This window comes from Apium graveolens, chromosome 9 (genome assembly GCF_009905375.1).
Source record: "Apium graveolens cultivar Ventura chromosome 9, ASM990537v1, whole genome shotgun sequence".
Taxonomy (NCBI): Eukaryota; Viridiplantae; Streptophyta; class Magnoliopsida; order Apiales; family Apiaceae; genus Apium; species Apium graveolens.
The window spans coordinates 242,007,137-242,079,225 of NC_133655.1; the positions used below are offsets into that span (position 1 = coordinate 242,007,137).

Here is a 72,089-nt window from a genome sequence, read left to right on the forward strand (position 1 = left end):
CAAGTTGACTTCTAGTAGGGAAATTTTACGAGTAGTTTTTGTGATCTTAGGTACTCGTATCCCCATTTTCCTAAGTTAGCTGGTGGGAGGGGCTTGAGTCTTTTATGCCAGGTTCATATTTGCGTATATAACCAATGCTGTACTAGCCCCTCCTGGCTAGTACTTGCGATTTTATACAGTCTATGCAAACTTTACTGACTGTAACATCACTCTAACAGGTACTGCCCCTTTATAAGTACTTGTAGTTACATTTACATATCTTCTTTTAAAAGTTATACCCCGATTGCAATGCCACTCCCATCCCTAAAAGCTAGCTTTTAGGATGGGACATTTCAGAGCATATTAGTTTATCAAAAGTAGCATACTTGGTTGACCGCAATGCAGATGTTACAGCAGCACCTAAAGGCTTACCCTTGAGAAGTATCGAGCTTTTGAGATGTTCCAGTTGAGACTTATTTATTGAACACGAGAGAATATGCTGAAACCAACCTACTTCCTTACCTAGGCGGGAAACCACTATATTTTTCTAGCATGCATGTATATGTAAAAGCTTTCTTCCATCTTTTTTCCCTTCCAATGAGAATATAAAAATATTAAGATTATTTACCTTTTTAATTTAACTAAGTGTAAATTCTTTCTTCATCATTTCAGTTTTGCGCGGCATTGAACACTGTGTATTAACTTGCTAATTGGATAAATCATATTTGGCAGGTCATAAAAACTTACCTTTTTTAACTTTTGATGTGGGGAATGTTTGATAAAGTAGAGTTTGTTCCAGCATTGAAAGCCTGTATTCTTATTTTTAAGAGGAGCTGAATTTTCCATCTGAGGCCATGAAGGGTCTAAATAGTAGGTTACTCCAAAATGTTTAAAGTTTAGGAGGCAAAGAGGTGGAGTAGACGAAGAATAAGCATAGAGATTTGCTTCGGGTTGCATGCACAGATTGAAGCTGCACTTCATTTAGCTAATTAACAGTGGTGCAAGTTTTCTTTATCGATAATGTACTCGAAGGTCATGAACATTGTGTCTGAGTATTGCATAACCATGAAAAAATAAAAATCTCCAAGTCTAGAAAGGCTGTACCTTGCCCAGCAAACTTGACTTTCATTAAGATATTGTATTCGAGATTTGAAACCTTGCAGCAGGTGTAAATCACGGATCGCGAGTTTTTGGAAGTCTTCAAATTGTTAGGCAGCTGAAGCATGATGAGTATTCTCAGTAGACGAGTCAATGTACAGCCCTCACTCGGCCTCCCTCGAGCAAGAGATTTTCATGGTTCTACCTTACCCCTGCGCTTCTGGGTAGTCGATGCCTTGCTGGGCTCCCTGTTTTGGTACTGTGAAACCCATGCAGGGTGTAGTATCAATGATTTCTCTACTTCGCAAGCATAAGTTTGTCATATTTTACTCACAATTAAGGAAATCAATTTACTCATTTTAATTAAAATATTCTAAAATGCTTTCGAATATATCAATCTATCCGTCAAATAATTAACTACATTATTGGGTCTGCATATTACAAAATCAGACCGGACCACACTCTTACCAGGCCTTCTTTTGTTTGTATACTAATTTTTTTAATATTCAATAAAAATTTATAAATTTTTGAATTTTTATTACGGCTTTTATCCGGCCTTAATCCAATTTTTTCAATAGAAGTTTCGGATTTATCACTTGTCCGTCGTTCAGGCCGGCCATAAATTGATGGACAAATTAAAAAAAAATTTGTTTAAGATTTACCGATCCGAAAGTTGGGATTCAGACCCGAATTGGAACTTTAAAGTAATTAAAATATCCAATTGAAGGGTCCACTTGTTTTTTTCTTGATAAATACTCTCTCGATTCAAATAATAAGTTCCTTTCACTTTTTACGTGTATTTTGAGATGAATAAAAAGAATAACTACACAAATCATTTTTCAAATTTTATTTTCTTGAATAAAAGTATATATATTAAATTTTAATTTAAAAAAAGAAATTTTGTAAAAAAATATGCGGAGGGCTTTTATACACCTTATTACCTTAAAAGTACGCGTAAACATCGAAAATGTTAACATATTCTTTATATTTGTATTTTTTTTTTAAAAAGGAAAAAGAATTGCATGTGAAAACAAATACGTAAATGACTGATTTAGATTATGGCGATTGAGGGCATACATAAGGGTTAAAAATAAAGATTAATCAGCAAAATCGTCAAGACTGAAGATTTACAACTCTCACCTCCTGGTTAGTCTATGCTTGTCATCATCATATATATATATATTTTTATATATTTATGTATCTGCTTTTATATTTTCTAATGTTGCATTTGAAACGCTTAAATACTCTGTGTGTATAAAATGTAATTTATGTTTTAATTTGTTAAGCTTTGTATTTTTAACTGAATGTGATTGTAATTCTGGGCTTTTGTTAATTTGAGGCACTTACTGAGATATGTCGTTGTACCTAATTGCGTTTCTGATCGGTTAATTGTGCTTTAATTCAATGCTTTTTTTTTGTGCTTAGAAGTGATTTCGAAACTGCTCAATTTTACTCCACTACTTGTTGTAATGTTTTTCGGGAAATGATTTTTGTGTCAACAAGTGGATTCTATACTTTGAAATTACTAAATTGCTTAATTTTGATTCATGTTTCGGCTAAATATTAGGTTTAATTAGTTTATGGTATAGATTTATGAAATTGGAGCGATATGGCAAACTATTCTAAAGGAGCCCCTTCAAATGGGTGTGCATATGTTTGTAATTTGCCATCTGGGACAACTGAACAAATGCTAGATGTACATTTCAGCACAATTGGGGTGATTAAGGTATGCCATCAGGCTCATTCCTTAAGACAAGTTTGAAATCTTAATGCGCGTCGAGGAACAAATACACATAACTCTGCCTTATATGTATGATGTGTGTTTGATGCTTGATAGAAAGACAAAAGAACTGGTCGGTCAAAGATATGGTTGTACCGAGACAAGGTCACTAATGAGCCAAAAGGAGATGCTACAGTTACATATGAAGATCCGTATGCTGCATCAGCTGCTGTTGAATGGTTTAACAAAAAAGAATTTCATGGTGCTACTATTGGTGTTCTTATGGCCGAGTCAAAAAAAGATGACAACTCGTATAGTGCTGTTATCCCTGCTGAAGAGCCAATGTTAAGTGGTGATTTTGGTGGTCAAGGGGAGAGTGTCAATGCTGGGAATGGGGGTGCTGGAAGAGGTAGATGGCGAGGTGATGTTCAGCAAAGGCTTGGCAACAAGATGGAGACTGGATGTGCCCGAATACAAGGTCTGTGATGTGACATTGGTGAGCTAGATTTTTCTTGCCCTTTCTTTCAGCATTTTATCTACTTTCTTTAAATTCAATAACTTGCCTCTGAAATGACGTGCCATGACATTTTCTCGATACCAGTTGTACCAATGTAAATTTTGCATTTCGTGGTGTTTGCAATCGTTGTGGAAGTGCTCGTCCTGCTGGGACAGGAAGTGGTGGTGCAGGAGGTGGTGGGAGAGGGAGGGGGCGCAGCTCTGAGCCTGGAGGCCCTGGTCGTGGAGGAGTTGCTGCTCCCACGGGTATCTTTGGTCCTAATGATTGGTCTTGCCCCATGTAAGATTTTTCTAGTTCAGAAAATATTAGAAATATATTAAAATTATATTCTTCTTTAATTCTAATCCTAACGTACTTTGTGGTAGATTAACATCAGCTTACCATCCATAGTTGTATATTTGGAAATCAGCAATATGATTTCCCATTATTTTCACAGCAAGGCAATTGTATCATGTTTAAAATTACTTTTTTAGTTTCTTATGGTTTAGTTCTGTTTCAGGTGTGGCAACATTAACTGGGCAAAGCGTAACAAATGCAACATTTGTAACACTAATAAACCTGGCACTAATGAAGGCGGTGTTAGGTAATATACAACAGTAATACAGATCTATATTATTTTTTGCTTCGCGCAGGGTGACTTTGCAACTTTCATTCTTTTCGCCGGTGTAGTGAATATGTATTGGCAATTTGGCATTATATATTGTTTCTTGTCTTATGTATGTGTTTGGTTGAGGCTGTGAAATTTTAAAAGCATGTACGTGGGATAAGATCATACATTAGAAGCATTGTGACAGCACTATGACGTTCTTGCTAGCTTTGATTGACTCAACATCTCAGCTTATGGTCTTAAGTAGTGTATCATTGATTTCTATGCAATAATATTGTAGTTTTGATTGTTGGTACATATCTATAAAATCAGATGGTTTCTTATAACCAAAATTTTTTTGTTGAGTGCACTGGCTGACTATTTTCTGTTTACGTACACAGAGGAGGCCGTGCTGGAGGTTACAAAGAGCTTGATGAAGAAGAAATAGAGGAAACTAGGCGGCGTAGGCGGGAAGCTGAAGAAGTAAGATTTACTTAAAGTACCAGTAGGCCTGGTTTTCTCTTCTTTCCATTTAACACAATATGTTTTCCAATTTCAGGATGATGGCGAAATGTATGATGAGTTTGGCAATCTGAAGAAGAAGTATCGTGTCAAAATGCAGCAAGCTGAAATTGGTCAGGTGCTCCCTGGTACTGGGCGTGCAGGATGGGAGGTTGAGGAACTAGGTAACCTTTTAGCAGTCAGCGACCCTTGTCGAGAATAGAGATCCTTGACAGTTTGTGAATTTGCAACTTGCTTATTTTTGGAGATGTGAATCTCCGCATCTGTTACTGCGTAAAATATTACAGGTTACCCTTTTTTTATTAGAATTACAGCTTGCTTTCTTTTATTTGGGTGGTAATTTGCATGTTACTTATAAGCGCAAAATAGATGTTTTGAGTGCCGGTATATGTAAAAGGATAGTTGCCTAAGTTCTCCTGTTAAGTGTGCCTTATTTGGTTCTGGAGTTTGTAGCAACCAAGTATGGTTATGCATGACTGATCTTGTATTCATTGCTCTAATTAAATGTTTTTTGTTTGTTTGCAAATGTCATTTTTGGCAGGGATGAGTGACAGAGATAGAAGAGAGAAAAGCAGAGACAGAGGCAAGGAAAGGGAGGAGAACAAATATAGGGAACGTGAGGATAGAAATAAACGCAGTAGCAGAAGTTGTGAGAGGGACAGAGGAAGAGACATAAACCGGAGTTATGATAATGATAAAAACCGAGAATATGGGCGTGATCATGACCGAGAAAGGGACAGATACCGATACTGAAGTATCGGACAATGTCGTGCTGCAAAATATGACTTCCTGTATTCTTGGTCAGTGTAGGCAGAAAGGATGACATGTTAGCAAATAGGATGGCAATGTTTGAAATATTATTTACTTGATGTCATTCATATTTGCCTACAAAAGGTTTTCTTTCTAGTGTAGATTTATCTTATTCGCGAGAAACTTTGATATTTTCTATGATATTGATAATCTTGCGATATTATGAATTGAACTTTTGTTAACATTTTTTGGGTACAATATGGATTTTGATTGGATAGCTATTGTTTTTTTTATGATTTTCATGCTTTATAATGTTGGTTGATGTTCTTGAACACCAGTCATATCACACATAACACATTAGGCAATTAGTTGTTGATTAAATTGCAGCAACTATCTTGCGTACAAGTTACACATTCTGGTGTACGCTGTGGAAACTTGTTGGTTAGTGCTTGTGTTATGCCTTTCTGATCTAAAATTGCGGTGGTTTACTAGTACTTTCTGCTACTTATAGACGGAACAAGTTATAGCTTAAACTTATGCAAATGAGCTTCTATTGTTTAGGAGCTCTAGGTAAGTTTTTCTTATACTGAAGTCGTCGGTTTTTAGGGCCTACTAATAAGTAGCAAGGCTTGGGGCTCCAAACTAAAAGCTTAATCACCAAGATAATGGATTGAACAATTTACAGGTTACTGCAAATGTCCGGAGAGTGGGGACATGTCGTTTCTTAAAGAGCATTACCATTGGTTTAGTTAGAAATGCTTTCCATGAATAGAAGTTTAAGCAAATCTAAGCAGGCAATTGTTAGCGCAAGTTAAATTATAGAGATGCTGTAATAAACGTCATAAAGCCCAGGTGAAATATTTTGTGAGAAGTATCTCCTTAGAAGGTAAGATGTTTGGTGAAATTGTGGAAAGTGAAGATTGGAAGTAAGATACTGAAAGTGCGAGGTTCAGATTACTCTAGCTCTCATTCATAGTTTTGAATTTTGATCATTTTATTTGGTCGTAAACTCAAGTTACTTCGAGTGAGGATCTACATGTGGTTCCAAACCCAGATCGTTGTCTGGGTTCTCTCCGACCGCCACTATTAAAATGAGCAGGACCTATTTTGTATGTCATCGGGATTTCTCATGGAAGTCATTGTGAATTTTACCGTTGGATTTTCTCGTGAAATCCATTGCGTAATACTATGTGTGCTTAATTATGTTTGCACACAATTGTGCAAAAACTTTTTCTCCAAAATGTTATTATAGTTTTTATTGAAAACCATACACTTACAAGTTATAATAATTGGTGAAAAATGTTAGATATTCCAAATTTTCTATCCCAAAAATTTCGATAAGATTAAAAAAAATGATGAGTTCCCGAAAAAGTTTTCGAGCTGTTCCCAAATATTTAATTATTATTTTATTAATTATTTAGTAAAAATTATGACAGGCCCCTCATGCATAAAAAACATGAATTCACAATTAAAAACACGTCACGTGTGAAAAGATTTTGGAATTAGAAAGACGAAGAAATTGATGCAAGTTTTTAGGCTCCGGTCGCCGATATTTTTCCTGCCAAGCCAATTTTAATATAAACTTAATACAAATTCAACAACTTATGTCCAGTAACAACAATTACAACAACCGAAGTGTTTCTAGAGAATTTCGTCGAGTTCAACAAAAAAATTGGTGAGTTTAAAATCCGAAAATACCAAAATTGATTCAAAACTTAATATATATATATATATGTGAACCAATATACTTTTACAAGGATATTATACCAACTTATACTAACAAATAATCACTCAATCAGGTAGAAAAATTAAAATTAAAAGTGTCGTCCACTTTTTCGACGAACAAAGAATGATAACCTAAAAACTACAAGAAATAAATGTACGTTCAAAATTGAACGATCTATGCCTAAATAATTTCAAAATTTAGTGAACAATTAATCACAATAAAACCCTAAAATTAACGTTTTTTAGACAGAATTAAACGAATAATTTAATATAAAAAAGAAATGTAACAATAAAAATTTAAAATATAAGTTGAATAAAAGATTTTTAAATTAATAAATAAAAAATTTGATTTTCCCTGTTTTAGAAGACTTTGCAGAGTAACCGGACCAATTCAAGAGTCTCTGCCGCCATTCTGTGTTAGAACTTAGAAGTGTACTTACATTTTTTTACTAATTTGGCTGATATTATCTGTTCCGACAAATTTGGGAACAAGCTAAAATCAAACCTAAAATGGAAACGACAAAAGATAAATTAACCTAAAATGGAAACGACAAAAGATAAATTATTAAACTAACACCTGTGTTAACACACTTGTCCTGTCTCATGCCAAATGTATTAACTTAATTTTTAAGCGCCACTGAAATTTCAGTTAAACTTGACCAACAATGTCAAGTGCACCAGCAAGAACAAAACTCAGCAGCTCCACCTTGTACAACATCATAATCTCTCTAATATATAATCATCATCAAATGTTTAAAAATACTCCCTCAATCTCACTTCTTCAACTCCAAAAAATCCATTCTTTTCTCATTACATTTGGCTACCCACAAGACACATTCATTTTCAAAAAATTACTCCTTCATTCACTTCCTTCTGTATCTAACTCTACACACTCCTCTTTTTCCTACATTTCTTCACTCTTTAATCACATTCATAACCCCAATATCATTCTATACAATGCAGTGATCAAGGCCTTTTCTTTGAGTGTAAAGCCACATTTGTCAATTCTTTATTTTTCAAGAATGTGTAAAGATGGTGTCTTTCCTGATAAACACACCTTTCCAACGCTTCTTAAGGCGGTTTCTCGGGCCGGGGATCAAAACCCATTTCAGATTTATGGTCACATTGTGAAGGCTGGGTTTGATTGTGACGAGTTTGTTGAGAATTCTTTGGTTTCTGCTTTTGCTAATTGTGGGTTTCTTGATTCAGCACGGAAAGTGTTTGATGAAATGAGTGAAAGGAATGTTGTTGCGTTGACGGCGATGATTGATGGGTATCTTAGGAATGAGTGTGCGGAAGAAGGGTTGAGGTTGTTTGCGGAAATGAGATTGGTTGGTGTTATGGTGGATGAGCGGACTGTTGTTAGTGTACTTCGTGCGGTGGGAGTGGTGGGTGATGTTGGGTTTGGAAAGTGGGTTCATGGGTTTTATATAGAATCGGGGAGGGTTTATTGCGATGTCTATGTTGGCAGTGCTCTTGTTGATATGTATTCTAAATGCGGTTATTGTGATGATGCTCGAAAAGCTTTTGAAGAAATGCCGTATAGGAATGTTGTTAGTTGGACTACTTTGATATCTGGTTGTGTTCATTGCAATAGATTTAATGATGCACTGGGTGTGTTCAAAGACATGCTGGCGGAGAATGTTAAACCTAATCAATCCACCTTGACAAGTGTGCTTTCTGCTTGTGCTCAACTAGGAGCACTAGATCAAGGAAAGTGGATTCATGAATATATAGATGAGAATAAATTTAATGGGAATATTACAGTTTGCACGGCTTTAATAGATATGTACACAAAGTGTGGTTGCATCCATGAGGCGTATACAGTTTTTGATAATATGCCAGTGAAGGATGTTTACGTTTGGACCACGATGATTAATGGGTTGGCATTGCATGGAAATGCTGCAAGCTCATTATATTTGTTCTCTCAAATGTTGAGCAATGGGGTTCGACCCAATCAGGTTACTCTAGTTGGTATTCTTAATGCTTGTTCTCATGGAGGCTTCGTGGATGAGGGTCGTAAAATATTTAAATCAATGAAGAAATTATACGGTATAGAGCCTAACATGGATCACTATGGTTGCATGGTTGATCTCCTAGGCCGAGCAGGATGTCTAAAGGAAGCGCTTGTTTTGATTGAAAATATGCCCATGGATCCCTCTCCCGTTGTGTGGGGTGCACTATTTGGTGCTTGTATGATTCACAAATCCTACGAGCTTGGTGAAAAAATAGGAAATCATCTAATTAAGCTACAACCCCATCATAGTGGTAGATATGCCCTTTTAGCAAACTTATGTGCTGCAACTCAGAATTGGAAAGCAGTGGCTCATTTAAGAAAATGCATGAAACAGAAGGGTGTAATTAAGAGTGCAGGATCTAGTTGGATTGAAATAAACTGTGTGAATCAAGAATTCATTGCATTCGACAAAGCATGTAGTGAGAACAGAAGCATACATGAGACATTGGATAAAATTTTGATTCAGATGAAGTGCTCTAATTGTCCTTTAGACACTGAAATAATAACATTTGACCTTCACTGAGGTAAAGGGAGTTGTATACATATTTTTTTCTTGGTATAGCAACAAAAGATAAGTTATTGGCTTATTTGCTTGATCTTTGGCCATTTTTGCTTGCATGCTTTATTCTTTGTTAGTTATCTTGCTGCATCACAATTCACAATTTTGTATATAATGATATGTATATTCCGGTATGTGCACTGATTACATACAAAGTTGAAAAATGTTTGAAAACCAGTAGGATTTGGGTATCTTATCTTCCTCGGACAGAGTTTGATAATAGTGCTCTTGCAGTCCTGTTCCTGTAAATCGCTGCATCCATGTTTATTGCATGATTGTGCAGTTGTTGGACAAAGAATTTGGAGGCCGGCAACAATGAGAATGTGAAAACCCAGTTTTTGCACATTGCGCTTGTTTAAGAATGTAATGCAGTTTGGTCTACTCTTTTAGTAAATGAAAACCTCAGTTACACCTTTACCTAGAGAGAAGGTCCTTCCTCTTACAAGCCAAATTCTGTTCCAGAAAGACTGTTGAGTTCATTTATTCTTGAACCTGAATTAGCCTACAATTGAAAATTTACAATCCTCGTAGTTTTGTTGGATCCGCAGAATTGTGAAGGTTATCTATCAATCGTTTAACTTCAAACTAATACCTTGGCTTCTAATACATTTTGATTAGAGTAAATGATCAACACCCGTGTTTTATATGATATGAGAGCCTACCAAACATATAAGAAACAGGAAAAGCTTGCAAGACCTCCATTGCTTGTTGATACTAGAGGTTACCGAACAATTAAGGTAAAAAGACATACTTGCACCAGACAATCTTTTTGGTATATTATGCAAGTGAGCAAAATGTACACAACTCCCCCTTATTTAGTAAAAGATCTTAGCTTTGCCTGCAAGTACCAAAACACGATGTTAGCTAAAGATATCTTTTTACCATTCTAAGGCCTTCATTACAATATCCACATTTAAGCAAAAGCAACATTTTCTTTTAATATCAATTCTTTTGTAACTGAACAGGACATATAGCTATATATTGTTTTTATTTAGTTATATCTTACATCCACATAAGTTATTTCCCCTGGAAATCATTTGCATAAGCTATCTGATAATAATAAATTTCTGATTTGGTGCATAAACTGATAGCCTAATATGATAACTTGAGAACTCATGTTTATTAATGCTTCAAGTAGCCTAACAGATTAGTTATACTTTTCTTTCTATAATTTTCCCTCTCAGTGGTTTTATGTTGCTGCTTATAATACCTGAGGACATTGTAGTTTATGATGAATAACTAAATTAGTGGAGGATTGCCTAGATTGGGTGCCTTTTCTCCTAGTCATATACAAGTAATACCTGAGCATAGTGCATCATGTTATTGACCACTATAAAGAGGGAGTATCATATACCTGATGAAAAAAATTTAATAGCGACAACAAATGAATATTGTGCATAGAAAACAATTTATTGTTGTCGATAAGTTTATGATGAGTACACATTAGTTGCTTGTAAGTTTGCAAAATATTGTCTTCCTAACTAGAATGGCCAACTATTGTCGATCATGGCTGTTTTAGGATGAGTAGACATTAATATCTAATAATTTTGCAAAACATTGCATATTGTTGATCTTGAACTCAAAGGTGCTAGTGCTCAGGTAGGAATTAGAGAAAATCACATATTTATATAGCTTATATTAAGAAAAATAACCTTCATTCTTATATTCCTAAAATATCAAGTTGCGTAGGAATCATGACAAAATAGTTTTTATTTTGCTAACTGATTGCACACACGTACACACCAGAGGTCGAATGATTGACCTTCCGCAAAGGAAACGGGAGCTTAACTACTGCATCAAACGCTTTGAATCTTTGATACACATTAGGACATGATAGTTGTGAATACCCCAAAAGCATGTAAGTGTGCATGACGATGAACTAACGAGGGGGGGGGGGGGGAGTGATGTAATGTAGATAGGGGGAGAGAACGGAAAAAAAAGTGTCCCCTCTCCATGAAATGCGTCATGAAAACATGGTCTGCTGCTCTGTTTCCCCAACCATGTTGTGTAGCGTATGCACATTGCTCTTCGATACGGAATTAGTCCTTTTCCTTTCCTCTTTTTATTTTCTCCTATTACTTTCCCTTTTTAACCCTGCTCCTTTTCCTTTCCTCTTTTTTTCACTTTTCTTAATTACAAAAAAAAAAAGGAAGTGTGGTTATTTTATTTCTCTGATTATTAAATTAATTTCAAATTTTATTACAAATTACAGTTGTAAAACTAGACAAGAAGTGTTGCAAAATAATTTAAACATACTCATAAATTCTCCTCCCAATTCGAACATGTGGCCAAGAGAATAGTTATTTCCTCTCTAACCAATTGAACCAACTCTTGCAGGCCTTGTTATTTTTTCCTAGTTTTAGTCGAATTCACCAAAATTTGACTATCAAATTTTCTTAATTTTTGTAATAAAAATTAATAAATTTATATGAATATAAAACTATATTATTATATTATAATTTTGAAGTTCTAAATATAACATACTACTTTTTTTGACAAATATGACGTATAAATTTATAAATGAGTATATGTTCTTACAAATTCTGGGGTGAACGAATATCAACCATCGAACTCGGGGATGTCGGGACGATAAAAAATAACTCTTAATCATTTAAATTATCCAAGCGTGTTTATACCGGATTACTTAAATATATATTTATAAATTTAAAGTCAAAAATTGATAAACTTACTGAGTTTTAGACAAAAAAAATATTTAAACAAATGTAGGAATTATAGCATAACAAATGCCGGTATTACTTTACAAATGAAAGAACCCATGTTTTAAACATGTTTTAAACTGAATTAACATATGCTACTTTTGCCAATTGGATAATGTTTTGTAATTCTGCTGCGCTGGCTTAATTAATTGCTAGTCTGGCTTAATTTCCTAGTAGCGTAGTGCGAACTGCGAGCGAAGTACCAACCGAAAATAAGGCAGGGGTATTTCAGTCATTTAGTGGTAACAACCTCAAACGTTTCCAAGTAGCTTCTCTAGCGTGGGGATGTGGAAAGCAAATTCACGCTTTTTATGCTGTTACACGCTCATCTCACATACGTATCCACTCATTCAAACCCAACCCCCTCCATTTATATATAACTACATTCCCGCCTTCATTTTTTGACTCAATCCCCTGACTTCATTCCCCGATCACTTTCCGGTGAACTTTCCGATAATATGTTCGTGACCGAGAAAACCTCTCCTTTCCCGTCGTTCCGATCATCAATCAAACGATATCCTCTTCATGACTTCGATCTCATCTTCAAATCCTTCGATGATAAACTAACTAGCCGTCTCAAATCTCTCGCCTTTTCATCTCCCTCGCATTCGATCAGTCTCCACTGGCTCTCTCGCGCCGTCGATTTGCTTTCCGACACTCACGCCGACGCCAACGCTGTCATTTCGGCGATGACGTCAGCCGGATTGTCTGGTGATTCGCTGTCGTTTTATCTGGATCATAGCGTGAAGCTTCTGGATGTGTGTAATTCGATCTCGTATGAGATAGAGAAACTCCGGCATCGCAGATTGTTGATGAAGTTTGTGACTCATTTACTCAAGTTTTCCGGTGACGGAGATACTCATCCGGCGCCGGAAAATTTGAAGAAAGCGAGCGAGTGCATCGCCGATTACGAGAGAAATTCGAGAGGTTTCGCGAAGCGCAGAGGCTTTAAAGTTCGTGATCCCGACGTTTTAATCAGAGATCTAGTGAACGCGATTGTTACGATCTCGCCTCCACGTGGCAAGATCTCGACGGTTGAAAGAGCTGTGCTCCGGATCATCTACGCCGTCGGTTTATTCACCGTTTTTGTCGCCGGAGCAGCTTTATCATCTCTCTGCGGCCTTCCAGAACTCGCGAAAATCCGAGTTCCCTCCGAGTTTTGCTGGACTGACTCGATCAACGAGTTACAAACGGCAATTTTTGACTCGGATGGACGAGTTGTGTTGACCGAGGTTGATGACGTGGCAGCGCGTGCGGTTTCGTTGCGCGTTTTGATAGACGGCGGTCTCACCGGGGTGGGTGAAATAGCGCGGTCGGAGATCGCCGTTAAGGAGATTGAAATTTTAATGGATAAGATGGGGGAGGGATTGGACCGTTTAGATAACGGCGTTAACAAATTGTTTGGTGTCGTTTTGAGTGCTCGAAACGGCGTGTTAGATAATTATAGAGTGGGACCCATTGAGAAACGGCGCAAGTAAAAAGTGAATTGTAAATTTGTAATTATGGGGATTCATGAAATTATAAAGTTTACGAACATAATCGTCAAATTATACAGCAAAGTTGAAATATATGATCGAAACATTAATAACGGCCTAAGTATTTCTTCTTGCTGGATATTACTATGTACATAATTGACTATCTAAGCTATCATTTTATTTTTATTATTAACGAGTAGATTAATTATTTATTATGATAATACTCGTCATAATGATTTCAAAGTGTATTGTTTTATTAATCTATTTATTATTTTGATTTATCAAGAAAAATATTTTACATATATAAATAGACAAGTCAGATAATATAACTGATTTCAGATATAATTAATTTTGAACCAGATAATAACTAAATTATCTAACTTTAATTCACAGATGAGTCTCACTTTTAGGAATTAGCCCAAAATTATTCTTTTTTGCCAAAAAGAAACGATATTCATTAAAACTTCAAATCATTTTGCAATACACGGTGTATGTGTAGTTCTGGGTAACTATTACTATTAACAATCAGCAATTGAAGGATTAGGTGTCTATAAAAAGTGAGTCACTTTGTTAACGGAATTGAACGATTAGGTGTCTTTAAAAAGTGAGTCACTTTGTTAACGGACTATTTAACAAAATTTAAAGTCACATGTAGGTTTTTCAACTCGTTAACTAATGTCTTACATTTATCCATCACCGTTCCAAGGTAGCTCAGATTTACTGCAGAACATCTTATAGAGCCGTAAATGAACAGAGTCGTTCGTGAACAAAACACGAGATTGACTCGTTTAATTAAACTCGGCTTGATCGCGAACATAAAAACAAGCTCGGATAATTAAATGAGCCGAGCCGAGTTTTTTGTACGTTCAGCTCAGACTCGCCTCAGACTCGGCTCGAACTCGATAACTCGACTCGAATAAATTTTTTATATATAACAAATACTCCCTCCGTCCCGCTGGATAGTTTACGTACACTGTTTGCACGTATTTCGAGGCTTTAATAAATTATAGTTCTATAATATTTTTTCTTAATTTTTTTTTGAATGAAAGTTTAAACATGAATTTTTTTTTCAGATATAAAAAAAATATATATATTATGGAAGTATACTTTAAACGAGCATTGAAAAGCGTGCCGAAAAGTAACGTAAACAATCCAATGGGACGAATGGAGTAATAAATATTTAATAATCACTTATATAAAGATTTTAATTTTTTTTATTTAAAATTTAGTACTTATTTTAATGTAAAATGATGAATTTAATTAAAATTTAATACATAATTTAATAATAAAATAAAATAATTATTTTAATTATTTTAATACATATCACTAGAGTTTGATTACTTTAACAAATAATTTCTAATTAAACTTAACCCAAAATTTCACCTCAAGAGGAGTATATGATAAAATTGACCAAAATTACGATTTCAAATAAATTAAAATAGTGAGTTGTTAAAATAAATTATAACATTATAATATTTTTAAGAAAAAAATAAAATAATTTTTAATTATTATATTTCTCGACCACTTAATGGGCTTACTTCCTTTATTTTATTTTATATATCTAGTTTAATCTAAACCAATTTAACCGAAATATTAAAAATTTACTAAATCTTCGATAATGGATATCAATAAAATAAAAGTAATGTACAATTTCTAAGGTTTTGAATGTCTCAATAATATAAAATAAAATTGATTTTGTTTTTAAAACTCGACTTGTGAAATAAATTGATAAAATTATATGGATTAAGAAATAATTGTGGAGTGTGAGTGTGCGTATATAATTGCAAGATGAAATTAGTATTTGATTATGATATAACTTATAAAATTATAAATTATATCTTAACATTGGTCGATTAAAAAAATATATGCAAACTATTAGTGGTCAACTTGACTCGGCTCAAGTTCGGCTCGGCTCGGTTGTTCGTGAGCAAACTCATGTTCGTTTCGGCTCGGCTCGTTTATAAACGAGTCGATCGTGAACTACTTTTTTCGGCTCGGTTTTTAAACTCGGCTCAGCTCGTTTTAAAAAAAATTATGTTCGGCTCGGCTCAGACATAACTCGGCTCGATTTTGTTCGTTTGCAGCTCTACCGGTAAATAATCAGTTTCGACTACCACCGGTTGCAGAATCTTGTTTTTAACCCAACACAAAGCCTCCTTGATTCTGATTAGGGCTGTCAATGGATCGGAAATCCGGTCCGATCTGATCCGAAGGCTAACGTAGCGGATATAGATCATTAAACTAAAAATCCGATCCAGAAAATATTCGATCCGATAGCGATCCGATCCAATAAGTAACGGATATGGATTTAGGCCGATCCGATCTGTTAACGATCCGATCCAAATATTTATTATATATATATATATTATTATATATGATAAGTTATAAATCAAATATAAAATATATAATGCATTTTTTTAAAATTTTCGTTAACATGTGTTATGGGCTTTTGTAAGTGTTCGTTGAATGTCATTCATATCCTGTAGTGTTGTGTTTTTAGATAATAAAAGTTCAATTACTGCATACAATTAATGTTTTTTTGCTACTTACCATTTTTAAATTGCTCAAGATGGTTTAGCTTCAATATAATTAGAATTAATTTTTTAAATATAAATGGATCGGAGCTCCGATCCGTTATCCTAACGGATCCATATATGGATCGGATTGTGAAAAATCCGACTAAAATCCGATCCGGATCCGAATCCAGTAAAATTAAATGGATCAGGATATGGATCAAGGTCGATCCGATCCAGATCCGATCCATTGACAACCCTAATTCTGATTGCCTCAGCAAGCTCATGGGTATTTGACCCTATTTGCACCTAGCAGTAGCTAAAACCAGGTCACATGTTTGATCTCGAACTACCATGGATAAGTAATACGAACTTGAACCCTAAAAAATTGTTACATCTACATTGATCTTAACCATACCTTGTTGTAGGTGTTTCCATTGCTCCTTGTCGTCCTCTTGGGTCATGAACCCGAGAGAAATATCATACGACTTATCATGAGCAATCTTCCATTGGTTAAGCAGAAGTTTTGAGGAAGAAAACACTTTTAAGTGCTTTGAGCCATGCTGATTCCATAAAATATCGTTTATGTTCTTCCAGATTGACCAACAAATCATAGTTGTTTCCTGAGCATCTTTATTACGATACTGGTTTAAAACATTAGCAATCCACCTTCGAAAGCTTGCTTGATCATTCCGTTCCATATGCTTGTATGTTAAGCCCCAACACAATTTAGCAAAAGGACAAGAAATGAGTGTGTGATACACCGTGTCTGTCTAGATTACACACTGGACACATGATCAAAATTTGGACTCGCTTAATGACTAGTTGATCTTTCATTGGTAAAATGTTCATTGCTGCCATTCATAAAAATATTTCACTCTAAGTGAAATCTTAAGATTCCACAACTTCTTCCATTTGAACACATCGGTTGGAATATCTATAGATTTAGCTTCCTAAATTGCAGCATATGCGATTTTAACCGTATACTGTCCCAACTTGTCATATTTCTGGAACCTTAAATCCTTATCATTGCCATTCAAATGTATAGATAGAATCAACTGAGCATTTCGTTCATCAAAAGTAGCATTTACTAAAGTAATATCCCATGAATTCCGGCCGGGCTCATTAGTATGTCAACTGTTTTATGTTGGATTGCTTCGTGATTTGTATGCACATAAGGATCATTCCCAGGCAACCAAGGATCCTCCGTTATGCTGATCGTGTCACCGTTTCCCACTCGACGCATATCACCTTGTTTTAGAAGAACATGAGCCTCCATAATTGACCTACATATGTAACTCAGATTACCACCGACCTTTGCTGTCAAAAATGAACCCCCGGGATAGTATCTTGCTTTGTAAATCCTCCCAACTAAACTGTTAGGTTTGACGAGTAAACGCCAACCGTGCTTCCCGAAGAGCGCTATATTAAAATCCCTTAGCTTTCTAAAATCAAGATCCCCACTAAACTTCTTTACACACATTCTGTCCCAACTCAACCAATAAATTCCCTTACTGTCCATATTACCTTTCCACCACAACTGATTCGTAATTTTCTCCATATCGTCACGGATTTGATGAGGAAGTAAAAAGGTACTCATAGAATATTTTGGCAAAATTTGAGCTACCATTTTTAAAAACAGCTCTTTCTCACCCATGGATAGGGTTTGCTTCTCCCACCCCCAAGTTCTTTCTCTTAATCCATCTTTCAGATAACCCAGAACTGCATTTTTATCTCTCCCAAGAACATTTGGTAATCTGTTGTTCTTTGATTTTCCTCTCTAAACTGCGACATATTGCAGGTTACACTTTTGACTCCTGAATCAGTGTTACGAGTGAAGAAGATCGAGAAGATCGAGGATTTGTATGCGTTAACTTTTTTCCCCGAGGCACGTTCAAAAACTTTCAACAAATTGATCACATGATCAGCCTCCTCTGCCCGAGCCTTGCAATATATGTACGTATCATCCGCAAAAAACATGTGTGTTAACTGCAGAGTTCCCATCGCTACCTGAATAACTTTTAATAAACTTCTCCTCTCACATTCTTTAAGCAGTACTGACAACCCTTCCATACAAATTAAAAAACAAATAGGAGGAGAGTGGGTCGCCTTGGTGAACACCTCGGGATGGAATAATTAATCCAAATCTTCTTACAACATGGCATATTTGGTACTTGGTTGAGCACACGCACTCGATAATCAAGAGAACAGAATCTCCAACAAAACCTAATTGATATATCATCTCACGTAAAAAGTTCCATTCTACGCGATCGTAAGCTTTGCTCATATCTAATTTAAGGGCCACCCACGCAACATTTCCTTGAGTTTTACGCTTCATACAATGCATGACCTGATAGGACACCATAATATTATCACAGTAACGAGTCTACCCGAGATAAAAGCACTTTTAGTTTCAGAAATGAGACCGTTAAGCACTATTTTTAATCTATTGGCTAAAGCCTTCGAGATGACCTTGTCAGCTACGTTGCAAAGAAATATAGGCCTTAAATCCATCATAATTACTGGGTTCTTCTTTTTAGGAATCAACACAATATTTGCATCACCAATATGCTCCTCCAGCTTCCCTATCTTGAATTTTTTTGAACCAAACTCACCATGTCAGTGATAATAATATTCCAGAACTTCTGATAAAAACCGGGACTAAACCCGTCCGGGCCTGATGATTTATCAGGGTGCATGCTAAACAAAGCTTTTTAAACTTTAATTGGGTCAACTTGAGCTATAAGAGAATCATTCCGAACTTGATTAATTCTTCTTGATACAACCTCGAACATCACATTCCACTTTGTATCTGCAGCATCAAACAAACTCATAAAATAAACCACCATTGTAACATCCCCAAATCCGGGGTCAGGATTGGGTGTCACTAAACAACTCTAAACAATATAAACCTGTATATTAAAATAAACATACATATAACCCCTCAATTCCGAATCGTTTACAGGTTATGGTATGAAACAAGAATCTACCCTTCTAAAAATTTATAACTAAATAAATTTTTGGTACCTCTTTACTAACTTTCTCATCTTATTCACTCTGACATCTCCAACTTCCTTCAGCTGGGATCTCTCCGCTGTCTATTAAAGGCCATTCACTTTTATCCTCATTGATACTGAAAGAAATAAGAATTCACAAAGCAAGAGTGAACCAAAAATACTTAGCAAGTATCATAATAGGTTTTCAAGTATTATATCAAAGAAACTTTTGGAAATAATCTTTAGATGACTTTAAAAATATCTTTATTTATTTGAAACAGTTGAGCGAATAAAACATCGGTCCTCATTGGCATTTAATCCTTAATCACATTTCTCTGAGAAGAACATTAAACAATTCTCAGACTCATCTCTTGAATCAACTTTTTGTTTGGTTTTGTAATTATGAATTTTCCAATAAGGAATGCCGTTAATGGCGATCAATAATAAATTAGACTGGACACAAAACCAACATATGCACTGTAACCTGCTGATCAGTCAGGATGCAGTGCGGATCTATACCCACCCGTACAGACCCACCAACATATCAGGTACCGATGCACTATGGCCTAATAAACAAGGGTTTGGTCCAATCCGTAGAGTATTTTGATGTCAAATCATTTTGATTTCAAGACATCCTAATTTAGGGTTCGCAAATAACCCAAAATAATAGATATTTTCTCCGGAGATCAATTCATAATAATAAGGAACAAGAACAAAAAGGTAGTTGCATAATTAAGAGTAATTGCAGCAAAATGTAAAACATTTAACAATTCTAAAACTAGAATATGGAAGAAATACTTGCAATATATCACAAGAAAGTTCAAGAATAATTGCCTCAATTGATCCGCTTTCTAATTTTCAATCACCATTCGATGTTCACCTCTACTCTGTATCCACTCATCTCATTACCACACATAATCAAGTTTTACTTTTACTATCATTGTCTGGCTTTGAATGCCTTAAACTAGGTGTATCTATCATAAAAGATACTATTTCAGTTAACCGATAATATATATATATATATATATATATATTCTACGCTTATCCTTATCGTCTACCCACCCGATAATAACAGATAAAGATCACATTTAATCATATAGAGCTTAAAAGAGACATGGACTCATAATTTATATAACACGTAAACACATAAGGCACGTATCACATAACTCATGTAACATATGACTCAGTTTGTCAAAACATTCGACTCGACATGTTTAAAATTAAAATTGAGTCGAAATATGACTTTTCGATAATTACGCGACTCAGAAATATTTACAAAATCAAGCGACCTTTCGAAACGAAAGATTTTATGTCTCGAAAGTATTTTTAATAGAAGCATAATATTTTTTTGAGTCCAGACGCGTTCGTTTCATATTAAACGAACGAACGGTCTATTTGTAATGACTAAAATAAGAATAATAATATTAATTGAATTTTTAAATACCTTTATACAATTTTTAAAAGCTAAAAATGATTTTTAAATCATTATTTGGCTTAAATATAAATAATTACATTTTATTTAATTATTTATAGATAAATTAATTAATTAGATAAATTAATCATATACATAAATAATTAATTATAAATAAATTATAAATAATTAAATCAAATTTATATTTTTGAAAATAATAAAAGAAAATAATATTTCAAATTTAAAATAATTTAGTTAAATATTTAAAATAATTAACTAAATTAATTTTAGAATTTAGAAACAATTTTTGAATTTTAAAATGAATTTTAAATCAATTATTATAAACAATTCAACAGAAACAGTTGGGGGAAACAGGTTGTCTTCAGCCTTGGATCGAGGGGCGGGAAGAGCTAGCGGAGAGACCGCCGGAGAATGAAGAACAAGTCGCCGGAACCGATGACTTGCCCAGATTCCGGAGTTAAGTCCGGCAACCCCGTTTTCCACCAAAACGGCACCAATCAAGCTCGTTTTTAATCCTGATCTGAACTACACACTCTTAGAAACTCAAATATTACACAAATAATCATCAAACACGCCAGAATCGACCAAGATATCCATTTTCCGACCACCAATCGTGATTTTTCCGGCCAAACCACGAGACCAACAAAATCACAACCAAAACTTACGATTTATACTCGAAATTAAAGCTCTGAATATGTATAGTCTATTATCAATAACAATAAACACCTAACATGATTCAAACATAAAAAAATCAATTCAAAATCCAACTTTAACCCAATAACTCGACTTATATCAAATCGGACACTAGCAATCCATATTTAAGCATGAATCGACTAAACAGAATATAAGGAATCTTTTTCAATCATCAAAAACATCCAAAGATCATCCAAAATAAAACCCCCAAATTCAAGATATAAACCCTAGAAATCAAAATTTTCGATTCCCTACCAAAATTAAAATCTGATGGTAGGAAATGATAGGGCTCATCACAAGTTTCGATTTGAATATTTGAGCATCGAAAACGGAGATCAAAATTTTTCCTTAAACATTTGATTGATTCCCAAGAACTCAAGAACATAAACTCTCACCCCCAAATCAATTTTATGATTTTTCTATATTTATACTAAAATTTTGATAATTATAAAAATAAAAATAAAAATCCAGCTATTTATACTTTTTGAAAATTAAATACTTCAAAATCAATTAATGGTGTTTTTATCCCTTAATTAAAATAATTAGGCCCAAAATAATAACTATGGAAAATAATTTTAATCGAATAAATATAAAATTTATATCAAAATTCCCCAAAAATTATGAATAATCCAAAAATACAAAAATATTGAATATTTATAAGTCCCACGATTTTATAAAAATAAAAATATGATTTTTGTGGGCTTTGACGTCCCGGTAGGGGCCCAGAAAAATCATTTTTCGCTAAATAAAATATTGTCTAAATTAACTAGATGTTCGGAAAATCAATATGATATATGCCATATTATGCAAAATAAGGCCAAATACCCTACACCCAATAACGACTATTAAATTTAATTCTCGATAACATAATATTCAATATAAACCCATCTAACACGAAATAAAATAGCCGAAAAATATCTCAAACCACACTAAACATATATGGCACATAACAGATAATATTTTATTATCAATCATGATTTATAATATCATAAAACACATAATTATTCATTTAATATGACATTAAACCGTCATAAATTTCCAGTTGTTACAACATTGTGTCCTTCAAGCCTGATTTTCAACCCACTAAATGGACTATTTCATTTTGTAAAGTGTTAATTTAATTTATCTTACGTCGAGTTCTAGCAGCATTGTGAAAAAAATTATTGTTCAGATCCCCCTCTCTTAACCACAATTGCTTAATCCTTTGCCTCTAAAACACTTCATGTTGATTGTAGATTTCAGTCAATTTATGTGAAGCTTCGTAGTACTTATGAATCGAGAAATTATCCCTCCTATTCATTTTCTTTCATGATACTTTTATATTGATTAATTCTCGATTTAAAACACCATGTAATCTCCCTCCCCCATATTGTTAAAACTTCCGAGCATTCATTCACCTTTTCTTGTAGTGAGCATCCTTATTTTCAATACCATACTTCCTCTACAATTTGCATACACATCGGTTCACGTAATCATGCATTCTCGTATCTAAAAACTTTAGTGGATAATTGGGATACTTTCATTGGCTCGACAAGAACAGGGCAATGGTCTGATGTTGATATCTCCGGGTTTGTAAGTTTCGCTCCGGTAAACAAATCCATGAAATTTCGATCCACAATAGTTCTATCTAGCTTGATTTCTACCCAATCATATGTGTCTTTTCTTCGTTCCCAATTATACGAAAAGCTATTTATCAACCATATAGGATAAGGGCGTCTGCCTTTCTTATCTTCTTATTTGATAACGTTGTTCATATCTCCAACAAGGCACCACGACAAAGAAGAGCGATATTTTGAATTTCAAATCAAATTTCAGGTCTCTTGCTCGCCATAAACTCCTGTTAATCTGAATTTTCTCCAACCCTTTATCTCCACTGTAACATCGACATGATTATTACTATACGATAGTAATTGCACTTCATCTTTATAACGCCACAACATAGCAATACCCCCGCTTCTTCCCTGAACATCGACAGAGAATGTTCCTGCAAATTCCAGAGTATTCTTAATTTTCTCTACTAAATCTTGCTTGCTCATTGTTTCACCTAATAACACTAGATTGGGTTTCTTTTAGAGGACTAGCTCCATTAGGAATTGAATGGCCCACGAGGTCCCAAGCCCGCGAAAATTCTAACTTAATGTACTCATAATGATTGACGGGCCCCCTGTACCAGAGCTCGTCACAAATGCATTTTTTGGATCAGTCATGGATGTTGAGGCCTTAAGTTGGTATTGGTCCATGTCCTCTATCTCCTCTTCATCCAAGCCTTAACATAATTCCGTATTTTCTTATAGTCCATGTCGTTGATCAGGCCCATCCCCTATTCTTCTCTTTTTATTATCCAGTATAACAACTCCTTTCCTTAAGGTTTAGATTTACTTGCAACTGTGGAATTATCTCCAACTTTGGTGCAGAGAATTTTACCGCCCATATCCTTACCATAATTTGAATTATCCCCTTTTTTATCGTTATGCACCTTTAATGGCTGATTATACGGGTTATGTTTCTCGTACCTTTACACCTCACCGAAATTCATGTTCATCGCAGAATTACTACGTTCTTCATCACTATTGCCATCCCTTGGCCACCTTGATCCCACCAGATTTATCTATTTACGTAAATGAGCTCTCATCCACGCCCCGTATGGCTTAATTATTTCCTCCTCCGGGTTGTTAAATAAAATGTTGTATAATTTTTTCAGAGTGCCCAATCAAACCACAAATGAAATAAAAAGTTGGGACATTTTCTTATTTAAAATTAATCCATAGCCATTCGCCGTCTGCTTTTCGTATTTTCATTTGAGAGATCAACTGTAACTCTTATACGCATATATTAACGCCATACCCCAGTAAAATTCCTTGAGCAAGATTCGATATATTCTCCTATGTAATTGCCCTCCTCTTTAAGAGTCTTTTCTGTACGCAAGTCGTAAATTTGAACCCACGGATCCATCTTGTTTAAACTTACACTACGTGGAATATCTCCATCCCGTATTCGAGCTATTATCAGTGGTTTCCTATTGAAAGTCCAAGGGCTTCCACTGATAACTCTTTTGATATCAATCTCATGGTAAAACTGAAAAATATATAGATAAACATCGACTTCTTTCATGTATACTCCTCTTTTAGGTCTCCATTGTGATGATAATGTGTGCTTCGTAGTTGTAAAATCTATAACTCCCTCATTGATAAATCTTCCCACCAGGCAGAGATGAATATCCATTCCATGTATAAATTTCGTTTCCCCCATTTCATTTGATTCCTCTACAACAATACCTCCTTCCCCCTCATCTTCTAGCATGATATCATTCATTGCTTGAATAATATTTTCTGTTGACACCATAAAAGCTGATGTTCGTTAACAAAACAAAAGAAAAAGAGAAGAGACGCTTCAGACTTTAAAAACATAGAACATTCTAACCATGTCAAAAGACAAGACTCGCTGCCATTTTATTTTTAATTGGCTTTAGCCCCAAATTTTTAGTTAGTGCCCGTTTAGAAAATCTTAAAATAAGTAGCTTACGATTTAAAACGAATAAGTGACTTAAAAGTTATAAGTAGATAAATATTTATAAGTTATATGAGTGTTTTGATAATTTTAATTAAAAGTCAGAATTTTTTTACTTAAATAAATTACAATAAATAATTTTTAAATACAATTAACTTAAAAAAACTTAATTTATGAATTTAAAATTGGAAAAACATTTCATAACATATATTTTAAAATTAAAGTTAATAAAAAAATTAAAAAATCAAAATAAGTTATGAAAAAGTACGTCATTACTAACATTCAACTTATCAGCTTATAAGTTGTAAGTTCAACTTATAAGTTGCGTCGATAAACACTTGTCGATAAATACTTACAAACTTATAAGTGAACTATACAGATAGAAATGGGTAAGATCCACCTTTTTTACATACAAAAGTAATACAAATGCCAACGCGACCCAAACCCATCCGAATATCCATTTTCTAAAATATAACCCACTACCAAACCGGGTCATACCAACTTCATTTTTAACAAAGAAACTAATACATTTTCTCACCCAAATCAGTAATTCATGGATACAACCCGTTTCAAAAAAACACAAGCGGATCCATAAGAGAAGCATACAAGAGAAGCTTGCAAATTATCCTCCCTAACCTCACCTGATCAATCCAAAATTCAAATTTTTAACCTATTTTGTATCCATATATGTTTCATCGTCAGTATTTTCAAGCCGAGGTTTGTTAAAGAAAAAAATTATAGTAATCCATACATTTGATTTCAGGTATCTAGCAATACATATATCTCATTTCAGGTATGCTAGAAGAATTCAATATATGCTCTCTTTTTCTTTTTGTTTATTTTGTCTTTCTCTTCGTTATTTTATGTTTTTAGTGTTGTTATTTCTAATAATTTTGTATATTTATATTACTTATATTTTTTTAGTTTGGACATGAGATGATTATGTGGTGAGGAATCTTAATTTAAAATAATTGTTAATATTTGATTAAGAAACCCCAATAGTCGATACACATATTTTATTTAATCATATTTAAATTTATTTAATTTTTACAAAATGATAAATGTGAGGTAAAGAGCAACTATTGGGCCAATTTTCTCTCATTTTTTGATCACTTAATGATCACCGATTTCAGGTGTAATCAGTTGTTAATGATTCAAATCTCGATATCCATATTTTATATTTTTCATGTTTACATTTTTGTACTTTTGCATATTAATGTTTTAATTTTTGTATTGTGTGGATTGATATATAATTCTAATATACACACACGGTTTTTAGACTAACTGTTTAATTAAATTTCTTATACAATTTTAAAGTTTATGTATTTTAATCTTTCGTTGACGCAGAACCCGATTCTTCAATTATGGTTCTCACATTTTATGTCTCAAGTTTTGGTGTCTTTACGATTTACATGACTTTTGGGGAGAAAATTAATTCAATTTCAAGCTTCTGAATGCTTAAAATTAAAAGTTTTTGCCGGTGATATGCTACTAGAGAATATTTTAAATGCTCTAATTCTTTTTATGGTTTGTAGAGAGGTGATGGCGTACAAGCCGACAATTCTTGAGGTGATAGTGTGCAGGCCGAAGCAACCTTCAAACTTACCTGACGATATCCAATGTTATCGATTGAGGTGATGGTGTGCAGGACGACGTTGCTATAAGTGTTAGGACAGAGGGTGTCACATTGGTACTTGATAAAATTGGATGTCGTTCTCAATTATATAGTAAAACATATTAAATCACGAGTTTTCTCTGTTGTTATAAGTATATACTTGTTATACTTGCTATAGTTTTCCTTAAACCTATCTTCCCAACATCCATGTTTTGAGCCTTTTAGAACCGAAGATAGTGATCTTCCATCTCCGGCTCCAATAATTTCTCCGAGAAGTGCCAATGATGTTCACGTTGCCTGGGCGTATTCATCAGTCGTATCCTTAAATGGTGTGCATCATGTGTTGTACGGCATTGAATCCGTGAGAGTCCTACTTTTTCTGGTGGAGAACCATGTAAGTTATCTTTAGCATATTTCACTTTTATTATGAATTTTTAACCTATTTAAATGCAAATACATTAAGTATATATTAGGACCATTCAAATTAGAAACTGAAATATAGCTTTGATGTCTTTACAATTTAAATGACTTTAATGAAGATTGTAGCTGATGATCCTATAAATATTAATAATAAGCTTTATATTGATATTCCTGAAGGCATCATTGATAGGGTAAGATCATCGTCATCGTCGTGGGAGAGCAGTTAGGTAGATTAATGATATTGACTTAAAATAAAAAAATTTCTAAGTAATGCTTATATAAAGGTCTGATCCCCTGATGGGCCAAGCTAAGATTCCGTTAACAGAAAAACTGGGTGCTACACTAAATGATAGATTTCCATAACCCAATTACCATATTATATTTCCCCATTTTAGACAATTGTCTTCTTCTCGAACCAAATAAGTTATTGAACCAATAATAACCTTTGGCAATTGTAAAATTCTATCTGCTAAACTAACCTTTAGACATAAAAACCAAAGAACTATCATTGCTCGCATCAGCTATGGAACTAATAAATCGTAACTCCCAAATTGATTCATTTTGGTTGTGATATTAAAAAATATAACGGAACAATAAAAATTTGCAAGTTTTTTTATTATAGGCATATGCTATTCTTATTGGGCGTTATATATTGCTCGAATTTTCTCCAACCTCGTGGTTATAACAAATCTTTTTTACTGTCAACCTCTGCTAGGTTGCTTAAAGTGTTTCATTTATTTAGTTTTCTTTGTTTATAAATATTAAGTTTCATTCATCAGGTATCTAAAAAGCCAAACATCAGAAAATAAGAATCAACAATAAAGAATTATCGTATTTTTAGGAGGGTAAGTACCTCCGCTTCTTCTAACCACACATTTAACATTCTCTGCTCGTACTAGTTCAGATAACACTTCTGATTTGTTGGTGTTTATTCTGGAACATTCTAAACATGAGTATTTTTGGAACCGTCAGTACAATTAATATATAGGAATTTTTGTGTGGAGGCTTTTTGGTATTGCAGCAGGTGAGATACGAGATGAACACCAAACATCATTGTAAGTTCTTCAATTTTTATAGCCATCGACAGGCTATTGATTAAATTATGGCATGTTATTAGAAGGATTGTCGTGGTTGGAATATGACACAACACACATACACACAACACTTTTCTCTTTCTCTCATCACAAACACCCACACGCACAAACACTCTCACACACACATCCCAATACACACACACACCTGGAACATACACACAACACCAATCTATTTGTTTCTCTGCATCTACACCACACCCACAGATACACACACAACACACGCACACCTCCTTTACTTCTATCTAATTATTTCTGAATCAATACAACCATCATCTCTCCCCTTGTACACTCTCAACACACAAACTCACGCACAACACACTCCACGCGGACATACAGCCAACACGACACATCAATCCATCCTTTACTCTTTCTTTGTAATCTGATTAAAATTACCTCTTTTCACCACCGTCGTTGCCACCGCGGCCGGTGGTGGCCTCCACCAAAACACCTAATACACTAGTATACAACCACATCAACCTTGATTCATTCTACACCCGATTTTATTCAAGGTCAAAACTAATATACGTATTAAAAACTAATATATGTATTGTAACGATTGGGATTTTTGCGATGTAATATGAATAAAATATAATTTTATGATCTAATTGTGGATTTAAATATAAAGTTATATAATTTTGTGGCTTATGTGTAGTTTCTATGAGATAGTAAAAGGAAACGTAAAATGTCTCGTTCCAGTTTGATGAGTCAGAGAAAGATATAAGTTATGTTTTTGACAGGCCGTCAAGTAGAACGGGGCCCGTTATACGAAAGATGAATTAAATAAAAAAGGACTAAGGATAAGATAATTTGTGAGTTGTGTTATGAAAATATTAAGTATTCTGTGTATCTATGATTTTTTGAATTAGAGTTTGCAAATCGTATCATTATTATAAAAGTGTCAGATATCTAATATCGGCATCCGAATTTATATAAAATAGAAATTATATGTAAAAGTATATAAATACGAGTTGTAATTGATATTATTAGATGAATATATGTTGTTTGATATTTACGTTTATGATTCGGGAGTTTTAAATACTTTTGAAAGGGGTTTATTTAGTAAAATAAGGATTATTCGGTTCTTATTTGTTTTTATAAAATTACCAGAGTATGATCAAAGTACGAAATTTATTTTATTATCTCTAGAATAGTCCTATAGACTTTTTAAAAATAATAGTTAGAATTATTTTGATCTTCTGATATTTTAAAATAATTTTTAAAACCTTATTCCTCTTATTGGTGAATTACTTGTAAAATCGATATTAAATAATCTGCTTACTAAAAAATATTTTAAAAATATGAGGCATAAGCTAATTTTATATTCTACTTTATAAAAATAAAAGATCAGCCATTCGCACATTGTATGGAGATAAATTAAATGTATTTAATTATATTTTTTTAATAAATAGAAGTAAAAAAGAAAGAAATCAGTTTTTGGTGAAATTATCTTGGTGCCCCTGCACCAAGTATGTACTCCCCTACCCTTATTTCTTTCCCCATGCTCTCTGTTTCTCTCTCGAACTATCTCCCTCCATCTCTCTCGGTATCTCTCTCTCTCTCTCTCTTCTTGCTCTCTTCGATTATCTCGGCAAAACTTAAACCCAACCTCAGATTTGAACTTCTCTTACCTTATATATGTACATACACTGTTGCATGTATATGTGTGTGATAATGTTTGGTTCGAATGATGATATTTTCTCGGTTTCTTGTTTTGATTCGGGTCTTTAGTTCGATTTTGAAGAAATTAGTTGTTGAATGCTTGCATGTTGAAGTGGTCTTGAAATTTTAAAGATTATCGGTGAGGTTTCGAGTTGGAGGCCGAGTTTGGCAACCCCGAACCCTTGCCGCCACCGGTGATGAACTTGGTGAGTCGGTGGTGAAAAATGATGTTAGTTTGAGTTCTACAACCCCTAAAAAACTCTATTTGATTGTTGCATGTTATTTTTTCAGAAAACCCGAATGAAATTTTTAGTTTTAAGAAAATTTTGAGTTCGAGTTATTTGTCATATTCGGTGAAAGTGATTCTAGTTTATGATTTTGGTTCGAATGTGTTTAAGTGGAGAATTTAAATTATTGATTTGGAATTCTCATTTTGGTTCAAAATTATGAATAATTCAGTTATAGATATTTGATTAAATTCGAAAATGTGAGATCATGATATATAAGTTTAGGCTTGATTGATTTTTAAATGGTATGTTTTTTTGCATGTAAAGGATATGATTTTAAATTTGTTTACTAAAGCCTATGTCCAGTGTTAAAGAAATAAGAAGCGAATTCTTGAAATTGAGTTGCATGTTATAGTTTTGATTTGGTATGTTATAACGACTGAGAATTTTCGCGAATTAATTATGCGAGTAAAGTATAATTATGTGAATTATGTATTATTATGTGAGAATAGAAAAATTAAATAAATATTATATTCCAGTTTGACGTGTCAGCTGGTATAAAGAGAATAGATGTGAAGCGTAGTGGAAAACGCTCAGCGTCGGGCCGTCAGTCAGGACGCGATCGGTTACGCGAAGAAGGAAAAATTTATGATTAAGTATATTTCATTACGATACATGATATGTAAATCTATATTAAGGTGCATGATTATGTGATTATATGCTTGTATGATATTATTTGGAATTTTAGGAAATAAGAAGTGCATTAATTGCTATTTATATAGGTTATAAATACATTTTTAATTCTATAAGACAAATTGTTTTTAAAATTATTTTTATTTATAAATTTTGAATTTAATTTTATTAAATTCCTAAAATTCTAAGCTATTTTATGATGTCACTCTTGTAATTTATAGATTATGGTTTTATTTATAAACTGTATTCTTTGTAATTAATTAGACTAATAATTATTGGATTACCTAATTGCCCTTGCATGCATTTCCACTCATAATATAAGAGAATGGTAGTTGTGTCATTAACCACCCCACTATCTCATTTTAACTTAACCAAATTACCATATCATCCTTGCATGCATTTTGTGCTAGTAAGGAGAGAAGGGTAGGTTGGTAATTTTACATTTTCATTAATATAAGCACATGGGAGAATCAAACAAAAGGCTTGTCATTTCTACCACCACTTCATTCACATCACTTTTCATCTCTCCCCTCTCCTTCTTCTCTCTCGGCTCTCTCTCCCTCTCTTCTTCTCTCTCTCTCACCGAGCTCTCTCTCTCTCTCTCTCTCTCTCTCTCTCTCCCACATGCAACACCAAAATCTACTTAGAATTTAAATATCTTGCCATTGATCTTCATCATTTTAAATCCCCTATTCATATTGTCACACCCCCAACTTAAACAGCAAAATAAATATAGCTATTACATCATTTTAATGAAGAATACACAACCAAATCCAAGATCTTACAGTTTAGGGTTTGGAACAGCCCAACACTACCAACTATTACATCTGATTACAAATACCGAGTCCTCATACAACTATTATTATTCTACTTGAGCTCGAACATAAGCATCAGCATCACAGGTCTTACGGGCAGTCTGCTTGAATCTAACCATAGCTGCTAGCTGTAATATCAGGGTAAAGCAAGGAGTGAGCCGAATGCTCAACAAGTGCTAACAGTACGACACAAAACATAAATTGAGATATACTTTTAAGAATGACAATGGAAAGACATAACTAATGATAACGAGAGATAAAACTATGTGAGATGGCATCATTTTGCTTACATCAAAACAATTTTAAAATCATGTCTTAATCAAAATCATTTTATGACGCTACGGATTACAGCCGGTGATCAGCCGCGAAGTAATCCCGAACCTCGCTGGGTTCTAAAACATTAACGGGAATCCCTAGGCAACTTTTAAGCCTAATATAAGTGTGGAAAAGACTCGCGTCTCAGTCCAGATCCACTATTCAAGAAAACATTTATCCCCCTTTGGGACTGAAAACCCACATTTTATTTATTTCAAAAGCTGATGCCGAATTGTAACAAAATCTCTTTTAACAGTAAATATTTTTATTAAGGGATTATAGATCAACTCAAAACATGGGAAATATGGTACTAAATCTCAGGGCCATGATTCACAAAACTTTACTCTATTAGGATAACCGAAAGGTTTTCATATGTCAGAACTTGGACAGGAAAATATGGTGAGACTAATGGATAATATGAAGGGGTAATGCCAAACTGGGCTCAAAGCAATGGTTTCTCGTCAAGGTACAGGTGTTGGATCATTAAGAAGATAAGCTTCACGAATACTATGGGTGTTAAGGTATTGATCTCTAGCTCAGGATGTATATATATATCAGAATTGTCAAGCTTTAGGATAGGAAAGAGGGTATCAATCAATGAGGAATCATGTTGGTAAGTTTCTGACTATCAGAGTTCAAGGTAAGGTTCTATAGGGGTTCAAGTATCAGGATGAGATATCAATACTCGGGAATCATCAGCATGTTAATCAAGAGGATCAATCAAGTAATATAACAACTCTTTATTTTATCATGGCATTTAACTATCATGAAAAGACTTTTGAACTACTTACAATACATACTCGAGGGTTCATGGCATTTCTATATAATTCAAAGATAAGCGAGAGATACGCTTGATTTAATCATATCAAAATAACTCAGGATAATTGCATCGATATATATGAACTGTTTATAGTAAATACGAAGGTCAAGTTGAATCACTTGCTTTGAGATAGGCTGGTCTGGTCTGACTGGTAGGAGCAACTGGAGCTTCATTCGACTTTTATGGCAAGTTTTCCCTCGTCTCGAGATCCTACATAAATAATAATACTCATTATAATATATTCTCACTAACTTAACCTATTTACAACTTGAAATTAAACACGGATGACACTTAGGCCTATACACACTTAATTTATATTCACTTTTAAATTACAATTGTACACACATAGCCACATATTCACATATCATATATTAACACCAAATAACACCATATATACCATAATACAACACTAGGCTTGGATGATCTCGACTCACCACTTAAGTCACTTGGTCGCTAAACTAGACAAAGTCTTCAAATTTTGGCTCCCTAACTCGATGTGCCTTTCCTAAATTATCCAAAACCTATTGACCCTCACTTGTGCCTTTTGCTCTACTGACCTTATACCATCTTGCAACTATGGTGGTCGACCTAATACTTACTCCTAAGTGTTCTAAAACTAGGTGATAAGTGAAAGTGCTCACTGGTGCAAATTTCAGAATGACAACTATAGTTTCTTGAGTGTATTAGGCACTCTTAAACTACTATTTTTCCTTCAAAACTTTTACACAAGACTCTCCTGACCTAAGGGCATCTCACAAGCTTGATGTGGCTCAAGGGCCTGGCTTGGGCCTTCTTGGGCCTAAGCTAAAAGTCCAAGGTTCCCCTGTTTTTCTGGGCAGAAAATGCCCTGACTTGAATTAACTTGTGACACATGGTTCTAACTCATATCCTATGAAATATGGTTGTAAAAACTTCTCTGACACTCCCTCTAACTAAGGCCCAATTGGGCCTAATGAAGGCATACCCATGACATGGTCAAATCTTCCTATTTCTAAGTTGCAACAAAACTGTCCCCTGCTGGACAGATTTTGTTATTCTACTTGTGCACCTAACCAAATGACATGCAAACCTCCAACCAACTCCTAAAACCTTTTATATATTCCCAATACTAACTTCTGGTGGCTTGGGCCTCAAAGTTCACACCAATGACATGGTCAAAACTCACTCTAAACCTCAGGGTACTAAACTGATTTTCTGCAGAAACTATAACTCTCATTTCTCCAAGGTTTTGACTTGACAAACTCAAATAACAATAACTCAATACTTAAACCAAGACTTATACATGGTAATCTACTGAACTAACTCCCTTATTCTCAAAATAACCTTGGGTGAGATCATCCTTACCTAAGGTACAATTATGGCAAAACAAGAGAATCTACACTCCACAAATCACAAATCTTCATGCTTTTGAAACAACAGGGTATGCATTTTTATAAAAGATAATCACGAATTATTACCATGCAACAAGAAGCATAAATCAATATTAACACATTATACCTACTGAAATTAAGGCTCACTAACAAAATCTTTCCAAATGATCAAAATCTTACAACATTCTAAGAGAAATCCTCATGCATGCATGCCTTCGGGTTTTTCAAACCAAAACAACACATTTTCTACATATATTCCATCTTAAAATTGACATGCAAGCCTAGCATAAGGTATACCTAGATGATCACTTAGCATGCAAGGAGTTTTATCAAATTATCACCACAAAATTCAAGTCATTATCACATAAACATGCAAAAATTGATCAAAACAACAAGAATGATTTCAAGGACCATTCATTCGGCTCCCATATGGTCATGGCCGAATAAAATGGATGGAAATGGCCATTAAATCATCAAGAATTTCCTTCTCATGACTTGGCACTTATCCATTCATTGTAGTCCTCTCAAAAATAACCTTAAATCCATAAGAATCAAGATTGTATTTTGAGTTTCACTAAAACCTTTACATGCAACCCTTAAACTTAAACTTTCTACTCAAAACTCTTTGAAATATGAATGATCATGGTATGGGAGATAACATTTAATTGTATAAAGAGTAGAAGCTTGGTGGAGAAATGAAGAAAAATGGGGAGGGGGTTGGTTCTCGGCTAAACCCGAGAGTGAGAGAGGGAGGGCCGAGAGTGAGGGAGAAGGGGAGGGAGGAGAGAGTGAGGTGTGGGTGATGAGTGAAAATGATCATGTCTTTGCTTGTTTTTATGGTATTTGATTTGACAAAATGTGAGTGGAAGGGAGAATTGACAAGTCTATCCCTCCACTTATACTTGGTGCATTTTGCATGCAAGGGTAAAGAAGGAAATTGGCTAGAGAAATAAGAGTTAGTGGGGTTGGAATTGTCCTCTTTGTCCTTGAAAAGAATGAGAGGGTGGTTTGCATGCAAGGACTTTCTTGTAATTTGCTAAATATGACAACTAGAATTTATAATGATTTATTTTTATAAAATAAAATACAAGTTCAAAAATTATAAAATTTATACCATAAAATAACTTGGATTTTTAGAGACTTTATAAAATCATTTTCAAAATTTGTGAACAAAATACCTTTTAAAAGAAAATTTTTCCAAGGCTTAGAATATTCCTTATAAATCAAAAATAAAGAAATTAAATAAACTCTTGCTTTGAAAAATCACGTACTACACAAAGCAAATTTATAATGCAGAAATTTTCACTCATACTAGCGTACAATCATTGAATATATTTTCATTTGACTTTAATATTATACCAAATCCACATATAATATTACATGAAAATACCGGTTGTAACATCATCTCCCCCTTAAGGGATTTTGTCCCCAAAATCTAAGAGAAAAGATGAGGATGCCGGGAACGCATATCAGACTCTAACTCCCAAGTCGACTCTTCGACCTTAGGGTTCCTCCAAAGTACTTTTACTAACTTTACTGACTTATTTCTAAGACTCTTTACTTGCCAGTCGAGTATTTTAACCGGTTGCTCCACAAATGACAGGTCTGCCTGAATTTCTACAGGTTCATATTCTATCACATGGCTAGCGTCAGGATTGTACTTCTTAAGCAACGACACATGGAACACATTTTGCACATGCTGATACTGAGGTGGTAAGGCCAACACATAGGCCACCTTTCCCACTTGACTCAAAATCTCAAAAGGACCTATGTATCTAGGTGCTAACTTCCCTTTCTTGCCAAATCTCATCAACCCTTTTCTAGGTGACACCTTCAGCAACACAGCTTCGCCAATTTGGAATTGAACGTCCTTACGTGCTGGATCCGCATACTTCCTCTGTCTATCTTGAGCAGCAAGCAACCTTTTCTGAATTAACTTGACCGAGTCATGCAACTGTTGTACCAAATCCGAGCCGAGAATTGTTCCTTCTCCTACTTCATCCCAACTTGTTGGTGATCTACATTTTCGCCCGTACAAAGCTTCGTATGGTGGCATGCCGATACTGGAATGATAGCTGTTGTTGTAAGAGAATTCAATCAACGACAAATGGTCATCCCAACTTCCTGCAAAATCGATTGCACAACTGCGCAACATGTCTTCAATTGTTTGAATCGTCCTTTCACTCTGGCCATCAGTCTGCGGGTGGTACGCCGTGCTCATATTCAACTTTGTGCCAAGACATTCCTGAAATTGCTTCCAGAATCTCGAGTTAAATCGGGGATCTCTGTCTGAAACTATTGATACAGGTACTCCATGCCTTAGTACGATTTCGCGCACATACTGATGAACCAACTTGTCTAGTGACGACTTCTCATTTATTGGAAGGAAATGCGCCGACTTTGTAAGACGATCAATTATAACCCATATTGCGTCATGTCCGGATTTCATTCACGGTAGTCCTACTATAAAGTCCATAGCTATATTTTCCCATTTCCATTCTGGAATCTTCAGGGGCTGAATTAATCCGCTTGGTCGTTGATGTTCTGCCTTTACTTTCTAACAAGTATAGCACTTCGCAACCCATTCTGCCACGTCTCGCTTCATATTTGGCCACCAAAAGTTCTTCTTTGAGTCTCGATACATCTTCGTGCTTCCCGGGTGGATTGAAAATTTTGAATTGTGGGCTTCATGGAGGATCTCATTCTTTAATTCAGGTACATGGGGAATCCATATTCTGGATGAAAACCTTAGTATCCCTTGCTAATCCCTTTGAGTATTAATCTCCTCTCCAGATAACTGATTCTTCTCTTTTTCCATTACTTCCTCTTGACACTTCTTTATCTTTTCCACTAGTGTTGGCTGAAAGGTCATTGCACGACAAACTTCCTCGACTTTTCCATAAGCATAAAGTTCCAATTCTAATTTTTCGATTTCTTCGGATAACTCTTTTGATGTTATCATCATATTCAATCTCTCCTTCCTACTCAGAGCATCGGCCACTACGTTCGCCTTTCCAGGATGGTAATTTATCGAGCAGTTATAGTCCTTGATCAATTCCATCCATCTCCTCTGCCTCATATTGAGCTCTTTCTGAGTAAAAATGTACTTTAAACTCTTGTGATCCGTGTAGATTTCACACTTCTCTCCGTAGAGGTAATGTCTCCAAATCTTAAGTGCGAACACTATGGCGGCTAGTTCCAAGTCATGCGTCGGGTACTTTAACTCATGCGGCTTCAACTGTCTTGACGCATATGCGATCACTTTACTGTGTTGCATCAACACACAACCCAAACCCTTATGTGAAGCGTCGCTGAATATTACAAAATTCCCTTGATCATCTGGAAGTACCAACACCGGAGCTGTTACCAACTTCTGCTTTAACTCTTGAAAGCTATCTTCACATTCTGTACTCCATTCAAACTTTTGATTCTTTCTGGTTAACTTGGTCAATGGCGTGGCGATCTTCGAGAAATCCTTGACGAATCTTCTACAGTATCCGGCCAATCCTAGAAAATTTCGCACTTCCGTAGGAGTCTTTGGCCTCTCCCAACTCATAACTGCCTCAATCTTTGCCGGATCCACTTTAACTCCCTCATTTCCAATAACATGCCCCAAAAATTGAACTTCCTTTAACCAAAACTCACATTTGGTAAACTTGGCATACAACTTCTCTTGTCGGAGTATCTCCAATGCTATCCAGAGGTGCTGCTTATATTCTTCTTCCGACTTAGAATAAATAAGGATGTCATCAATGAATACCACGACAAATTTGTCCAAATACTTCTTAAATACCCGATTCATCAGATCCATAAATGCGGCCGGAGCGTTGGTCAATCCAAACGGCATTACTAGGAATTTATAATGCCCATATCTGGTCCTGAATACGGTCTTAGGAATATCTTCTTCTTTGATCTTTAATTGATGGTATCCCGATCTCAAATCAATCTTCGAAAAGCATTTTGCTCCCTTCAACTGATCAAAAAGGTCATCTATCCTTGGTAGCGGGTAGCGGTTCTTGATCGTTACCTTATTCAACTCCCGATAATCTATGCATAGTCACATACTCCCATCTTTCTTCTTTACAAACAGAACAGGTGCTCCCCATGGCGATGCACTTGGCCGTATCACTCCCTTATCCAATAATTCTTGTAGCTGGCTCGCCAACTCTTTCATTTCTGCTGGTGCCATCCTATATGGGGCCTTTGAAACTGGTTCCGTGCCTGGAGCAAGGTTGATTTTGAACTCAATTTGTCGATCTGGTGGTAAGCCTGGTAGTTCGTCGGGAAACACATCGGGGAACTCGTTAACTACAGGAATATCTTCCATGCTGAGGCTGCCTCTCTCTGAATCCACTACATATGCCAGGAACGACTCACAACCTTTTCTAAGTAACTTCTTAGCCTGAACAATTATAAGAAATAGTTGCTCTTGCCTCTGCCCCTTAAATACTACCTTCTCTCCACTCTTCGTCTTTAAATACACTCTCTTGGTCTTACAATTTATCTGAGCGCTATTCTCTCCTAACCAATCCATTCCTAAAATTATATCAAACTCTTCCAACTTGAAGAGTATCAAGTCGGCTGAGAACTTATACCCCGAAATATCAATCTCACACTTTGGACAAAATTGATTCACAGGAATCTTCTCTTGGTTTGCAATTACCACATTTACTACCTCACTCATAACCATTTTATCACATTGGAGCTTATCAACAAAAGATTTTGATATGAAAGATCTTGTTGCTCCCGAATCAATCAATACTTTAACTTTGACATTATTGAGTAAAAGTGTACCTGCTATTACTTCAGAATTCTGAACAGCATCCTTCATCTTTAGATCAAATGTCCTTGCTGTTGCTTGCGGGGTGGGTGCGGGTGGTGGAGGTAATGCCAATACCTCAGCTGGCATGCTTGCACTGGTACTTACCACATTCATCAGAGCTTTGACTGATCCGGTTGCCTTGCACTCCCTAGCTATGTGTCCAGTCTTCCCACACTTGTAGCACGTAACTCCTGGCTTCGGCATCTTGCACTCATTTGCTAAATGTCCCTTTTGATTACACCTATAACAGGTCATGCTCAGCTTATTGCATACTCCGGGGTGCCTTCTTCCACAGTGCTTGCATTTCGGTCTCTGGAACCTGTTTTCTCCAACTTGCCCTTGGCTTGCCTGGTTGTTCCCTTTTGATTCTTGCCTTTTGCCCAAATTTCCCTTCTTTTGAAAATTTCCGCCCTTCTGGAAACCAATCCTCCTTACACTCCGATCTTGTGAACTTCCTGCTTCAGACTTTTCTCCATAAAATGGAACTTTCCTTTTCGTGTTATCCCTCTCTTTCCTTGACTGCATCCCATTATTCTCAATCAGAGCAGCTTTCTGTACTACTCCCGCATAAGTTTCAAGCTCAAACATAGCCACCCTATCTCTGATCCAAGGCTCTAATCCTTGCTGAAATTTCTTTGCTTTTTCCTCCTCAGTGCTGGTATACTTTGTCACAAACCTTGACAACTCAGTGAACTTCTTCTCATACTCCAATACAGTCATGTTCCCTTGCTTCAACTCAAGAAATTTTAGCTCCATCTGATTCTGCATGTACTTAGGGTAATACTTGTCCAGAAATAACTTCTTAAATCTCTCCCAAGAAACCTGCTGAGTGACTTCCATAGCCTTTACTGATTCCCAACAATAGATGACTTCTCCCTTCAAGAAGTAAGTAGCATACGGCATCTTCTGATCGTCTCCTAACTGTACCAACTCAAAAGCCCTTTCCATCTCCTTGATCCATGTGTTAGCTATCACTGGATCAGTGGTATCATGAAATACAGGTGGATTCACATTCTGAAAAGCCTTGAAAGTGACAATTTGTCTAGGTGGTACTGGTGGTTCAGGTGGTTGGTGTGGCTCACGGTTATCTTGGTTTTCAATTCGTTGTTGAAGAGTTAGTTGTTGTTGAGCTATAGCATTGGTTTGCTGTTGCAAAGTTTCCAGTAGTCGAAGAATATTTGGGTCTGTGGTGGAGGTGGTTGTTGGGTTCTTCTTTTTGGGAGGCATGATCCTGAAATAAGAGTTGTGTCAAAACAGATATGAATGATAAAATGATTCGAGGGTATCGCATGACATTCTGATTTACATATGGGGTCAAGTTTCCAAATTAAGCAGATATGGTGATGCATATAAAAACGTAAAATAACGGTTGAGAGCAAATGGAACAATAGAACATAATTATTGAAATTTTTAAAGGTCACAATACATAGGATTGGGACATAGTCTGTTTCTAGGAATAACAGGCTTATTTAAAAGAAAACGGAAATAACTGGGGATTCCATAGAGTCTGATAGTACAACAACATGAAAGGTAAATGGAAAGAACTAAGGCTCCACTCCATCTGAACGGGGCTTGGTAGTCTTTTCCTCTCGAAGCGTCTTCACAATGCTCTGGAGCTCATCCGCCACCATCTGAATGACATACTGGCTGGTACGGTCCCGGTGTGCTGGCATCTCCTCAAGCTTAGTGTTGACGTACTGAACCAAGGTCTCAAGTCTCGCAGTCATCTGCTCCTTGGGCTTCCCTTCGTAGTTTCGGCTGTCCGGATACACGTTCTTCACTCGGTCTATCAGTCGGTCGTACTTGCCCTGAAGCATGTCGAACTCGCGCCTCAACTCAGCATACACGGAGAAAGCAATAGTGTCATCCGACCCAGAGGATGACGAGGAATGCGCCCTTTGCTGACAACCAATAAGAGGAGTATTAATAATAATTTACTTAACCTACTCTCTCGCATAATATCTATAACCTACACAAAAATCCTATAACCTATTTGGGCTGTCCAGGGACTCTAAACCGTAGCTCTGATACCAAAACCTGTCACACCCCCAACTTAAACAGCAAAATAAATATAGCTATTACATCATTTTAATGAAGAATACACAACCAAATCCAAGATCTTACAGTTTAGGGTTTGGAACAGCCCAACACTACCAACTATTACATCTGATTACAAATACCGAGTCCTCACACAACTATTATTACTTATTCTACCTGAGCTCGAACATAAGCATCAGTATCACAGGTCTTACGGGAAGTCTGCTTGAATCTAACCATAGCTGCTAGCTGTAATATCAGGGTAAAGCAAGGAGTGAGCCGAATGCTCAACAAGTGCTAACAGTACGACACAAAATATAAATTGAGATATACTTTTAAGAATGACAATGGAAAGACATAACTAATGATAACGAGAGATAAAACTATGTGAGATGGCATCATTTTGCTTGCATCAAAACAATTTTAAAATCATGTCTTAATCAAAATCATTTTATGACGCTACGGATTACAGCCGGTGATCAGCCGCGAAGTAATCCCGAACCTCACTGGGTTCTAAAATATTAACGGGAATCCCTAGGCAACTTTTAAGCCTAATATAAGTGTGGAAAGGACTCGCGTCTCAGTCCAGATCCACTATTCAAGAAAACATTTATCCCCCTTTGGGACTGAAAACCCACATTTTATTTATTTCAAAAGCTGATGCCGAATTGTAACAAAATCTCTTTTAACAGTAAATATTTTTATTAAGGGATTATAGATCAACTCGAAACATGGGAAATATGGTACTAAATCTCAGGGCCATGATTCACAAAACTTTACTCTATTAGGATAACCGAAAGGTTTTCATATGTCAGAACTTGGACAGGAAAATATGGTGAGACTAATGGATAATATGAAGGGGTAATGCCAAACTGGGCTCAAAGCAATGGTTTCTCGTCAAGGTACATGTGTTGGATCATTAAGAAGATAAGCTTCACGAATACTATGGGTGTTAAGGTATTGATCTCTAGCTCAGGATGTATATATATATCAGAATTGTCAAGCTTTAGGATAGGAAAGAGGGTATCAATCAATGAGGAATCATGTTGGTAAGTTTCTGACTATCAGAGTTCAAGGTAAGGTTCTATAGGGGTTCAAGTATCAGGATGAGATATCAATACTCGGGAATCATCAGCATGTTAATCAAGAGGATCAATCAAGTAATATAATAACTCATTATTTTATCATGGCATTTAACTATCATGAAAAGACTTTTGAACTACTTGCAATACATACTCGAGGGTTCATGGCATTTCTATATAATTCAAAGATAAGCGAGAGATACGCTTGATTTAATCATATCAAAATGACTCAGGATAATTGCATCGATATATGAACTGTTTATAGTAAATACGAAGGTCAAGTTGAATCACTTGCTTTGAGATAGGCTGGTCTGGTCTGACTGGTAGGAGCAACTGGAGCTTCACTCGACTTTTATGGCAAGTTTTCCCTCGTCTCGAGATCCTACATAAATAATAATCCTCATTATAATATATTCTCACTAACTTAACCTATTTACAACTTGAAATTAAACACGGATGGCACTTAGGCCTATACACACTTAATTTATATTCACTTTTAAATTACAATTGCACACACATAGCCACATATTCACATATCATATATTAACACCAAATAACACCATATATACCATAATGCAACACTAGGCTTGGATGATCTCGACTCACCACTTAAGTCACTTGGTCGCTAAACTAGACAAAGTCTTCAAATTTTGGCTCCCTAACTCGATGTGCCTTTCCTAAATTATCCAAAACCTATTGACCCTCACTTGTGCCTTTTGCTCTACTGACCTTATACCATCTTGCAACTATGGTGGTCGACCTAATACTTACTCCTAAGTATTTTAAAACTAGGTGATAAGTGAAAGTGCTCACTGGTGCAAATTTCAGAATGACAACTATAGTTTCTTGAGTGCATTAGGCACTCTTAAACTACTAGTTTTCCTTCAAAACTTTTACACAAGACTCTCCTGACCTAAGGGCATCTCACAAGCTTGATGTGGCTCAAGGGCCTGACTTGGGCCTTCTTGGGCCTAAGCTAAAAGTCCAAGGTTCCCCTGTTTTTCTGGGCAGAAAATGCCCTGACTTGAATTAACTTGTGACACATGGTTCTAACTCATATCCTATAAACTATGGTTGGAAAAACTTCTCTGACACTCCCTATAACTAAGGCCCAATTGGTCCTAATGAAGGCATACCCATGACATGGTCAAATCTTCCTATTTCTAAGTTGCAACAAAACTGTCCCCTGCTGGACAGATTTTGTTATTCTACTTGTGCACCTAACCAAATGACATGCAAACCTCCAACCAACTCCTAAAACCTTTTATATACTCCCAATACTAACTTCTTGTGGCTTGGGCCTCAAAGTGCACACCAATGACATGGTCAAAACTCACTCTAAACCTCAGGGTACTAAACTGATTTTCTGCAGAAACTATAACTCTCATTTCTCCAAGGTTTTGACTTGACAAACTCAAATAACAACAACTCAATACTTAAACCAAGACTTATACATGGTAATCTACTGAACTAACTCCCTTATTCTCAAAATAACCTTGGGTGAGATCATCCTTACCTAAGGTACAATTATGGCAAAACAAGAGAATCTACACTTCACAAATCACAAATCTTCATGCTTTTGAAACAACAGGGTATGCATTTTTATAAAAGATAATCACGAATTATTACCATGCAACAAGAAGCATAAATCAATATTAACACATTATACCTACTGAAATTAAGGCTCACTAACAAAATCTTTCCAAATAATCAAAATCTTACAACATTCTAAGAGAAATCCTCATACATGCATTCCTTCGGGTTTTTCAAACCAAAACAACACATTTTCTACATATATTCCATCTTAAAATTGACATGCAAGCCTAGCATAAGGTATACCTAGATGATCACTTAGCATGCAAGGAGTTTTATCAAATTATCACCACAAAATTCAAGTCATTATCACATAAACATGCAAAAATTGATCAAAACAACAAGAATGATTTCAAGGACCATTCATTCGGCTCCCATATGGTCATGGCCGAATGAAATGGATGGAAATGGCCATTAAATCATCAAGAGTTTCCTTCTCATGACTTGGCACTTATCCATTCATTGTAGTCCTCTCAAAAACAACCTTAAATCCATAAGAATCAAGATTGTATTTTGAGTTTCACTAAAACCTTTACATGCAACCCTTAAACTTAAACTTTCTACTCAAAACTCTTTGAAATATGAATGATCATGGTATGGGAGATAACATTTACTTGTATAAAGAGTAGAAGCTTGGTGGAGAAATGAAGAAAAATGGGGAGGGGGGTTGGTTCTCGGCTAAACCCGAGAGTGAGAGAGGGAGGGCCGAGAGTGAGGGAGAAGGGGAGGGAGGAGAGAGTGAGGTGTGGGTGATGAGTGAAAATGATCATGTCTTTGCTTGTTTTTATGGTATTTGATTTGACAAAATGTGAGTGGAAGGGAGAATTGACAAGTCTATCCCTCCACTTATACTTGGTGCATTTTGCATGCAAGGGTAAAGAAGGAAATTGGCTAGAGAAATAAGAGTTAGTGGGGTTGGAATTGTCCTCTTTGTCCTTATAAAGAATGAGAGGGTGGTTTGCATGCAAGGGATTTCTTGTAATTTGCTAAATATGACAACTAGAATTTATAATGATTTATTTTTATAAAATAAAATACAAGTTCAAAAATTATAAAATTTATACCAAAGAATAACTTGGATTTTTAGAGACTTTATAAAATCATTTTCAAAATTTGTGAACAAAATACCTTTTAAAAGAAATTTTTTCCAAGTCTTAGAATATTCCTTATAAATTAAAAATAAAGAAATTAAATAAACTCTTGCTTTGAAATATCACGTACTACACAAAGCAAATTTATAATGCAGAAAATTTCACTCATACTAGCGTACAATCATTGAATATATTTTCATTTGACTTTAATATTATACCAAATCCACATATAATATTACACGAAAATACCGGTTGTAACACATATATTCTTTTCATGCAAGTGTTTAAGAAAGTTTTTGCATCAACATCTATTGGTTATATCTAAGAAAACATAATTTCTTAGTGTATGATCTTCAGAGAGAGTATAGTACATAAGTTGTATAATTTTCTTGGATTTTTTTTGGAGTTAGGTTCGACTTTTTTCTATTAAAAAGGGATTTTGATTTTTATTCAAATTTTACAGAGGGTTTTGGTTCAAAGATTTGGTTTTTGGTTTGAATAGATGAGTTTTACAAAAGGGTTTTAATTTTCGATTGGTTTTGATGATATATATATAAACCTTTGTTTTTGAGTTGTTTTCCTTGCGTGCATGTAAAGTCCTAAGTGTAATCAAGTTATATTTTGTTTGGTTTGGAAATAAGATGGGTTAAATGATTAAATCATGAGTTTAATTAAGTTGGATTTGTGATTTAGAGTATTGCATGTTGAGTTGATTGATTGCATGTCGAATCTACAAGTTATTATGTTGTTAATTGGATTATTGTTTAATTTGGAAATAGAATTTGGTTTATATTGGATATGTGAGTAGATAAATATGAATAAGTTAAAATTTGATTATTAAAAGCATGGATTTCATTCGGTTTTCAAAGGAATAAATGATTGGATTTATGCATGTTAAGATTTTGTTCAAAAATAATGTTTTGGTTCGGTTTTTGGTTTAAAAGAAATGATTTCAAGAAGTGTTCTTGTTTGGAATGGATTAAAATAGGTTTAAATTGTAAATGGAACCTTGCATGTCGATATTTGATAAATTGTTTGTGTTTTATTGAAAAATCCGAATGGGATATGGTACTAAAAAGGGTTGATTCAAGTTGTTTGGTCAATTTGATTTTAGAGTCTAATTATTTGGTTTGTGTAAGATTGATTTGGTGTTTAAAAGATGTTTGGTTAGTTGCATGTCAAGTTAAGTGGTTGCATGTTGATTTCTTGGCTTGGTACCATTCGTTTTGGTTCAAATTTTATAGTTAAAAATGAAGGAATAGTTGTTTGGTTGTCGAGTTATTTAGATCGTGATTGTTTTTTTAAGATAAAGATTTAAGTATACAAGTATATACTCGCTATGTGTTATATGAGTACTCTATGATTATGCTTGAATATACGAGTTAAGTATATAAGTATTACTATTAAGTTGTATGTGAATATTCAGTGATTATACTCGTGTATATAAGTTAAGCTTTAATGCGAGTTGGGATAATCGTTAGACATTCAGGGAACGTCGAGTGCGAATAAGTATCTAATTAGGGATTATGTCTTGGATTGTAGATTCAGATAGCAGAGGCATTTAGGATTGTAGATTCAAATAGTGGAGGCATTCGGGCTAGAAAAGGGAAAGGAAACTTAGGTGGCAGTAGTTCAGCTTCAGTAGTTCAGTTTCAATTTTAGTAAAGCAGGGAAGCGATTTAAGGCAAGTAACTCTGCCTTGTCTTATGAATTGATATTGATAATTCCATGATAAAGTAGTGATCCTTTTTAATACTTGTGATAAACCTGTTATTGATTTCTGAGAAACCCTAATATTGATTCTTGTGATAACTTGTTGTTGGATCCCGTTCATCCCATTTATAACAATTTGATTGATTCATACCCTATTACATTTCCTATTTCCTTTGTCACCCTATGATCTCGTAAATCCTAATAGAACCTTTATGAATTTCCTTGCGAAATATTTTGATTAACCTGAATTCTTCATTAACTTGAATACCTTTGCCTTGTTGATTAATTCCCATGTATACCTCGAACTTGATTTCTAGTAATGCTTCAATAATTCCCTATATTGACCATTGCTTATAATTCGAATTCCTTGAACTACCTTTGTTTGATAACTACCTTTTATTTCCATATCCAAACTTTGTAACTAGATATACGCCATGTACTACACTTGATATCAGACACTCCTACCTTTGTTGATTATCGTTATAACTCTTTTTCAATACTTTCTTCCTTAGTTGTTGAATCATTGGTACTCATCCTTGATGATCCCTCTTGTGAGAAGATAATTCAATTTCTGATAAGAGTCCCATAACTCCAATCCTAGACTGATAATTTAAATCCTATTGTTTAGAATCCTTGTAATTTCTCCCTGGCATCAGTTTTATAAAAGATAATTGATCTTTAACAAAAGAATGTTTTCTTGATTTTGCGGATTGGACTCAGACGCAAGTCCCTTTTACACCAATTGATAGGCTTAAATGTTCCCTAGGGATCCCATTATATTTGAGAACCCAGCGAGGTTCGAGATTACTTCGCGGCTGATCACCGGTTGTAATCCGTAGCATCCTAAAATGAAGTTTTTGAAGTTTTTTTGATTATAAATATTTATAACATGATGCCATGATGCCATATATCTTGTCCATGATGTTATTATGCCTTTATGATATGATTCTCCTGCTATTGAATTGCGATGAATATCGGCTTTCACCCTATCTTAATCCTTGATTTTTGAAAGCCCAAACCTTTCTTCATAACCTTGTATAGCCAAAGATAGAAATCTGCCACCTAGAGATTTAAAAGTCGAATGCCTCAGAGTTTGCCATTGTTACTATTATTGCTTTATAGAACTGTTATGTAGTTACTTGTTGAGCTTTTGTGCTCATATATATTTGCTTTTCTCTAACCATGGCAGTTAAGAAAGAAGATGGCCAGACTTACGCGTTCAGCTCGCATGAGCGTTCCTGGCAGTCCCTACCGTGTTATAGGTTTCCGGATGGCAGAGCAGGTAGCAGTGAGTGTGAGCACGCACAGTAGTTGGAAGATGGTAAAGATACAATGGGTTATATGTCAGTTCCAAGTCGGAATTGATTGTATACATTAAATATTATTTTGGGTTATAATATATATTATCTGGTTGGTAGTTGTAATGTTGTCTCAAACTTAATCCTGTATAGATCCTGTTAATAGTTAATCGGGGTTTATGCTTATTTATTGTTAGTTTATTGGTGTGTGGGTCCTCATTTCCTAACCCTGAGATTGCGGGCGTCACAGGTTTGGTATCAGAGCTACAGGATCTAGTCCCTAAGACAAGTTAGGATAAAGGGTATTTGGGAAATTATATTACGAGAGTGTTCGACTCATATAGAGTTGAGTTAGACTATTAGGTATAGTCTAAGTGAATAGGATAAGAGCGTGAATAGAGTTAAGGATTTGAGTCAATTGGAGGTTTATTTAACCCTAATTTTATTTTGTGGCTGCTATTTTATATCTTCTTTCAGGACCCTAGTTCAGACGATAGCGGTTTTAATTCAGTTTCTAATTGATGTTGATACTTAGGTTGTTTTTAAATATCAAAAGTGGTATTAATATAGATGATTGATGTTGACTTCAGTATGGGATGTTGTGAGCAACAAAGTTTGTATTGATATCTGTTAGGAATATGTGTATTAGATTGATGATACGTTAAACAAAACACTTAAGTAGAAATCTAGTGTTTGTAGCCTCAACGGATAAGACCATCTTGGCTATCCGTTGATGGAGTAGCTTTACTTATAAATAAGTTTAGTATTGTAGCATATTTCAGTTTCCGCGTTTGAGTTATAATTCTTAGAAGTTATGGGAAATTATAAGTCATGTTGACTACTAGTGGATATGCAAATAGGAGGGCTAATTGTAAATATTTCATGCCTTGTAATTTTGTATAAATGAAGTAGTATCAACTGATAGATTAAAGGCCTTCAACGGATGAGAAACAAAGCTTCAACGGATGTCTCTAAAGCTTCAACGGATAACATCCATCAACGGATGAGTGCATCAACGGATAAAGCTTCAACTGCTAAAGCATCAACGGATAAAGCCATAAACTGATGAAAGCTTCAACGGATGCTCAGTTCAATAGCAGTTGATAGTGACAATTCATAAGCTGACAGAGGCACATGGGTTGACAGAGAAAATTGGAATGTGGTAGCCTCTTGGAGGAATCAAGAAAAAGCAGCATTTCCATTCTGGTGCAAACAAGGAAGTATTCAAAGATTCACAGATTATCTTAGATTGCATTGGATAGAGAAATGAAGAAGAAACATGTGAAGAACTATTTTATAATTGTATTTTATCTTTGTCTTCACTTGTAAACTTGGTGATATATAAACCAAGTTGCAGCTAGTAATTAGATGTGAATTTTCCAGAGCTGTTTAGAAAAACATAGAGAGAAAATCATCTAGTTTGTACTAGGAAGCAGCTGTGATCAATTCTTTGTATCACAAATTTTCTGAAATACACATCTCTGGTGGAACAACAAATCCACCAGACAAGTTTTTAAAGCCTTTGTGTTCTTTACATTTGTGTCTTGAATATACATCTGTCTGCACCTGCTCAAAGCAATTCACACACATATGTTCATCATAACACTTAGCTTTTAAAACTGCTCAAAACTTGAAAAAGTTTTGAGATTTACATTCAACCCCCCTTCTGTAAATCTCATTGTTAGTTCCTTGGGAATAACAATTGGTATTAGAGCAAGCTCTTAACATACAAAGAGTTTAAAGATCTATTCTACTAACATCATGAGTAAGAAGGATATTGGTGTGAAAATTCCAATCCTGGAAAGAGATAATTATCATCACTGGAAAGTGAAGATGCATCTACATCTTCTCTCTCAAGATGAAAACTACATCAACTGCATTGAGAATGGTCCTCACATCCCTCACAAAGTGGCCACAGCTGCCACTGCCACAGTCGCTGTTGGACAATCTATTCCCAAGCCAAAAGCAGAATGGACTGATGAAGATATTAAAGAGGTTCACAAGGACTAGAAGGCCATGAACATTCTGTTTAATGGCCTAGACAAAGATATGTTTGATAATGTCATTTACAGCCAAACTGCTAAGGAAATTTGGGATACTATGCAACTTATCTGTGAAGGTACTGAACAAGTTAGAGAAAACAAAATGCAGCTTCTCATTCAATAATATGAATAATTTCATTCTGAAGAAGGAGAATCATTGAATGATACCTTCAATAGATTTCAGAAACTGTTGAATGGATTGAAGCTATATGGCAGAGTGTACCAAGTCAAGGATTCCAACTTAAAATTTATGAGGTCTCTACCAAAGGAATGGAAGCCTATGACTGTTTCACTAAGGAATTCTCAAGATTATAAGGACTTCACACTTGAAAGATTATATGGAATTTTGAAGACCTATGAACTTGAGATGGAGCAAGATGAGCTGTTGGAGAAGGGAAAGATAAAAGGTGGATCAGTTACACTTGTAGCTGAAAATGAGAGAACTGAAGCCAGGAATGAAGAAAAGACAATGCCAAGTCTCAAAATTGGTACAAGCAAATCAGAATCAAGCAAGGGAAAGGAGCAAGCAGCTGAGGTCGAAGACAATTCCAGTCAAGATGACTCTGATGATGTTGATGAACATCTGGCTTTTCTGTCCAGAAGGTTTGCAAAGATGAAATTCAAGAAAAACACTAGAGCCACTAAGCCAAACAAGAACATGGTGGACAAATCTAAGTTCAAATGTTATAACTGTGGCACAAGTGGACACTTTGCAAGTGAGTGTAGAAAGCCAACTTCTGAAAAGAAGAAATTTGAGCAAGTGGATTACAAAAAGAAATACTTTGAATTGCTCAAACAAAAGGAAAGGGCTTTTCTAACTCAAGAAAATGACTGGGCAGCTGATGGAGTCAATGAAGATGATGATATGGAGTATGTCAACTTAGCCCTGATGGCTAATTCTGATGAAAATGAAACTAGCTCATCAAGCAACCAGGTAATCACTACTAACCTCTCTCAGCTTTCTAAAAATGAATGCAATGAAGCTATAAATGATATGTCCAATGAATTATATCATTTACATGTTTCCCTTAAATCACTGGCTAAAGAGAACACACGAATTAAAGAGAATAATTTGTTTTTAAGTGATAGGAATGCTGTGTTAGAGGGTAAGGTAATTGAGCTTGAAAAGATTAAAATCAAATGCTTATCTGTTGAGAGTGAACTAGAAGAGTCTGTTAAGAAATTAGAAGTTCTTTCTAGACAACTAGAACGTGAGCAAGAGGTAATCAAGGCCTGGAAAACATCTAGGGATGTTAGTGCTCAAATTATCAAGGTTCAAGGAATTGAATCACTCTGTGAGAATGCCTGGAAGAAAAACAAAAAGGAAATAAAATTAATTGATGGACTGTCAATGAATGTGGAATCAACGGATGATGAAAGTCATCCGTTGAAGGAAGAAAAGGAGCATCCGTTGAAGGCTCATCAATTGACACAGGCAAATGATTCTAAAAGGAATAATTTGAAAAATCTCAGTAAAAAGTTTGGTTCAACTTCCAAGAACTTTGTCAAAGAAGAAGCTAGCACATCCAAAGATGCCAGTAAGGTGAATATAGGACACATGACTTTAGATCAGTTGAAAAATAGGCTTAAGTTGGTTGAGGATAAAACGGAAACCAAAAGAAAATCTAATAGAAATGGGAAGGTAGGGATTAACAAACACAACAACTATACACCTGATAAGTATGCTCCTAGAAAAAGCTGTGTGCATTGTAGTAGTGTTAATCATCTATTTGCTAACTGCAAATCTGTTAAGAATGCTCCCATGCCTTTAACTCTTTCCATGCCTAACATGTCTATGTCACCGCTGCATGTTATGCCTGTTATGTCTCAACAGAATCCACATGCACATTTTGCAAACATGCCATATGTTAATAATCCTTATTTTGCTGCATTTAGTATGCCTCAAATGCCATACAACATGCCTATATGGAATAACATGTTTGCACAATCTATGCCTTATCAAATTCAATCAAATGTGCTAAATGATTCTATGACTAACCTTACACTTCAACCAACTGCATCTGAGATCAAGGTTGACTCAAAGCTACCTAAGTCAAAAGGTGCAGGAAGTGTGAAGTCTAGAAAAAAGACTAACAAGGCTGGACCCAAGGAAGCTTGCGTACCAAAATCAACTTGATTTGATTTTGTTGTGTGCAGGGAAAAAGAAGGAATCTATGATACTTGGACAGTGGTTGTTCAAGGCACATGACAGGAGATTTCACCCTGCTCACAGAGTTCAAGGAGAGAGATGGCCCTAGCATAACCTTTGGAGATGACAGCAAAGGGTTCACTATGGGATATGGCTTGATTTCAAAGGAAAATGTCATCATTGATGAAGTTGCATTAGTTGATGGTCTCAAACACAATCTATTGAGCATCAGTCAACTATATGACAGAGGGAATACTGTTTCCTTCAATTCTGAAGCCTGTGTTGTCACAAGTAAGAAGGACAATAAAGTGGTTCTAACTGGAGTTAGAAAAGGGAATGTGTACTAGGCTGACTTCAACTCTACATATGTAGAATCAATTACTTGTCTTTTCAGCAAAGCAAGTCAAGATGAAAGTTGGTTATGGCACAAGAAGCTGTCCCATTTAAATTTCAAGACAATGAATGATCTAGTCAAAAAGGACTTAGTTAGAGGAATACCTCTAGTGGAATTCTCAAGGGATGGACTGTGTGATGCTTGTCAGAAAGGAAAGCAAAAGAGAGCTTCATTCAGTAAGAAGCTTGAATCAGCAATTGATGAACCATTACAACTGCTACACATGGATCTTTTTGGACCAGTCAATGTATTGTCAATTTCAAGGAAAAGATATTGCCTAGTGATTGTAGATGATTTCTCAAAGTTTTCATGGACCTATTTTCTTGGATCAAAGGATGAATCTAGTGAAATCATTATCAATCATATCAAGCAAGTCAACAACCATCCAGATTTCAAAGTAAGGAATATCAGGAGTGATAATGGAACTGAGTTCAAGAATACTACCATGAGGTTGTTCTGTGAAGAAAATATGATCATGCATGAGTTCTCAGCTCCAAGGACTCCACAACAAAATGGTGTGGTGGAAAGGAAGAACAGATCACTAATTGAAGCTGCAAGAACAATGCTTGAAGAGTCAAAACTCCCAACATATTTTTGGGCTGAGGCTGTTAACTGTGCATGTTACACTCAGAATATTTCTCTGATCAATCAGGCAAAAGGCATGACTCCCTATCAATTGTTCAAGAGAAGAAAACCAACCTTAAACTTCCTTCATGTCTTTACATGCAAATGCTACATTCTAAGGAACCAACCTGATCACAAAGGCAAGTTTAATGCAAAGACTGATGAAGGGATATTTGTTGGTAATTCTGCTGGAAAATCATATAGGGTCTACAATCTAATAACCAACATTGTTATGGAATCTGTGCATGTTGTGTTTGATGATAAAAAGATTGATGGACTAACAGATGAGGGACATCATGAAGGACTCAAATTTGACAACATTTAGATATATTGTGATGATAGTGAAGATGAGAATGATGGAGATGACACTTCAAAAAGGATTCAAAATCTGTCTTTGGATAATGCACAAAATGCTGCATCAGTTGAAAGTCATAATTCAGCATCCGTTGACAGAAGTAATGCAGCATCCGTTGAAAGACAAAGTACATCATCCGTTGAAGTACATAATGGAGCATCCGTTGATCATAATTCATCAACGGATAATCAATTTACGTCATCAGTTGATAGAACTCCCAGTTCCTCACAAAGGACCAATAACAGAGGGGGAGTTTCAACCAATCAACACTCTATCTCACATCATGACAATACTGAGGCAACCTCATCTAGAGCTAATCTACCACCTCAAAGGAAATGGACCAAGAATCATCCTTTTGAACTAATAATTGGTGATGCAACATCTAAGGTGCAAACTAGAAGGGCTACTCAAGATGAATGTCTATACAGTAGTTTTCTATCACATGAGGAACCTAAGAGAGTGGAAGAAGCTCTATTGGATCCAGATTGGATTTTAGCAATGCAAGAGGAGCTAAACCAATTTGAGAGGAACAAAGTATGGAAGCTGGTACCCAAGCCAAAGAACAAGAGTTCTATTGACACAAAATGGGTATTCAGAAACAAGATGGATGAAAATGGCATTTTCATAAGGAATAAAGCTAGATTGGTTTCCAAGGGCTACTCTCAACAAGAGGGAATAGATTTTGATGAGACATTTGCTCCTGTTGCAAGACTTGAAGCCATCAGAATTTTTCTAGTCTATGCAGCCCATGCCAATTTCAAAGTCTATCAAATAGATGTCAAGAGTGCATTTCTGAATGGAGAATTGGAGGAAGAAGTTTATTGAGCCAACCTCCAGGGTTTGAAGATCCAAATTTTCCAAACCATGTGTATTATCTGTTGAAAGCACTCTATGGACTAAAGTAAGCACCTAGAGCCTGGTATGAGACTTTGTCAAAATTTCTCCTAGATAATTACTTCACAAGAGGTACTGTTGACAAAACTCTTTTCTTTAGAAATGTTAATGGCTCTACAATACTTGTTCAAATTTATGTAGATGATATTATATTTGGTTCTACAGATGATAAACTTTGTAAAAAGTTTGCTAAGTTAATGCAAAGTAAATATGAAATGAGCATGATGGGAGAGCTAACTTATTTTCTTGGATTACAAGTTAAACAAGTTAGTGGTGGAATTTTCATTAGTCAAACTAAATATATTTATGATCTTTTAAAGAAGTTTGACTTAATGGAATGTTCATCTGCAAAAACTCCCATGGCCACTGCCACTAAGCTAGAATTAAACAAGGCTGAAAAGTCTGTGGACATTACAAGCTATAGAGGCATGGTTGGTTCACTTCTATATTTAACTGCCAGTAGACCTGATATAATGTTTTCTATATGTCTTTGTGCTAGATTTCAAGCTGATCCTACAGAATCTCACTTAGTTGCTATTAAAAGAATTTTCAGATATCTCAAAGGGACTCCAAATCTAGGAATTCGGTACCCTAGAGAGTCTGGTTTTGATCTAATTGGCTACTCGGATGCAGATTATGCAGGTTGCAAAATAGATAGGAAAAGTACAACTGGCACCTGTCAATTTCTAAGGAATAAGCTTGTGTCATGGTTTAGTAAAAAGCAAAATTCTGTTTCTACATCAACAGCTGAAGCTGAGTACATTGCTGCTGGTAGTTGCTGTGCACAGATATTATGGATGAGGAATCAACTATTTGACTATGGGCTAAATGTTGACAAAATTCCAATATTCTGTGATAACACAAGTGCCATTGCCATTACTGAAAATGCAGTACAGCATTCAAGAACCAAGCATATTGACATCAAGTACCACTTCATAAGGGAACATGTGATGAATGGTACAGTGGAACTTCATTTTGTTCCAAGTGAAAAACAGATTGCAGACATATTTACCATGCAACTTGATGAATCAACATTCACAAGATTAGTAAGTGAGCTAGGTATGCTTAATTATTCCTAAATTCTTGTTCTAATTGTAATTTGTTTTGTAGCCAGAAATGAATTTATTATAAGAACAAAGTTGGCTTTAAGTAAAGTTTATTCCGTCAATGGATATTCCCTATCCGTTGAAAGCCAAATTTGTTCTATTAACGGATGTCCATTATCCGTTGAAAGACAAATACATTTCTGGTAATTTTATCCTTCAACAGATAAAACTGTGTTAATCTTCAACGGATAACTGTTTACCTCATCCGTTGAAGTGTCACATCAGTCATTTTGAGTGAGTCACAGCCGTTGATTCTATTTGCTTAACTGTTGATACATATATATATATACACAGTTGTATGTATTTGTATTAAAGGCAGTTTTTAGAATACTTACAGTTTTTCTTTCATTCTCAAATGGCTGTAATTTACTTAAAAATATTGTTTAATCATTCTCTTTATGTTTTAATTTGAGAAAGTATAAAAGCCCATTTGAATTCTTATTTTCACTTTACGCTTTCTTGTAATTTTCAAAAGCTTTTACTCTCTTTCTCTCCCAAAACTCTCAATCTTTCTCTGCAACTTCTACTCACAACAATGACACCAGTAGTAAAGATAATGTCCCAATCTGGGTTTGTTTATGAGAAAAACAATTTCGTAGCTTTGGTGGAAAAGAATGAAGCCCACTCAGATTATCACAAGATGGTGGACTTCATCAAAAACTGCAAACTAAGTTATGCAATGCTGGAAGCCCCAATGATTTACTGTGAAGTAGTTGAGGAAATATGGACAACTGCAGAGTTCAACCCCACTGATATGACCATCACTTTTTCTCTCAAAGGTAAGGATTACTGTATTAACTGTGATGATATACAGTCCTGTTTTAAATTACCTGAAAACAATGCCATGACACCACACACTGTAATGATGTATCTAGCATGTTAGATTCCATAGGCTATTCCCTTGATTCTACTAGTTTAGGAAGTATTAAGAGAAAAGGCCTTAGGAAAGAATGGAGTTTTCTTGGTGATGCCTTTATCAAGGTTTTCTCTGGGAAAATCAGCAATTTTGATGCAATAACTTCATCTCTTGTTAATATGCTCTATATGCTGGTTTCTGATAGGTACTTTAATTTTAGCAATTATGTTATGCTAGAATTGGGTACTAGGTTTGGTAACAAGGCTAATAGACCTCATAACATCTACTATGCTAGATTCTTTATGTTATTGGCTAACCATGTTGCTGAAGGTTTGGTCATAACTAATGAGAGTAATAAACTCAAATGTTGGGCACAAGAGAAGAGGGTCCTTGCAGACCTTTTGAGAATTAACCTCAACAGTTAGGTGCCATTGGTATACTTACCAATCATGAATGCACCTCAGGTAAGTGAGGTAAATACTTCTTCAACTCTTACTTCTTCCAACCCCATCACTTCTTTGCCTTCAAGTGTGGCCATGGGATCTGTGTCAATGCCCCAAAAGATTCCTACCAAGGCCACCAAACCTAAAATTTCAAAACCCAAGTCAAAGAAAGCCACCTCTGTTGTCTCTCAAAAGACAACAGTTGTAACACCTACCATGAACCTTGAGGGGAGTGAACAGGGTGTTAGTGGTGAGGGGAGGGGTGAACATCAAGAAAACCCCCAGAATAAGGTAGGAGAGGTGAGTGGTACCCAAGCTAGCCAAGCCACAATTTCTTAAAAGACTGTGGTGGTTGAAAATGATTCAAACTCATCCCTAGTTGCATCCTCCCAAAAGGGCCAGCTATTGATAATAGTCCCCAACCAGGGACACAGAACAAAAGAGGGAGGGACACTGAAGCCACACACTCACCTGTAAAAGCCTTCACAAGAAGAAAGAGGGTCAAAACCCTAGTTTCCACACAGGGTGCACACACTGCACAGATACAACCACCTGTATCTATGCCTTCTCAAATTCAGCTTGGTGGAGTCACAACCCCATTCTCTCAAAATTGACACACATCAATCACCAAATTCTCATCACCATATCTGGATATGGACATGATATTCACATCAATTTCTGTTTCTCCCTCTTTACAACTCAGGGAGGTGCCCCACTCAAATACTGGTGATCATCATCTTTTAGATGATTTGCTGGATCATCAGCCAATTCTTTCGGACTTAGTTGAAGAATTTGTGTCACCTAAATTAAAATCAATCCACACAGATTCAACAATTATGTCACTTTCAATTTCTACTTCTTTTCCTTCTTCAACGGATATTCCTCATCCGTTGACAAGTGGTTGTTCTTCAACGGATAAGCTTAACTGCAATTATCCGTTGATACCATCAGTTTCAACTTCAACTGATATTCCTTATCCGTTGATGGTCTCTACACAAACAACTGAATTAATTCCAAATGTAGAAGACATGGTTACTGTAAAATCACTTCTAGGATTGAGGGAAGGGAGTGAAAACTTGAGTGAGAGGCTGGGTTGCTCCCAGGCAAAAGGAGAGCTTGAGAGTCTAAATATGCATGCTATTTCTTCCAGCATGGCAAAAGAAAGTGAGAGGAGTACCACCTTAGTAGGTGAAGGTGAGGGTGTGAGGAGTGTGAGCCAGGGGGAGCCCCTAATGCAAGAAAAGAGAGAAATTGAGAGAAAAGCAGGTACAGGAGGTATAAGGGTGGATCCAGCCATTGCTAGTGAGTCAATGATTGTGGATGATGCTGAAAAGGAAAGACAATTTCAACAATATTACAAAGCTGTAATTGATAACATTTTCTTGGATGCTGACACTTTTACTTATCCTGTGTCAGCCTATCAACTGTTGGCTATTCAGGGCAATAAGGAGGTAGAATAGACTTTAAATCTAGTACATACTTCAGAATCTCTACAAAGGGATAAAACTGCTGTCAATAGGATGCCTTCTACAGTTGGTGAGCCATCTGACGAATTTGGAGTAAATTCTAATGATGATGACTCTGATTCTTTTGATGGAAGCAAAAACTTAGGGGGAGATGAAGGCCCAAGTTCTATTCCAGAATTACCTGAATGGGCATTGACAAAGGAGTCTACACCAGGGCATTTCAATGTATCCTTAGTCAAACAAGTCATGTCTATCCAAAAGGCCATTCAGGAAACTTCAAATGCTGGTACCAAGGCTATTATTCAAGCCCACCTAGATTCACTACATTTCATGAAGCTACAACAATTAAGACATAATTTAAGTGTGGATGAACTCAAAAAGGATATAGCTGACTTGAAGTCCTATAATTCTGAGAAGCTGGATTCAATCATGCCCTTTGGTACCATGCAGGAACTATTACTGAGACTGAGAAGAGAGTCAGATGCTGAAAAGAAGATGGCCAAATTGGAGGAAAGAGTTCAATCTATTGAAAACTCTGTGGTCACCATTCTTCACTATCAACAGTCTCAGACTAGTCTTCTAATGCAACTGGCTAAAGCACAGGGCTTGACCCCTCTCCTTGATGATAACAAAAAGGGGGAGAATAAAATAGAAGGGGAAGGGGAGCCATCTACACATATACAAATATCAAAAATGCCAGTCCCAACCGTCACTACTTCTCCAACACTTCAAATCAAAGGAAAGCTTGATGAAATTGATCTAATCCAGCTATCAGCAGCTGAGATGAAGGTGAAAGAGCAAAGGAGAAAAATTGATGAAAGGATGCAACAAGTGTTTGGCTCTTCAACTACAAAATCCTTATCTGTGAAACATAGCACAAAAGTTGAGCCCATGGTACTCAAGGCCAACCACTAGATTCAACAAGGACTCTACAAAGAACCCTCTAAGCTTTGCTCAACTAAAAGAAGTGGATTTTCCTCTTCCAAAGCCTGATGAAGACAAAGTTTTGGGTGGTAATATCATAAAGCACAAAGAGACCAAGGATATAGTGGAAAGAATGAATATGGCTATCATCTATAGAGAGGGAAAAAGCATCTGTGTGATGCAAGGACATCCAAAATTCTCAATAGCCAAGAGGGAAGAGACCAAAAGGCTAAAGGAAGAAGCTAAAAAGCTGAAGGATGACAAAAGAGCACAAGCAAAGCTTGTAAAATAGCTAAAGTCAAGTCAAATTGAAGAAAAGAAGAAGATTGAAGACAAGAGTGAAGGAGACAAAACTGAAAGCATAAATATGGATATGGGGAATATGGTTGGTGAGAGTATAGAGGAAAGAAGTGAGGAAAGAAAGGAATGGCAGAAAGGGAACCGAAAGAAGGTCAAGGCAAAAAGGAAGAGTGAAGATGACACTGAGGAAATTTAATCAAAATCTAAACCACTACCCTCTATTCTTAAACCTGTTGTGGCTGATCCCAGTATAAATATTCATGGTGAACCAATCATCCCTAAAGAGGAACCTATTTATTGGGACACCATCAAATTGCCTACCTTCCTAACTACCTCTCCACCACCAAAGAAACTGAAAAGAAAATCCAAATCATCACCTCCCCTAACCTCAAGTAAATTCACTCAGAAATATAAACCTAAGCCTAAGCCACAAGCCTCAAAGGATGATTATGTTCACATTTGTGACATAAAAGAACATACATATATTGAACTCTTTCTGGATGAGCTGGAGGAAGTAAGGGGAATAAATGCCTATAAACAGCTACCAGAAAGGCTAGTGTTCAAATATAAAGGAAATGTGGAAAAGACTTGGCCTCTTCAAAGGATTCTAAGTGAGGGCTATTCTACCTTGATTAGAGTCTACTCAGCTATCAAAAGGGATACTGGCTTTACCAGGACTGCCAAAATTGAGATTCTCAACAAGATTGCCAGCATAAGGAAGAATTGGTGGGAGTCAACTTCCTTGCCTAGAACATTACTCATCCCTGAGAATGGAATCACAATTCATAAATCACCTCATTGGTTGATTGAGTTCAGAGACAATAAAGGAGTCAGAAGATTTTTCAGACTTGAAGACCATCTTAAAATTGCTAGTAATGAAACTCTCAAGGACATGCAATCTAAGTTGGATATCAGTGAAGAAGATGAAGCTGAATTCTACAGACAACTCCAACTCCAAGTAGAGGAAAATGACAGGAGACTAGGGAAGAAAACAAGGGAACAAAGGAAAAGAAAATGATTTGCTCAGACTAAAGGAGCACCCTTGGAAACACTGTAAATCTTCAATTCTATCTCAGTACATATACTTTTGCAGCACTTTTGAATTTCTACTTGATTTCAACTCATATATTTGTTAAGTGTTTTGTTATTTGTTATCATCAAGTTAACCCTGAATTTATGCCTACAATTCTAGTAGACATAAATAGGGGGAGATTGTTAGGAATATGTGTATTAGTTTGATGATATGTTAAACAAAACACTTAAGTAGAAATCTAGTGTTTGTAGCCTCAACGGATAAGACCATCTTGGCTATCCATTGATGGAGTAGCTTTACTTAGAAATAAGTTTAGTATTGTAGCATATTTCAGTCTCGGCATTTAAGTTATAATTCTTAGAAGTTGTGGGAAATTATAAGTCATGTTGACTACTAGTGGATATGCAAATAGGAGGGCTAATTGTAAATATTTCATGCCTCGTAATTTTGTATAAATGAAGTAGTATCAACTGATAGATTAAAGGCCTTCAACGGATGAGAAACAAAGCTTCAACGGATGTCTCTAAAGCTTCAACGGATAACATCCATCAACGGATGAGTGCATCAATGGATAAAGCTTCAACTGCTAAAGCATCAACGGATAAAGCCATCAACTAATGAAAGCTTCAACGGATGCTCAGTTCAATAGCAATTGATAGTGACAATTCATAAGCTGACAAAGGCACGGGTTGACAGAGAAAATTGGAATATGGTAGCCTCTTGGAGGAATCAAGAAAAAGCAGCATTTCCATTCTGGTGTAAACAAGGAAGTATTCAAAGATTCACAGATTATCTTAGATTGCATTGGATAGAGAAATGAAGAAGAAACATGTGAATAACTATTTTATAATTGTATTTTATCTTTGTCTTCACTTGTAAACTTGGTGATATATAAACCAAGTTGCAGCTAGTAATTAGATGTGAATTTTCCAGAGCTGTTTAGAAAAACATAGAGAAAATCATCCAGTTTGTACTAGGAAGCAGCTGTGATCAATTTTTTGTATCACAGATTTTCTGAAATACACATCTCTGGTTGAACAACAAATCCACCAGACAAGTTTATAAAGCCTTTGTGTTCTTTACATTTATGTCTTGAATATACACCTGTCTGCACCTCCTCAAAGCAATTCATACACATCTGTTCATCATAACACTTAGATTTTAAAACTGCTCAAAACTTAAAAAAGTTTTGAGATTTATATTCAACCCCCCTTCTGTAAATCTCATTGTTAATTCCTTGGGAATAACAATATCTAATTTGATATGACATCAAAATGAGTATTAATATCAAGAGTTGAGAGCTTTGGTGGATAGATTAGCTCATGAGTCTAGGCAGCAGACTTCAGTGTTGAACGGCGAGTGGATAGTTCGTGTTAAGATAGTGGAGCAGTTCGCCAGAGGAGATTGGACGAGGGACCGTCCAATAGTGATGCAGATGCTGAGGCCAGGAGGGTTTATAAGATCATTCGTTGGATATAGTTCGTATTGAGAGAGATCTTGGATAGTTAAATGGTGATGACCATGTAGGACCTTTGGTGGAGCAGTAGTTGTCGATGTTGTTGTATTATGTTTGGTTTTCTATGGTTGTAGTCAGTAGAGGCTAGGTAGAAGTTGAGGGTAGGAAGGGGGATGTTTTCCAGTTTTTCCTCTATTTTATCATGCTGTATCATTGTATCTTATGCCCGAAATTATTGTACCTAAACTTCTTTATTATGCACTGTTGAAACCTTATAAAAATCTTTCACCTTGTAAACCCTAGAAATCTTTATCAACTCTTTTACATACCATGTTTTTTAATACCTTGTAAATCATATCTTGTACCATGTGAGGACCATAACTAAGGACTGAATTATGTAGTAATAGGATTGCATATGCAAGTGGGTAAAGCTTAAACCCATAAATGGTTTCAAAAAGAATCTTTATTGTTATATATGTCATGCTATCGTATTACTAAATAATTGCTCAATCAGTATTATAAAGAATGGTCACATCACCAAACCACCAATCAAAAACTCAAACCCAAGACCAAGAACTAAACCAAGATACTCCTATGATGAACCGACTTGTTCAACTTTTGCAACAACATGTAGCCCCTAAAGTCGGAAACTTTAAACATTTTCAGTCCGTGCATCCCCATAGTTTGTAGGATTGCCAGAACCGATTAAATCTCAGTCGTGGTTGAGAGAAATAGAAAAGCATTCGAGTTAGCGGAAGCTAGGATGAGAAAAAGGCGCAGTACACAAGTTATTACCTTTAGGTTGAGGCAAGTTATAGGTAGAAATATTCAAAGGCACTGTTTGAAGGAAAAGTTATAATCTGGGAGAAGTTTACGGAGATGTTTTAGAGAAGTATTTTCCAAATTATATGCAAGACCAGTTGGAGATGAGGTTTATGAATCTAAGACAAGAAGACATGATTTGTTTTAAGTACAATCAAGAAGGTCACTATTCGATGGAATGCCCAAGTAAAGCAGGGAAGCTGAAATTGACTTATTTTAAATATGGAAAGGTGGGCCATATGGCAAGGAACTATAAGGAGCCTGTTCAGAAGGCGAATGTGCTTAGGATTACTGGACCATCGCCCTCTGCAGCACCAGCAGCTCAGCCAAGGGCAAGAACGTTCAACATGACAATGAAAGATGTTGTGCAGAATACGGATGTGGTGGCAGGTATGCTTGATATAAACTCAGTAAAAGTTAAAGTGTTAATGGATTCTGGAGCAACTAGATCCTTTATTGCTGAAAGTGTAATTGCTAGATTAAAGTGTGTTGCATACCCTCTCGAACCTAATTTGATTAGAGAAGTAGCGAATCAAGAAAGAGTTACTGCCAAGAGAATCTGTCCCATTTGCGATAGGATTATTGAAGATCAGCACTTTTCCGCCAACTTAATTCTTTTTAAGTTAGGAGAATTTGACGGTCTATTAGGGATAGATTGGTATTCAAACCACTATGTGTAAATCGAATGTAGAAGCAAGAAAGTGAAATTAGAGACCAAGAATGGTATTGAAGTGATATTCAAAGGAAAAAAGCAAGAAAAGAAGTTTCTAATGGCTATCCAAACGAAGAGACTGTTACGACATGGGTGTGAAGTGTATTTAACACATGTGAAGGATGTAGAAAAGGAGTCCTTAAGGATTGAAGATATTCTAGTAGTTAAAGATTTTCCTGATTTGTTTCCAGATGATTTACCTGAACTACCTCCAGATTGAGAGGTCGAGTTTACGATTGATTTGCCTCCTGGAACAGAATCAATATTGAAAGCTCCCTATCGAATGGCGCCTGTCGAGATAAAAGAGTTAGCGACGTAGTTGCAGGAATTGCTGGATAAAGGAGTTATTTTCCTGAGTGTATCCCTGAGGGGTGCACCAGTGCTATTTGTAAATAAGAAAGATGAACGTCGGAGGTTGTGTATCAATTATCGCGAATTGAATGAGTTGAGGAATATTAATAAGTATCCTCTACCGCGAATCGACGACTTGCTTTGATAAATGGGAATGAGCTATTTGTTTCTCAAAGATTGACTTAAGATCAGGGTATCATCAGCTGAAGATTAAGCGGACGATATACCCAAGACGGAGTTTCAAACAAGATATGGACACTATGAGTTCTTGTGATGGCATTTGGATTGACAAATGTGTCAGCTGCATTTATGGATCTCAGGAATAGAGTATTTGTCACACCCCCAACTTAACATATAAAATAAATAACTTTTACGATATTTAAAAGAAAGTAAACTTGACCGAATCCAAGATCTTACAGTTTAGGGTTTGGAACAGCCCAACACTACCATCTATTACAATTGATTTTTTTATCGAGTCCTCACACAAAACTATCTCTTATTGTACCTGAGCTCGGACATACGCATCGGCGTCACAGGCCTTACGTGCTGTCTGCTTGAATCTAACCATAGCTGCTAGCTGTAATATCAGGGTAAGGCAAGGAGTGAGCCAAATGCTCAACAAGCGCTAAATAATACGGTACAAAGCATAAATCGAGATATATATAAAAGAATGACAATGCGAAGACGTAACCAATATTAACAAGAGATAAAACTTTGAGTGATGGCATTATTTGCTTGAATCAAAACATTTTCAAAATCATAACTTAAACAAAATCATTTTATGACGCTACGGATTACAGCCGGTGATCAGCCACGAAGTAATCCCGAACCTCGCTGGGTTCTAAAATATTAATGGGATCCCTAGGCAACTTTTAAGCCTACAATATAAGTGTGGAAAGGACTCGCGTCTCAGTCCAGATCCACTATTCAAAGAAAACATTTATCCACCTTTGGGACTGAAAATCCATATTTTAATTATTTCAAAAACTGATGCCGATTTATGATAAAATCTCTTAAGTGGTAAACATTTTTATCAAGGGATTATAGATCAACTTGAAACACTGGAAATACATTACCAAATCTCAGGGCCATGATCCACTAGACTTTACTATATTAGGGTAATTGAAAGGTTTCCATATACAAGAACTTTGACAAGGAAATTTAGCAAGGCTATTGGATATTATGAAAGAGTAATGCCGAACTAGGCTTAAAGCAATGGTTTTCGACAAGGTACAAGTACTAGAACATCAAGAATATAAGCTTCATGAATACTAAGGGTGTTAAGGTATGAAGAAATGATCTTTAGCTCAAGGTATATCAGGATTGTCGAACTTTAGGGCAAGAAAAAAAAAGGTTATCAATCAATTAAGAATAACTTTAAAGAATATCTGGCTTTTAGGTATCAAGGTACAGTTTCTATTGGGGTTCAAGCATCAGGGTGAGATGTCAATATTTTAGGAATCAATAGCATGTTAATCAAGAGGATCAATCAAGTATTATATCAAATCTTTATTTTATCATGGCATTCCAATTACTTTGATATACTAGCATGATACGACTTTTGATCTACTTGCAATATGTACTTGAGGGTTCATGGCATTTCTATATAATATAAAGATAGATTTAAGAATCGCTTGGTTCAAGTATATCAAGATAACTCAGGATAATCGCATCAATATATATGAACTAATTATCACACATTTGCTGTGTAAACGAAAAATAGGTTGAATCACTTGCCTTGAAAAAGGCTGGTCTGATCTGGCTGGTAGGAGCAACTGAAAGCTTTACTCGACCTTTATGGCAAGTTTACCCTCGTCTCGAGATCCTACACAATTAATAATAACCTCATTATAATATACTCTCACCAACTCAACTTATTTACAACCCGAAATTAAACACAAATGGCACTTTGGCCTATATGCACGAAATTTATAATCACCTCATAAATACAATAGTACAAATAGCCACATATACTCACATACCATATTTTAATACCAAATAATATCACTCACATCATAATGCAATACTAGGTTTGGATGATCTCGATCCCCAACTAAGTCACTTGATCGCTAAACTAGACAAAGTCTCCAAATTGGGCCTTCTAACTCGATGTGCCTTTACTTAACTATCCAAAACCTATTGACCCTCACTTGGGCCTTTAACTCTAATGGCTTTATACTATCTTACAACCATAGTGGTCAACCCGGGTCTCACTCATAGGTGCTCTAAAACTATGTGGTAAGTGAAAGTGCTCACTGGAGTAAATTTCAGAATGACATCTATGGTTTCTTGAGTGCATTAGACAGTCTTAAACTACAAGTTTACCTCCAAAACTTCTACACTAGACTCTTCTGACCATAAGGCATCTCCCAAACTTGATGTGGCTCAAGGGTCTAGCTTGGGCCTCCTTGGGCCTAAGCTCAAAGTCCATGGTTCCCCTGTTTTTCTGGGCAGAAAACACCCTGACTTGAACTAACTTGTGACACATGGTTCTAACTCAAATCCTATGAAATATGGTTGGAAAAACTCCTCTGACACTCCCTATAACTAAGGCCCAACAGGGCCTAATGAGGGCCTATCCATGACATGGTCAAAACTTCCTATTTCTATGTTGCAACAAAACTGTCCCCTGTTGGACAGATTTTGTGATTCCACTCGTGCACCTAACCAAACGATTTGTAAATCTCCAATAAACACCTAAAACCTTTTATATACTCCTAATTCTAGCTTCTGGTGGCTTGGGCCTCAAAGTTCACAACAATGACATGGTCAAAACTCACTCTAAATCTCAAGAGAAATCTACATGCATGCATGACTTCGAGTCTTTCAAACCAAAACAACATGATTTCCAAATAAATTTTCATTATAAATCAACATGCAAGCCTATCATGGATTATATCTAAATGACCACCTAGCATGCAAAGGTTTTTACCAAGATTTTACTAAGATTTTCATGTTATTATCATAAAAACACACAAAATGAAACAAAGCAACCAAAACACCATCCATTCGGCTCCTATCAAGTCATGGCCGGATGGATTAGGGTGAAAACAATATTTGCATAAGTGCAACACACTCATGTTTAGCCATTATCAGCCCTATGATACTATAACTCATATGATACTATAACTCATGGTGAAAGCCTTGAATTCACAAGAATCAAGGATATTCACTTTGAGTTAAACAAAAAAAATATCACCATGCAAAGTCAACACATAAGTTTTCTACTCTAAACTCTTGAGATACACATGAACAACATGTAGGGAGTAAGATTACTTGATTATAGGATGATTATTTGAGTGAATAAATGAAGAAAGAAGGGGATGGGGGCTTCGGTTTTGGAAATTGCCGAGAGGGAGGGGAGAAAGCCGAGAGGGAGGAGGAGAAGAAGAGGAGAGTGAAGTGGTGGAGTGAAAGTGGAGTGGTGATCACTTCCTTGATTTGTTTTTATGTCTTGATTTGACTATAATGTGAGTGGGTTTGGGTAATGATAAGAGTAACCTTCTAGCTAGAGTTAGGCTATCTTGCATGCAAGGTCAAGGAGGTAATTTAGCTAATAAATCATGAGTTAGTGGGTTTAGAAATGTCTTCTTTGTTCTTGAAGAGTATAGAAAGGTGGTTTGCATGCAAGGGCTTCCTTGTAATTTGCTAATTATTACAACTAAAATTTTAAAAGATTTATTTTTATAAAATAAAATACATGTTCAAAAATTATAAAATTTATACCATAACATAACTTGGATTTTTAGAAATTTTATAAAATCACTTTCAAAATTTGTACACAAAATAACTTTTAAAATAAAATTTCTCCAAGGTTTAGAATATTCCTTATAAATCAAAAATAAAGAAAATAAATAAACTTTTGCTTTGAAAAATCATATACTACATAAAGAAAATTTATAATGCATAAATTTTCATTCACACAAACGTACAACCATTAAGTATATTTATATTCGGCTCTAATATTATACCAAGTCCACAAATAATATTACACAAAATGCCGATCGTAACATCCTCTCCCCCTTAAAAGATTCTGTCCCCAGAATCTAAGAGAACAGATGAGGATACCGGGAACGCATATCAGACTCTAACTCCCAAGTTGATTCTTCGACCTTGGGGTTCCTCCAAAGTACTTTCACTAACTTTACCGACTTATTCCTAAGATTCTTTACTTGCCAGTCGAGTAATTTGACAGGTTGCTCCATAAATGACAGGTCTGCCTGAATTTCTACAGGTTCATATTCTATCACATGGATGGCGTCAGGATTGTACTTTTTAAGCAACGACATATGAAACACATTATGCACATGTTGATACTGAGGTGGTAAGGCTAACTCGTAGGCTACCTTCCCCACTTGACTCAAAATCTCAAAAGGACCTATATATCTAGGTGCTAACTTCCCCTTCTTGCCAAATCTAGACAACCCTTTTCTTGGTGACACCTTCAACAAAACGGCTTCGCCTACTTGGAATCGAACATCCTTACGCGCTGGATCCGCATACTTCCTCTGTCTATCTTGAGCAGCAAGCAACCTCTTCTGAATTAACTTGACTGTTTCATGCAACTGTTGTACCAATTCTGAGCCTACAATCCTTCCTTCTCCTACTTCATTCCAACTTGTAGGCGATCTACATTTTCATCCGTACAAAGCTTCGTATGGTGGCATGCCAATACTGGAGTGATAGCTGTTGTTGTAAGAGAATTCTATCAATGGCAAGTGGTCGTCCCAACTTCCTGTAAAATCGATTGCACAACTACGCAACATGTCTTCGATTGTTTGAATTATCCTTTCGTTCTGACCATCGGTCTGCGGATGGTACGCCGTACTCATGTTCAACTTCGTGCCAAGACTTTCTTGAAATTGCTTCCAGAATCTCGAGTTAAATCGGGGATCTCTGTCTGAAACTATCGATACGGGTACTCCATGCCTTAGTACAATTTCATGCACGCACAGATGAACTAATTTGTCCAATGACGACTTCTCATTAATTGGAAGGAAATGCGTCGACTTTGTAAGGCGATCAACTATAACCCATATAGCGTCATGTACGGATTTCGTTCACGGTAGTCCCACTATAAAGTCTATAGCAATATTTTTCCATTTCCATTCTGGAATCTTTAGGGGCTGAATTAATCCGCTTGGTCGTTGATGTTCTGCCTTCACTTTCTGACAAGTATAACACTTTGCAACCCATTCTGCCACGTCTCGCTTCATATTTGGCCACCAAAAGGTCTGCTTTAAGTCCCAATACATCTTGATGCTTCCCGGGTGGATTGAAAATCTTGAATTGTGGGATTCTTGTAGGATCTCATTCTTCAATTCAGGTACATGAGGAATCCAAATTCTTGAGGAAAACCTTAGTATACCTTGCTTATCCCTTTGAGTGCCAATCTCATCTCCAGTTAGCTGATTATTCTCTCTCTCCATTACTTCTTCCTAATATTTCCTTATCTTTTCCACTAGTGTAGGCTGAAAAGTCATTGCACGACAAACTTCTTCAACTATTCCACAATCTTAAAGTTCTAATCCAAATTTCTTAATCTCTTCAGACAATTCCTTTGGTGTTGCCATCATATTCAATCTCTCCTTCTTACTTAAAGCATCGGCTACAACATTCGCCTTTCCAGGATGATAATTTATCGAGCAATCGTAGTCCTTGATCAATTCCAACCATTACCTTTGCCTCATATTGAGCTCCTTCTGAGTGAAAATGTACTTTAAACTCTTGTGATCCGCGTAGATTTCACACTTTTCTCCGTAAAGGTAATGTCTCCAAATCTTAAGTGCGAACACTATGGCGGCTAGTTCTAAGTCATGCGTTGGGTACTTCAACTCATGCGGTTTTAACTGTCTTGACGCATACGCGATCACCTTGTTGTGTTGCATTAGCACACAACCCAATCCTTTATGTGAAGCGTCGCTAAAAATCACAAAGTTTCCTTGGTCATCTGGTAGTACTAACTCGGAGCCGTTACCAATCTCTGTTTCAACTCTTGAAAGCTATTCTCACATTCTGCACTCCATTCGAACTTCTGATTCTTCATGGTTAACTTAGTCAATGGCGTGGTGATTTTCGAAAAATCCTTGACAAACCTTCTATAATACCCTGCCAATCCTAGAAAACTTCGCACTTCCGTAGGTGTCTTTGACCTCTCCCAACTCATAATCGCCTCAATCTTTGCCAGATCTACTTTAACTCCTTCATTTCCAATGACGTGTCCCAAAAATTGAACTTCCTTTAACCAAAACTCACATTTAGAAAACTTGGCATACAACTTCTCTTGCGGGAGTATCTCCAATGCTATCCATAGATGCTGCTTATGTTCTTCTTCCGACTTTGAATAAATAAGGATGTCATCAATGAATACCACTACTGTAATAACCCCAATTTTTGGAATTTTTGAAACCCTTATGAATAGTGTTTTGCTGATTATGCTGAATAAGAAAACTTTTCATGCCACACTATGTAGGGGTTCTTTTATTGATCTTCTGGGATATTATTAGTACTCTATGTGGTATATAAGTGTATATAAAGATCGTCAGAATTCAAATCTGAACACTTTGATTTTTTCCCGAAAATTCACCAGATACCGAAAAAATTGAGTATAAGGTAACAGGATAAAAAAGGATTTAAATTCAAGGATTATAAGAGAGAATCATAAAAGGAATATAATGTATTGAGAAAGGTTAAGGAAACCCAAGTAATAAGATCCCGGGTATGATCCCTCAAACGATAAACGAAAACGAAAGTTAAGCGAACCGCATAACAGATCAGCGGTTATTAGCCAAGAAATTAGGAGTTAATCAAGGGGTTAGTGGATGATGTTACGACCGGCATTTTATGTAATATTATTTGTGGATTTGGTATAATATTAAAGTCAAATGAAAATATATTCAATGATTGTACGCTAGTGTGAGTGAAAATTTCTGCATTATAAATTTGCTTTGTGTAGTATATGATTTTTCAAAGCAAGAGTTTATTTAATTTCTTTATTTTTGATTTATAAGGAATATTCTAAGCTTTGGAAAAAATTTCTTTTAAAATGTATTTTGTTCACAAATTTTGAAAATGATTTTATAAAGTCTCTAAAAATCCAAGTTATTTTATGGTATAAATTTTATAATTTTTGAACTTGTATTTTATTTTATAAAAATAAATCATTATAAATTTTAGTTGTCATATTTATCAAATTACATAAGAGACCATGCATGCAAATCACCCATCTATTCTCTCAAAGGGCAAATAAGATTTTTCCAACCCCACTAACTCATTTGATTATTACCAAATTACTACATTAGCCTTGTATGCAAAATGGCCTAACTTTAACTAAAGGATATTTTTGTAAGTTCTCACTTCCACTCATTATTTGTCAACCAAAAAGCATAAAACAAAAAAATCAAAGTGGGAGAAATCATTCCACTCATTCCACACTCCAACACACCACAAATTTTCTCTCTTTTCCCCCTCCCAGCTTGCTCTCGGCCGAAGGCCAAATCCCCCACCCCTTCCATTTTTCAATTCATTCTTCATCTTCCCAAGTGGAAATCTTTTACCTACATTCATCTTATATCCTTTCCAAGTGTTTTCAGACTTGGAAGTTGAAGTTCCATGGATGCATGTGTAGTTCTTATGTGATCTCCAAAGAGAAACTCTTGATTCTTGTGAATTCAAGAGCTCTCTATGAGATATATTATGTATATGTGCTAATTAAGTGTTTTACGGAGATATCATGCTTTAAAATCCTTTGCATGCTACTGAAATTTCATTATATATTTATGTTTAGCCATGCATGCTAGTTTTAAGACATTAAAATGAAGATCAACCATGTTTTGCATGATATTCTTTTCGAAATCATGTTGTTATGTTTAAAAATCTATAAATGCGAAATAGGTGTGCTTAAAATAGATTGTTTTCATGATAAATTTCTTATTAAAACTTAAAAGAAGTTATATTTCATGATTATTAAGGGTGAGTATTAGGTGCAAGTCGATTTTGCAAGCATTTAAAACTTTATGCCTAGCCGAAATCTTGTTATGTGCTTTCCATGAGTTGCATGTTATATATTTAGTTGCATGTTGTTGTTTTTGGGCATGGATGATCTCACCCAAGGTTATTTTGAGAATAAGAGAGTTAGTTCAGTAGATTACCATGTATAAGTCTTGGTTTAAGTATTGAGTTGTTGTTAGTTGAGTTTTTCAAGTCAAAACCTTGGAAAATGAGAGTTATAGTTTCTGCAGAAAATCAGTTTAGTACCCTGAGGTTTAGAGTGAGTTTTGACCATGTCATTGATGTGCACTTTGAGGCCCAAGCCACCAGAAGTTAGTATTGGGAGTATATAAAAGGTTTTAGGTGTTGGTTGGTGGTTTGCATGTCATTTGGTTAGGTGCACAAGTAGAATCACAAAATCTGTCCAGCAGGGGACAGTTTTGTTGCAACTTAGAAATAGGGAGATTTGACCATGTCATGGGTAGGCCCTCATTAGGACCAATTGGGCCTTAGTTAGAGGGAGTGTCAGAGAAGTTTTTTAAACCATATTTCATAGGATATGAGTTAGAACCATGTGTCACAAGTTAATTCAAGTCAGGGCATTTTCTGCCCAGAAAAGCAGGGGAACCTTGGACTTTTAGCTTAGGCCCAAGAAGGCCCAAGCCAGGCCCTTGAGCCACATCAAGCTTGTGAGATGCCCTTA

The 72,089-nt window shown here is 35.7% G+C and overlaps 5 protein-coding genes and 1 long non-coding RNA gene across 9 annotated transcripts in view; 5 read left to right on the top strand and 1 right to left on the bottom strand.

Annotated features, from left to right (window-relative positions):
- LOC141683755 (synaptotagmin-2-like) overlaps positions 1–1,446 on the top strand; it is an 8,359-nt gene extending 6,913 nt beyond the window's left edge. The window contains exons 9-10 of one of the 4 annotated variants that reach the window (XR_012560430.1): positions 51–218; positions 712–1,446. The gene's annotated coding sequence lies outside the window, so the exon portion shown is untranslated. Of the gene's footprint in view, positions 1–50; positions 675–711 lie in introns of those variants that run through there. The other 3 variants (XR_012560429.1, XM_074488508.1, XM_074488509.1) reach the window with 3 other exon arrangements.
- Positions 1,447–2,269: 823 nt separating this feature from the next.
- LOC141682566 (transcription initiation factor TFIID subunit 15-like) lies at positions 2,270–5,443 on the top strand. The gene is given in 8 exon segments (XM_074487261.1): positions 2,270–2,803; positions 2,915–3,221; positions 3,224–3,275; positions 3,399–3,593; positions 3,814–3,897; positions 4,302–4,383; positions 4,460–4,586; positions 4,964–5,443. Coding segments are annotated over 8 exon segments (1,176 nt in total). The 5' UTR covers positions 2,270–2,686; the 3' UTR covers positions 5,176–5,443.
- A 1,820-nt stretch (positions 5,444–7,263) lies between these two features.
- On the top strand, positions 7,264–9,501 carry LOC141684830 (pentatricopeptide repeat-containing protein At1g50270). The gene has a single exon (XM_074489962.1). The coding sequence runs from the start codon at positions 7,563–7,565 to the stop codon at positions 9,435–9,437; it is 1,875 nt and encodes a 624-aa protein (XP_074346063.1). The 5' UTR covers positions 7,264–7,562; the 3' UTR covers positions 9,438–9,501.
- Positions 9,502–12,468: 2,967 nt separating this feature from the next.
- On the top strand, positions 12,469–13,851 carry LOC141684650 (protein BPS1, chloroplastic-like). The gene has a single exon (XM_074489725.1). It carries the CDS (start codon positions 12,649–12,651, stop codon positions 13,666–13,668), a length of 1,020 nt encoding a protein of 339 aa, XP_074345826.1. The 5' UTR covers positions 12,469–12,648; the 3' UTR covers positions 13,669–13,851.
- A 3,417-nt stretch (positions 13,852–17,268) lies between these two features.
- On the bottom strand, positions 17,269–19,027 carry LOC141686098 (uncharacterized). Its single transcript, XM_074491155.1, has 5 exons — positions 18,965–19,027; positions 18,651–18,767; positions 18,426–18,528; positions 18,054–18,244; positions 17,269–17,958 (listed from the first exon to the last, which is right to left on the bottom strand). The coding sequence occupies exons 1-5, from the start codon at positions 19,025–19,027 to the stop codon at positions 17,269–17,271; spliced, it is 1,164 nt and encodes a 387-aa protein (XP_074347256.1).
- Positions 19,028–25,290: 6,263 nt separating this feature from the next.
- Positions 25,291–47,591, top strand: LOC141683159 (uncharacterized). The gene is made up of 3 exons (XR_012560141.1): positions 25,291–25,599; positions 26,342–26,815; positions 47,362–47,591. It is a non-coding gene; the product is annotated as an uncharacterized LOC141683159 (long non-coding RNA).
- The last annotated feature ends 24,498 nt before the right edge of the window (positions 47,592–72,089 follow it).

Coding starts and splice junctions, on each gene's coding strand:
- LOC141686098 (XM_074491155.1), bottom strand. CDS start 19,027: ATGGTGGTTTATTTTATGAGTTTGTTTGATGCTGCAGATACAAAGTGG. Junction 18,529..18,650: donor TTTGCAACGTAGCTGACAAG/GTCATCTCGAAG, acceptor GTGTCCTATCAG/GTCATGCATTGTATGAAGCG. Junction 17,959..18,053: donor AACGTGCCTCGGGGAAAAAA/GTTAACGCATAC, acceptor GTCGCAGTTTAG/AGAGGAAAATCAAAGAACAA.
- LOC141684830 (XM_074489962.1), top strand. CDS start 7,563: ATGTCAAGTGCACCAGCAAGAACAAAACTCAGCAGCTCCACCTTGTAC.
- LOC141684650 (XM_074489725.1), top strand. CDS start 12,649: ATGTTCGTGACCGAGAAAACCTCTCCTTTCCCGTCGTTCCGATCATCA.